Source organism: Punica granatum, chromosome 2 (genome assembly GCF_007655135.1).
Source record: "Punica granatum isolate Tunisia-2019 chromosome 2, ASM765513v2, whole genome shotgun sequence".
Lineage (NCBI taxonomy): Eukaryota > Viridiplantae > Streptophyta > Magnoliopsida > Myrtales > Lythraceae > Punica > Punica granatum.
Window position 1 is genome coordinate 27,425,671 of NC_045128.1, and position 72,089 is coordinate 27,497,759.

Consider the following 72,089-nt stretch of genomic DNA (forward strand, 5'->3'; position numbering starts at 1 on the left):
ACAAGGACATCGACATCCATCTGATCCCTCCGAGTTCCATTTATGCCCAAACTTGTGGGGAACTACATTGTACTTTTTGTAGCTTTCGGTGGACTGGTGCATTTCACTACTATGACGTCTACGTTGAGAAACGGGAGCAGGAGCAGTGCAATTTTTGCGCATGCATGTGGAGCATAATTCTGGGTGGCCCGTGCCTATTCAACTATGAGACGATCGAATATGATATTTGTGATAAATGGAACCCACCATCGATTTTGTGAAGCCTGATCTAACAACGTGAGATGTTTACCATTTGCTAACCATCCTTCAACCTGCTTCTTATATCATGATATATGTAGGAAAGTATTATATGTATTTGGGAGTTCATAATCCAACTATTATCATCCCAAAAAAATGCAGTGCGGTGACATTTATCCAGGATTTGGAATTAAAAGGTCTTGGAGTATTATATGATTCCGATGCCCATTCATGCGTCTTCCTCCTATCTTGTATGAGACCCAAGAGGTTACTGATTAGATTTGCTTGGAACGTATTCCGCATTTAGTTCTCCAGTCTCTGTTTCAAACTAGACCTACGAGTTTCCCATTTAATAACCTAACAAAAAGTGTTAAGGATCTTGCAATCCCACATCGAAATAATAAAGAGAAACCATTTGATTTATACGATGATTAGGTACTACCACCTAATCAGATTAACCTTTTGGATTCTAAATGAGCTCAATCTCTTATAAACCTAGTGGTACTACCAACATCTTATAAGATGGTATTAAAGTTAGGCCAGGTCCCCGCACAACCGTCCTGTTAATGCATCAAGTCAATCTTCGCGTCCACACCATCCCAAGCGTTCCATCCGGAATCGCCACAAGCCATACCCCGCCAGATTCCCCCCCACCAACCACTCTTTTCCCTATTCCATTCCCCTTTCCTTTCTTTTCCCTACTTTTTTTTTTAAATTTAAAAAATTATAATTGTGTTGGAACAGAAAAATAGACGACCAGACTAACATTGGAAAAAAAAAATGGTGAAAGGTTGAAGACCAGAAAGACGACAAAATAATGGGCCGGTTGAGGAAAATGATAAAAACACCGAAAGTTGAGGACCAAAAGTGCATATGATTTAATCTTTCGATAATATCAAAAGACAAAGGAAGAATAAAGCAAAAGCCAGGGGTAGGAAGAAATAGAAGTAATGTCTGATCTAAGACTAACTTAGAAAAAAGGAGAAGAAACTTGAAGGGTATGCAGACCTGCCGTTCGCTCCGGAAAGGGAGAGAATGTGAAAATGACATAGAAGGAGAAGGAGAAGGAGAAGAGAGAATAAGAGAATCGAGCCGTGACAATCACAGTGGCGAGAGAGTGTAAGACGTAAATTTAATTAGCCTTAATAAGTCACAAAATTGAACGATAATTCAAATAGCTATTCGGACAAATAGAATACTATCAAATTAACTTAATTTCATTAGTATAGGAACTTGGAAATTCAAACCGAAACAAAGGCGAAACCGAAAGATACGAGAGAGAGCCGAGTCCTGTGTTAGATACAAACCCCTTGAAATTGAATTGTCCCCTCCTGGGTGCTTGAGGTTACGTGGACAATCGTTTCCCCGGATAAAACGGCAACAAGCGAAGCAGCAGCACAAACAGCAACGCTTCAGCGAACTCGAAGAGAAGCGTGAACACTTTTGAGGTCGAATTTTCTTCTTGTTTTTCAATCGGCTACAGGAAGCAATGGAAGGCAGGAGGCTTTTTCTCTTGTTCTCTTTCCTTTTTGCCGTGTGCCCCTTTTATAGACTATGGGTTCCATCCGTTATATGACTCTTCCTATTCTCCATTTATGGGGAATAATTCACATATATTCAATATATATGTTAATGACATTTGATTATTCATGAATGCAATCCATTCATTTCTTGTAACCGCCAAGAAAATCAAGAGTCATTAGCTCGTGAGCAATTTCCTCATTCACCCATTAGCCATAATTTCCAACAATCCCCCACATGAATGGAAATTGTTTTGTTTCAACTCGTAGATAGTGTTCACCAGTTGAACCTGTATAGGATAGGTAGGTGTCACCACCCTTGAACCTTCCCTTGTGAAAATGCATGTACTTTACTAGCAGTCCAATAGACACGATGTCCTTGAATTGTTCCGCTGTTTTGTGTAAAGATATTACACACCTCACACAAGATTCAACTGACTTCCTTCGGTTCTCATAGTTGTGTCCATTTTTGCCATGAAACACCGTTCTGGTTCTGTGAGAGTTTCTGAAGAATTAAGTCCATAAAAATTCTTCTCTAAAGCGGCCCCACTTCTCTCTCACATAGGTGATTTCACATATCATTAAAGCAATTTAGATTGCTAGCCTTATCCGTTTATCACTGTTTCATCAAGGAATGATCCAGGGATTTTCTCCCCTACAGTGATTTGATTCGGTTCTATAACTTGGTTGTCCCATTGAACCTAGATCTTGGGATCTCCAGTCAGCTAGGTTGGGTGTCCGCTATAAAACCTTTCCTCTAATGGACTTTAGACCCATTCTCTTTGACAACTTCTCAAACTGCTCTTTACTTAACCCTTTGGTTAGCGGATCCGCTATATTATCCTTTGACCGCACGTAGTCAATAGAGATAATTCCAGTTGAGATCAGTTGTCTAATGGTGTTGTGTCTACGACGTATATGTCTAGACTTACCATTATACATATTACTTTGTGCCCTTCCAATTGCTGTTTGACTGTCACAGTGGATACAAATTGGTGGCACAGGTTTTTCCCATTGAGGAATGTCCTCTAGAAAATGGCGTAGCCATTCAGCTTCTTCTCCACATTTATCCAGAGCAATAAACTCAGATTCCATTGTGGACCTAGCGATAATAGTTTGTTTCGAGGACTTCCATGAAACTGCTGCACCTGCTAGTGTGAACACATATCCACTAGTGGATTTTGAATCCGTTATATCAGATATCCAATTCGCATCACTGTATCCCTCTAGGACAGCTGGATATCTAGTATAGTGCAGCCCGTAATCTCGAGTGTATCTAAGGTATTTGAGTACCCTGACAATTACCTTCCAATGGTCTTCACTCGAATTACTCGTATATCTACTGAGTCTACTAACCGAGTATGCAATATCAGGCCTAGTACAACTCATCAGATACATCAGACTTCCAATGACCCGCGAGTATTCTAACTGAGAAATACTCTCTTTTCTATTCTTTGATAGATGAAGATTATTGTCTATTGGAGTCTTTGAAATTCCAGAATCATTTTTGGTAAATTTTTCCAGAATTTTATCTATGTAGTGTGACTGACTCAAAATTAGTCCATCTGATGTTCTCATGATTTTAATTCCTAAAATCACATCAGCGAGTCCCATATCTTTCATATCAAATCTTGAATTCAACATATTCTTCGTAGATTTGATCATTCTGTCATCACTACCAACAATGAGTATGTCATCCACGTAGAGACATAAAATGACGTAACCATTTTCTGTTTCTTTAATGTATACACATTTATCACACTCATTGATCTTAAATCCTTTGGAAATCATTGTATTATCGAATTTTTCGTGCCACTGTTTTGGCGCTTGTTTTAATCCATAAAATGATTTGACCAATTTACAGACTTTCCTTTCTTTTCCTGGAGCCACGAACCCCTCAGGTTGTTCCATATAGATTTCTTCATCTAAATCTCCATTTAGGAAAGCTGTTTTCACATCCATTTGATGAACTTCCAAATTACGCAATGCCGCAACTGCAAGTAACATCCTAATGGAATTTATTCTTGTCACAGGAGAATAAGTATCAAAATAGTCCAAGCCTTCCTTTTACTTGTATCCCTTAATTACAAGCCTGGCCTTATACTTATCAATGGATCCATCTGCTTTCATTTTCCTTTTAAAGATCCATTTGGATCCTAAGGGTTTACAACTAGTGGGGAGATCCACTAATTCCCAAGTGTGATTTCGCAGAATCGAATTAATTTCACTTTTGATTGCCTCCTTCCAAAGAGGTCCCTCAGAGGAATTCACTGCTTCAGCATAGCTTTGTGGTTCATTTTCTAACAAATATGTCAGAAAATCATTCCCGAATGATTTTTCAATTCTAGCTCTTTTGCTGCGTCTAGGTTCAATCTCTTCATCCGAACCTTGCCTTTCATGATCTACGTCATGAAGTCCATCATTCATAGTGCACGAGGTTCGTTTTGATGAACTCGATGCCTCATTCAATTTACATGGAAATACATCTTCAAAGAACGATGCATTCCTTGATTCCATTATCGTGTTCTTGTGTATATCGGGAATCTTAGATTCATGCACAAGAAATCGATAAGCACTACTGTTATGTGCATAGCCAATAAAGATGCAGTCCACCGTCTTAGGACCGATCTTTACTTTCTTTGGTGCCGGAACGACTACTTTTGCCAAACACCCCCACACTCGCAAGTGATCGTAGGATGATCTCCTACCTCTGAATAATTCATAAGGTGTCTTTTCCCTTTTCTTTCGAGACACCTTATTTAATAGGTAATTGCTTGACAATATTGCTTCACCCCACATATTTTGAGGTAATCCTGAACTTCATATCATCGCATTCATCATGTCTTTCAATGTGCGATTTTTGCGTTCAGCAACACCATTCGATTGAGGTGAATAGGGTGCAGTCACTTCGTGTATAATTCCGTATTGTGCACAGAATTCCCCGAAAGGCGTTACATATTCGCCTCCTCTGTCACTCCTCAATCTCTTGATTTTCTTGTTGAGTTGATTCTCAACTTCATTTTTATAGAGAACAAATTTCTCTATGGCCTCATCTTTGCTTTTCAACAAATATACATAACAGCATTTTGTACTATCATCGATAAAGGTAATAAAATAATTATTACCTCCTCTTGTTGTTGCGAACTTTAAATCGCATACATCACTATGAATTAGATCAAGTGGCTCGGTGTTCCTTTCAATCGTTTGAAAGGGTGACTTTGTCAATTTTGCCTCAACACAAATTTCACATTTGTGCTGTGAATCAATTTGGAATGTAGGTATGTGATTCAAGTTAATTAATCTACGCAAAGTATTATAATTAACATGACCTAGTCTTCCATGCCACAAATCAGGAGACTCAATCAAATACGCAGAAGAACCAGAATTCTTATTGATTATGGTCATTACATTGAGCTTAAAAAGCCCGTCACACACATATCCCTTTCCTACGTACATTCCAGACTTGGACAAAATAACTTTGTCCGACTCAAAAACCATCCTGAACCCATGTTTGTTCAGCAATGACCCGGAGACCAAATTCTTCCAAATCTCAGGTACGTACAATACATTGTTCAGAGTCAACTCCTTTCCTGAAGTCATCTTTAAGACTACCTTTCCTTGACCTTCAACAGCAGAATGGGCAGAGTTTCCCATATAGATCCTCTCCCCAGTGACTGGTTCGAGCATTGTGAATAGGTCTCTGTTTGAGTACACATGTCTGGTGGCACCGGTATCAAGCCACCATTCCTTTGGGTTGGACCCGATGAGGTTCACCTCTGAAACCACAACAGATAGGTTGATATCTGCCACATCTCGAGCCATTTCATTAACCACGTTTGCTTCATGGTCCTTTTTCCTTTTTGGGAGCCTGCAGTCAGCAGATCTGTGACCTTTCTTATCACAGTTGAAGCATTTCCCCTGAAACTTGGGCTTGAAGACTCCTCCATTCGTACCCAGCTTCTTCTTGCCTTTTTTGTTCTTAGAGCTTTGCCCTTGCTCCATGACATTTACCTTAGCAGCAGGGAGGATGAGATCCTTTCCGGAGTTTTTATTGTCTTCTTCAATTCGAAGCTTGACAACAAGATCTTCCATTGTCATCTCCTTTCGCTTATGCTTCAGATAATTCTTGAAATCCTTCCAACCAGAAGGCAGTTTCTCAATGACAACAGCCACTTGGAAGGATTCACTTAGAGCCATTCCCTCAGCCTGAATCTCATGTAAGAGCACTTGCAATTCCTGCACTTGACTCATTACGGTCCTTGAATCCACCATTTTAAAATCGAGGAATCGTCCGACGAGAAATTTCTTCGCACCGGCATCCTCTGATTTATATTTACGGTCCAAGGATTCCTATAGTTCCTTTGCCGTCTTAAACCCCTGATAGACACTATACAGGGAATCATGAAGACTATTCATGATATAATTCCGGCAGAGATAGTCGGAGTGTTTCCAAGCGTCAACCGCACTGAGAGCCTGCACATCTGACTCCCCCACAGATAGGGTTGGAGCATTTTCAGTCAAAAATCTTGCAAGGTTCAGAGTTGTGAGGTAGAATAGCATCTTTTGCTGCCACCTCTTGAAGTTCAACCCATTGAACTTCTCGGGCTTCTCGACATGGTTCACAGGGACCATCGAGGGAGCAGCCACGTTTTGGCTAACCAAATGGTTAGGCAAGATAGGAGCAGGGCCGGAGCCAGTAGTCTGGCTTCCGTTGGTCGTATCTCCATCGTTCCCCGACGCCATTCGAATCGTTCAAATAACAAATTCTGTTTCAAGATTGTAAGACGTAAATTTAATTAGCCTTAATAAGTCACAAAATTGAACGATAATTCAAATAGCTATTCGGACAAATAGAATACTATCAAATTAACTTAATTTCATTAGTATAGGAACTTGGAAATTCAAACCGAAACAAAGGCGAAACCGAAAGATACGAGAGAGAGCCGAGTCCTGTGTTAGACACAAACCCCTTGAAATAGAATTGTCCCCTCCTGGGTGCTTGAGGTTACGTGGACAATCGTTTCCCAGGATAAAACGGCAACAAGCGAAGCAGCAGCACAAACAGCAACGCTTCAGCGAACTCAAAGAGAAGCGTGAACACTTTTGAGGTCGAATTTTCTTCTTGTTTTTCAATCGGCTACAGGAAGCAATGGAAGGCAGGAGGCTTTTTCTCTTGTTCTCTTTCCTTTTTGCCGTGTGCCCCTTTTATAGACTATGGGTTCCATCCGTTATATGACTCTTCCTATTCTCCATTTATGGGGAATAATTCACATATATTCAATATATATGTTAATGACATTTGATTATTCATGAATGCAATCCATTCATTTCTTGTAACCGCCAAGAAAATCAAGAGTCATTAGCTCGTGAGCAATTTCCTCATTCACCCATTAGCCATAATTTCCAACAGAGAGGACCACGCGTTTGGTATTTCTGATGCTCATTACATATGGCTGAGGAAGAATAATGTACTATCGTTTGAACCATGGGCCTAACTAGGCCTTGGCAGGGTGTGGGAGCAGTTAAAGAAACTTGGGGGCGAAAATTTAAAAAATTAAAAATGAAAGGAGACAATTGGTTACTCGGAGATGGCACGAGTGCCAAGTGCAAAAACACATGAGTTTCACAATCTTTTTATGATAGAAGTAGATAGGATTTTTAGTTTTATTTGATGTGAAAGAGAGACAAATATTTATGTTAGAATTATAATTTGGCATTGGAAACGAAATGCCAAAAGAGAATCAAAGGGTGGCTAATGGGAGTGAATATGTGTATGTGCACAGGGCAGATCCATGATTTGGACTTAGGGTGGCAAGATTCTTGAGGGGACCAGCTATAAGATAATTTTGCTGAGTTTGGGGGGGCGAATATGAGAAATTTTATTAAAATTTGAAGAATTATATGTAAATTTCCTCAAGGGGTGAAAATTCTTGAGGGGTGATTGCCACCCTTAACCTCTCTCGGTCCATCCTTGCATGTGCATAAATCCAGGAGGCCCCAAAATATAAGGTTGTAAGAGAAAAGGTATAAGATTGTAAGGCAACTGGTATGTGCCTTTTCTCGTACATAAGGAAAGGGAATTTTTGGAATTTCATATAAAATAAAAGGTATCTTCGAAACATAAAGATCGAAAAATAGTAAAAGATACTTCATACTTATTGTATAGATAAAATTTTATGACATCCTTATTCAAAATATGCGGAATTTTCTATTTTTATTTCCATACTTTACATATTCTTAATAATTTTTATCTTATAATAGAAATTATATTAACATCATATGAAATAATTATTTGTTCGTATGCTTATTTGTCATTTCTTTAAGTTGGGCCATTTTCTAATAGGCTAAAAAGATATTGGATTTTCATGGACAACCTTCATGATAAAACAATTCCATTAATTTTTTGATAAATTATTTTTGAATGGTTCAATAAATATTTTACAACTAATATTTCTTAATTACTGTACATCACATATTTATTTAATTATTTACATATTAGAAATATTTTTTTTGTAGATACTCGCACAAACTTATTATATATTTTTAAAATTTAAAGTTTATATGAAATCCTTATTTCTAGTTTATTTTTATTTTTATGTTACCATTACTTCATATATACTTTACAATTTTAATCCTATAACAAATATTATGCTAACATCCTATGAAATACTTATTTGTTAGTACATGTACTAATCACTTTTGTTTGACGTTGGGCTTTTCTCTAATAGGATGAGAAAATATTGGATTCAAAATGAGCTCCACATGATTCAACTGATTCTCTTAATCTTTTTAATAAATCTATATATATATATATATATATAAAGTTGTAACTCATGCATTAAATAGGGGTAGAAAAGAAAATGTCATAATAATATGGGAGTAAAGTGGTAAAATTTTAAGTAATTGATTGTTAATATACTACATATATTATAAAGAAAATATTAAAAATGTATGGGAAAATATTTCAATCAAAGAACAAGTTATTTAAATATATTCATCATTTTAAGAAAAATAAATAATTATTTAAAATTATATAAATTTAAAATTAATTTTAAAATAAAGTATTATACCTAATCTTAAAAAAATTAATTAGGTAAAACTCTCGTCAAAGTTACTATGTAATTTTATCTAAAAGTGTTACAATTAATAAAACTTGATATATGGAATCTCAACTATAATAATGAAGTTTAAAAGTTTTATGGACTCCGAGTCTCTTATTATTTCATAAAATAAAACTAACAACCTTATCTAAACCTATTCAAATTTTAGATTAATTTTTGTCAGAAATTAATCTGGTAATTGCAATGATGTATATATTACCACTCTTTACTTAAGAACTTTTATATTTATTTAATATATTATAAGTTTGAATTTACTGTATAACTTTTACATAGTAATATAAATTATAAATTCAAATCAATTATTGTTTTTATATGTAAACTTTTATAATGAAATTTCTTTTTAAAATCCATGCGTCCAAAAGCTAGTTATTTTAATAATTTTATTTGGTTAATGAAACGTCATTTAATACTGTAGGAGAATCGAGTTGACGAAGAAATCTTATTGTGGTGGCACAAAACGTTACTACTAGATTTAGTCTGAAGAGGTCTTGTGTTTGTATTCTCACAATGAAACTTTATGCTTTTTATTTTGCTTTATTTTTTATATTTATATTATGTTATTTGCTTCCATTACAGGGAAAAAAAAACGCATATATATAGTTTGAGAATTTTCCGGAGCAACGTGACACGATTAAGAGCCCTACCAACGACAACAAACGAATCAAGCTTCGCATTTTCCTTTTTATATAAAAGAAGGGTAATAGATTAGGGGATTCGAGCAAACCATGGCCCGTTATACAGCTCGCCGGCAGCTTGACCGGAGATATTTTGGTTCTACTTATAGCTATAGCATGACTGTTACTATCAGGTGGAATTTACCAAATGTCCCATTCGGAACGGCTGCATTTGACTGGCATCATCGCAAAACTTTGGAAGTGACAACGTTGTCTTTTCCACTCATCGATTTATCTTTTATTGGATTAGGGGAAAAAAAAAGAGAAAAATAATTTTCAATCTTTCTTCCAATCATATAAATACAAACGGTTTGTCCATCCTGGCAACGTGTCATGGTGACAACGTTCGTGGCTTTGAATTTTCCAAATTAGCCTCTTCTTTTCTTTTGACTTTGAGTTTGCGTCCCTGGTACTCAAACTTGTATTTTCATGTTTGCGAAAGTTAAACCTACTTACCTTTCTTTTCTATATTTGTTTGATAACCATTTTTCTAATTGTCCCTTTGTAGACTTGTATGACAAGCCCTCCATAAAGGAACGCTGTTTCTTCATGTTTTCTTTTCCAGGAACATAGAAGATAAAAATTATTAAAAGAAATGAGGAACTCCATAGCCACAGAGCTCGAATCCTACCCGATGAACGCAGGGAATGGAAGCTACAGCTACAATAAGAACTCTCACCTTCAGGCAAATTAATTATCATTCCTTTCGTTAGCTCTTTCTTCTTTTTCTTTGCCCGAACTTTGGGATCCGTCTTTTGCTTGTACCAGTTTGGCCAACATTTGAGTTTATTATGAAATTTTGAGATAATCACAACCATACGCTTAAAAGGTTAATTTTATTTGAATATCGGTTGATTGATTCTCCCTCACGTGTGGGTCAACTAATTAGTTTTTTGAGTTGCCCGCTTGTTCTGCCGTATAAGATGAGGTTGTTGAACATCTTTAAACAGAGAGCAGCCGTAAGCGTTGTCAAGGAAAAAATCGATGAGGCAATTGTCACCGTGCTCGACATCAGAAGGTTTTCCTCTGGCCCTCGGGCCTCATTCAGAATCACGGACTTGGGTTGCTCGGTAGGACCGAACACCTTCATTGTTGTGCAAAACATCATCGAGGCTGTCCGGAGCAAGTATGGGTCTCAGGTACCTGACTTCCAAGTGTTCTTCAATGACCATACTGCCAACGACTTCAACACCCTCTTCACCTCCCTCCCTCCAGAGAGGAATTATTATGCCGCTGGAGTTCCGGGGTCCTTCCACGGCCGATTATTCCCCAAGTCATCCCTCCATTTTGTTCACTCTTCGTGCGCACTCCAATGGCTCTCAATGGTGCCCAAGGAGCTGCTCGATAAGGGTTCGCCAGCGTGGAACAAGGGGAGGATTCACTACAGCGGGGCCCCGAAGGAAGTGGGGGATGCCTATAAGTTCCAGTTCGCGAAGGACATGAGAGATTTCATCAATGCTCGGGCGAAAGAGATTGTGAATGGAGGGCTAATGGCATTGATCATGCCGGGAACTCAGGACAGGGTTCCCAATTCGAAAGTGCCCTCGGCATTCATTTTCGATCTTCTCGGCTTTAGCCTAATGGATATGGTCAAGGAGGTAAGAAATTCTCATTTATGTGGTCCATGTGATAAATCGAAAAATGGTGGAGCAGAATGCTCGAATTGCCCCTTAGTACGTGAAATAAAAAGAAAAAGCAATTCGGCGATCATATACTAGCAAAAGAATAAGTCCTATTGTGCAAAACTGAGCACAAGTGTTTTGCAGGGAACAATACGCGAATCCGATGTGGATTCGTTCAACTTGCCCATATATGCAGCCTCTCCCCAGGAAATGACAGAACTCGTCAATGCCAACGGATGTTTCAGCATCGAGCGGATGGAACTAACAGCTTCCAGCTCAAAGTCCAGAGGAAAGATTAGTGGGCAGGCAGTTGTGATGCATCTGAGAGCTGGTCTGGAAGGGATCTTCAGCAAGCATTTCGGTACTGCAGTTATAGATGAACTGTTTGATCGATCTGTGAAGAAAGCCAAAGAATTCGCCGCACGGCTAGACTCTATCTCCAAGGAAAGCCTGCAGTTACTAGTTATTCTCAAACGCAAATGAAGGATATGTGTATCCTAACCTTATTTTTGTACTATGTCTACGTACCTCACTGATCTAAAAACTAGAAATAAACAAATGAATAAATAAATAAATAAAAGGAAAAATCAAACCATACTTCTCTAAAAATATGTTTTCTTATGAAATTCTCAAATCTTAATTGAATGTGTTGTCCGATTTTCCAAATTCAGATATTGAAAATTTTAGATTCGAAGTGAGTTTAATATCACTTAATTCTGTTAATTTCGTACAACAATTATGTGTAAACTAAGTTATTGAACCCGTGTATTGTATGTATTTTATAAAGAAAATATTATTATAAGAATTTAAATATGAAGACACTGATTGCTATTGTTACATAATCTATATTAGTGTATAAAAAATAAAAATTCTAAGCTTTAATTAATTCAAGAATGATAATCATAAAATCTATAATTTGTTAAAGTTAGTATTAAGCTTATTCTTATTCTAATCACATTTTATATGTTAAGCTTCGTATGTTTGAATAATTTTTTATAAAAATGGACTCAATGTCATATTTCTTGATTGAACTTTTATAAAGCTAACATTGATTTTTAAAATTGATTTTTAAATTTTAAATAGTCCCCAATCTACATAAAATTATCAATTATTATATATTTATGAAATCTTTAAAATTATGAATATTTATTTACTTATGTAATAATAATAAGTGATTTATATATTTTTTGGGCATATTTATTTCTTTATTGACAATATTAATGATAATTTAATTTATATATTGTATATTAATTTATTAACGCATTTAGTATTGGATATATTTATTTATTTGTAATTATAATTATTATTTAATTTCTATATTGCATTTTAACTTTATTAAGGAATCGATGATTCTATATCCATTTATTGGTGAGGATACAACTTTAAGTATATATACATATAAGTCAGAATTAATACTTAAAGTTTTTATATAGAATAAAACATTTTTCCTATTAAAAAAAAGAACATTTTGCAGAAAAATAAAACACCCGCAAAAGGCACAGGCCTTCCTAGTTGGCACTTAGTTGAAGGCAATCTATTCAATTATTTTTCAAGCGCAGAGTTTAATGGATTCACACTAATTCAGTTCTAGTTGGATCAATTGACTATGGGCAAAGCACTCCGAACCATAGATTTCACTATTCACTGAACTCAAAATGAGACCTTACTTTTAACCGAACCGTTTGAATCAATTTATATTGGTTCTTTTTAATATTTTAAAGTAAAATGAATAACATCTGTTCAGGTGAAAAACAAACTACCATAAAAGATTATTTGGACGTGTACTCTTTACAATTAGTTCTGATTAATGATAAATTCACAATACTTATCAAAACAAAAGCTACCATAAAAAATATTATAGGGAGAGATATTTCATGCATTCCTTCCATCTAAGTGTAATATAGATGATAAAAATTACTTAATTACAAAATCTAATGGCAATCAAGTGGCATCGTCTATATTCACCCAAAAGTAGCATCGACTATATTTATGCAGATTTTAATTGATTTCTGTCCTATTTAGTAACAGCACCTCCGCCTAACTATAAAAAACATTTGTACCATCTCCCCACTGTTCAAATTGAAATCATAAATGATTAAAAAAAATCATATTACAGCAATGGTTCTATTGAGGAAGCACCCCGTTCTATTCTCAGTGCTTCTCTTATTCGAAATGAAGGGTGGGGTGTTTCTCGCCGTTTCTTATGACATAGGTCCGCGGAAGGGAAGAAAAAAGAAACATATGAAATGAATGGAAGGCGGTGGAAGAGGATTGCAGGGGGAAGTGAGGGCCACGTGGGGCCCTTGCTACTCTTTCTTTTTCTTTTTTTCTTTTTTCCCTCTGGCAACGTATATAATATATATATATATATATAAGCATATGTATGTATAGGTATGCATGTTTGAAAAAATGTTGGCTCTTCCAATCTTCCTCACTAATAAAAATTTGGTCTTTGAAATTTATTTGAGAAACTAGAAAAGATTTTTAAGCTTCATAGCACCTTCAGGTCCCCAAGTAGCTTCTGTACTAATTCCTTCATAGCATCATACTTTCGCTGCCACTTTGATAATTTAGATGTCACGACTCAAAATTTTAGTAGAGTTTCCCCTAAATTTTCTCGATATTCCTTATCACACAAACTATTTATATCAAAATCTGCTTTCCATAAATTTCTATATATATGCATGTATATATATATATATAACCAATCTAGAAAGCCCTCACATATATATATACATTTCAAGAGAGCCACATCATTAAATCAACTAGTTAAAAGTTTCAGGTCGTAACATATTCAATACACTCTATATGACAAGAATACTTATCAACTAACACCAGTCTAACTGCAAAAATCCTTACATTGATCCCTGGTATCTGAAAAGTTCTCATGTCCTGCTAGTCTAGTTCCTAGCTGATCTGGAAACAATTATATGCAGGATGTAAGCTGCATCTCAGTGAGCACAAAATTCATGAAATGAACTATTATTAACTAAAAATATTTTTAAAAATGAACAAAGATAATACCAGCATACCTAAGTCCGTCATTTAATTCACCAGCATAGCATATTATACAACACATACAACTAATTACTAAATTCATTCGTAAACAATCAATTATCTTTATAACCATATAATAATATTACAATTAACCATTAACTCAACACCGCCTAACACTCATACAATGACTAAATCAAGCTTTAACAAACAATACGGTTTTCACAGAATAATTTCAGACAATCTCAACAATCATCACATTTACAGCAATCAAACCAGACAAACAATATACAACACAACCAATCAATATAGCCATAGGGTTGCGTTTCCTCCCAATAAAGTCGTGACGGTACCGTGACCCCTCATATCTCAAATAATTGATTCCCATGTCCTCATAAACATATATCATAAGCCGGGGCCGCCTATTAACCTTTGTCAGGTCTAGCAGCCGATCGAGTCCCTTTTTTTATTCCGTCGGGTCCAGTGACCGATCAGGCCCCTATTTGTATTTCGCCGGGTCCAGTAGCCGATCTGGCCCATTTTATAGTCTGTCGGGTCCAGCAGTCCCATGAATATAATAAACCAAGTCACGTTAACATACACAATCATAATTAATCCACGAAAACAATATATAGCACAACCAAGCAGCATAGCCATAAAGAAACAAGCAATATAAGCATATCACCACCTAATCAATCGCACTCAATAAAAATTATCAAGTATAAATTCAGCATGTAAATTTGAATCCTTTGTCAGAACCCAAAAACTCCATCCAATCATCTAATCGAATTTCTTCAGCTCAAGACACAACTAAATTCGCTCCAACAAGAGAACTCTAGCTTCACTAAATTAATTAGACACCCCGTGCTTAAACTATGGAAAAACTCATTTACTTCAACCAACTAACCTAAATCATATAAGAAAGATTACAACTAAATATATAAACTCAACCCCTTCATCAAAGTTATACAACTATTTTCTCTTCTCATTTTCTCCTCTTGCTCAAGAGACATGCAAAACAAAGAAAGAGAAAGAAAAGAATAAGGGCAAAGGCAAATATAGGAACAATGGAACGAGTTCAAGATAAACTTAACAAAAGTGAGTTCCAAGATCCTCAAATCAACTTTGATCCCAATTCAAATGTCCCTTAATTCAACTATGGAATACTCAAAATGACATGAAAAGTTGGGGAGAATGACCTCAAAGCATATAGGAACGAAGACAACTTACCATATGCCATGAAGGTGACTGAAACGAGCCTCTATAGGCCTTACTCATGACTGGACAACATGCAAGGTTATTTAAATCGATCTCACGGAGACCTAAATATAAGTAATCATGCATCCAAGAGCATCTATAATTTATTTTAGTTTATGCTCCAAATCGAGATTAGCCAAACAGAGGATCAATAAACTAAACAAGCACCCAAAAACTCAACCTGAGACTAAACAAATATCATCTTTCCTCTATTAGTCAATTCAACCACATATTTAGATACAACATAAAATCATCATAAACATGTAGAATCATTTTAAGTCCGACAAAGGATTGATAGGCAACTCAACTTACACCTTAATCACTTCCTTTAGTAATCAAAAGGGTGTCAAAACCCTCAAATCATCCCTTTCATTATCATATAATATAGCTCGTACATAAAGCATAACTTTTAATTGAACAAGCATAAATTGATCAAGAGAACAAGGGATTGATATGGAACCCAGTCTGCAACTTAAACTTAAGATTAAACTGTCAAAATCGAGCTAAAACCTCCTAAATTAAACAAACAAGCATCATATGATTCGGCGCTACTTCAAATCCAACCTCAATTCATCCAAATTGATTATCTAAATCGCCCCCAAATTGCACCAAGAACCATCAAACCAACCCACTCAGCACTCAAGCATGATAATCAATCGTTAAAACCAAGCAAAACATCTTCAAAACAATAGAGATTGCATATCATGTCAGTCCATAAGTGAACGAAAGTACCTGAAAAGGGTAAGAGGGTGAGCTAGAGGCTATCGGGCTTTCGATACCTGCACAATACAGTCGCAAGCAGACAAAACTGAGATGGCAGGATAGAGATACATAGAGACGGAGAAGCAAAGGAAACAAGAAGGTGGTTGAGCTCCATCTCGCACTCCCTCATCCTTGAGCTCAACCTCGAGCTTTGTCGCTCACCCTCTCTGCCTATCGCTCTCTCTTTTTTTCGCTCTCTCTCTTTTTCTTCTTCGTTTCCCCCCAGCCAGAAACAAGACAATGAAGAAGAAAAAAGAAACAATAGAATGGCAGTGAAAAGGAGGGTGGTCTTACGACCACGTGGAGCCCATTCCACCCTCTTTTTTTTTTTTAACTCCAGCCACATAAACGTAATATATATATTTTACATATATAAGTACGTGTATGTATATGTGTGTATACATATTTGCAAAATAAATACCGGGTCTCACATCAGATGATCTGAAGTTTGGAACATACCAAAAAACAATACACAAGGCCTGATGAATATGCTCCCACAAAAATAATTCCTTGCACTTGCCTGTGGAAAATTTTCTTTTGTTCTTCAGAATACCAACCAAAATAGGTAGAGAAAGTCACTGACGTACAACTACAATTCAATTGACTTGTTATGATATGCTGAGTACAAGCACGGAAGCTTGGTGCTATTCGTGAATTCTGAATTGAACATAACTACAATTGAGATTTCTCCTTCAATTTCAGCTCGGTACATGAGGCTTGAGTCTGATGGCCACTTCAGAGTTTATGAGTGGAGCGAAAAATCAGGTAGATGGCATCAAGTACCCCCGATCTTTAACTTGATATTATGGGGATAGTGCTTAACCTACAATCAGCGGGAAGTATGGCATTTGCTGAAATGATAATGCTCTTCTCCAGCCACAGATAATGGCACGGTCTATTTTTGGCAAATTGATAGCAAGCAGTCAGATCTTGGGTGCTCTAAAGTTATTTCATTATCCAGTTCGACATGTCGGTATCAGGATGTTATCTACTTCACTTCGATTCATATCTCCAAGAGAGTGACCCAAAAAGTGGTAAACAAGTCTATGAAAAGAACTATTCGTGCAAAGTCGCTATTTTTCTAAATGGGTCGAACTCATCTACTGGTTCTTGTTACTTACCATCCAAACTGTTCTCATTGGTGAGTAATTATGAGAACTCTACCTCTATCATCTTGTGAAAATGCAAAGAAAAACCAATTTTCTATTATACTAGCGTTGAGCGTTGGTGCCTTATTTGCTTTGGTCATTTGGTTGGAGTCATAATTTGGAAGAGAAGAAGAGTTCATGACGAGGAGGTGGATTATCTAGATCAAGTAGTTAGGATGCCCACTTGATTCTCAATTGACAAATTAAAAGAATCGATCAAGAATTGCAGCGAGAAGCTTGCTGCAAGTGGTTGTTGTTCTGTTTTTGAAGGTACCATGATTGATGGCATGAAAATTGCAGTGATACAGTTTGCGGGTTTAGCCCTGATCAGAGACTCATTTCTAGCTGAAATGAGACTATTGGAAGCATCTGCCATGTCAACTTAGTGAGGTTAGTTTGATTTTGTGCCGAGAAGATGCACATGCATCTAGTTTATGAGTTTATGGCTAATGGATCTCTGGATAGATTTATCTACCACAAGAATAGTCAGCTCGCGCTTGAATGGCAACAGAGGAAAAAGATCATCCTCAACATAGCAAAGGGACTGAACTATCACCAGGAAGATTGTTGGTCGAAGATCATCCATCTCGACATTAAGCCCCTAAATATCCTTCTCAATGAGAATCTTAATGCAAAGGTTTTCAACTTTGGACTATCAAAGCTGATTGATAAGGACCAGAGCTGAGCTGTGACGACCATGAGGGGAACTCTTGGCTATGTAGTTTTGGAGTGGTTAAGTGCAACGATTACTGAAAAAGTAGATGTGTACAGCTTGGGGTTGTAATATTAGAAATAGTGTGTGGAAGGAAAGTACTTGATGGCTATTTGAGTGAGGAAGACATGCATTTCCTCAATCATTTCAAGAGAAAAGCAAAAGAATGGTGACTTCTCGATATGATTGATGAATGCAGCGAGGACATGTAGTTTCATGAACTTGAGGCCATTAACATGATGAGAGTCGTTGCTGGGGGAACCTTCGTAAAGCCTCCGTATTCAAGATTTCCTGTAACAACGAGAATGCGATGTTTGACTTGAATAGATGAAACCTCATCTTCTTCTTCTCCACTTTAGTGATGTGTTCCTTGATCATCTTATGATTTGGGGTCACATAGACCTTCGACAAAGTGCTAAAAAAGACCAGCTCAACGAGAAGCGAGACTTCTCTCCTTTAGGGCCTTTTGTTGCTTCTCTGATGACTCATAGTGCTCAAACTGGACCAAAATCACCCCATGCTCCTAAGCAGTGCCCTGAATACCCAACATCTATTAAAAAACATGCTTGGTAGCCGTGTCCACGAGACGACAAATCATAGCCTGGATTGCCTCCCCTGTGCTAGGAGGGAGAGTCCCAACAACCGCTATTTTGGATCAGGCAGGGGTTGGACATCATCCCTCGCTCCTAGTGTGGGCAATGCCACTTGGTTAACCACAGGGTGGCTGGGGCCCGATCATTCGTGCTATTCCCTCGACTGTACATGGAGTTTGCCTAATATCTCGCTGAAACCATCAAGACTAACCTCTCAATAAAAGATGATTGGAAACCGTTTAAAGCCCTGACCTTTTGCATAGGTTCCAAAGACAATGCCAATGTTACGGATGTGATCCGTCCCTCACATGTGTGATCTACGTGTGGATGACGATCAATCCACTAGCTCGAACAATAAACATTTACATTTAAAAAACGTACGAAAACTCTCTTTTAATTAAATTTACAATGCTATGGATAGACATATAGATAGATAGATAGATAGATAGATAGATAGATAGATACAGTAAGCTGTTATGTCAACGAACCAGAGGCCTTCATGCAAGCCTTTTAGTGGTTTCTCCAACTCATAGCTGATCATCCTTTCGCATGCTTTATTATTAATTTAATAAAATTTATATTGTTTAATATGTAATGTTATTTAGATGCTATATTTTGGTCCTTTCTAGTTCTACTGCATCATCTATTTATCTATATCGATCAAAATATTAAAAAATAAATTATTATCCATAGAAAAAATTTAATTATTATAATTTATTACATCCTAACCAAACAAATGAAATATTTTACAGAATATAATACTCCTCAATTCCATTCTAATTAACCAGTCCTGCTGTGCCTTTAATTTCTTTTTTTCCCAGTGAACCAAAACTTCCGGATCAGACAGATGCATTTGACTGGCACCAAAGCCGAAAAATTAGAAATTTGTTTCCTATTTTTCTTAGAATAATATAATACATCGCCAACCTTTTTTGACCAGACTTTGACTTATCTCAGCAGCAATATATTATAGATTAACCCCTTGTTCTTTTCTTATTGCTAAGCATCCCCTTGTTCTTTTTCCTCTGTTCCCTTGCTTTATTTATTTATTTTTTCTTTTTTATGACCGGCATATCGGGGATTCCTGCAACAAATCCCCCGAGTCCCTGCCTCAAGGCACACACAAATGGGTAAGAATGACAAGACATAATAGGTAACCTTAGGAGGATTTGAACTGAGGATTGGGTGGATACTGACACGTCAGCATTCCCTTGCTTTATTTGTCTCTGTACTCGTATTTTTAAAGCAACAAAACTCTCCACTCTCTTCTTGCCCTCATTAAAGGACCAGACTTTATAATTCTGCATAAACGGAGATCTCTGTTCCCTTGAGTTCATTTTATTCAGGAAAATGAGGAACTCCTCAGTTACAGAGCCCGACTCGCACCCGATGAATGCAGGAGACGGAAACTACAGCTACCACAAGAACTCTTACTTCCAGGCACCAATCTTACGTTGGATTCACTCATTTTTCTGTACTTTGCTTTAACATCATGATTAATTTCTGCTCATGCAATCTTATCCATCTTTAATCAGAAAGCAGCCACAAGTGTCACCAAGGAAAAGATCGACGAGGCAATTGCCACCGTGCTTGACATCACACGGTTTTCCACGGAGGCACTGGCCTCGTTCACAATCGCTGACTTGGGCTGCTCCGTGGGACCAAACACCTTCATAGTCGTGCAAAACATCATCGAGGCTGTCCGGTGCAAGTACGGGTCTCAAGTACCCGATTTCCAAGTGTTCTTCAATGACCATACTGCCAATGACTTTAACACCCTCTTTACCTCCTTTCCCCCGGAGAAGAATTACTATGCCGCAGGAGTCCCAGGGTCCTTCCATGGCCGATTATTCCCCGAGTCGTCCCTCCATTTCGTGCACTCTTCCTATGCAATCCATTGGCTCTCAAGGGTGCCCAAGGAGCTGCTCGATGAGGGCTCGCCTGCATGGAACAAAGGGAGGATCCACTACACCAGTGCCCCGGAGAATGTGGGGGATGCCTATAAGTCCCAGTTTGCGAAGGACATGCGAGATTTCTTCAACGCTCGGGGGAAAGAGATTGTGAGCGGAGGGTTAATGGCACTGATCATGCCGGGAACTCAGGACGGGGTTCCCCATTCCCAAGTTCCATCGGGTGTCAATTACGATCTTCTCGGCTTTAGCCTAATGGATATGGCAAAGGAGGTAAGATGTTCAGGCTTATGTTGTCAATGTGACTAGAATGTAAATCAAAGTGGGTGATCAACCACGTAAAATACTAGGATTGCCCCCTCGATCGGTAGGTTAAACAAACAGTAAAAGCAATTTGATTATAATAAGAATGTGTGAGACAGTCGTTGCGCGTTGATATTTATCTGGCCTTGGGAACTTAGGCTCGATGTTTTGCAGGGGATAATAAGGGAATCCGATGTGGACTCGTTCAACTTGCCCGTGTATGCACCCACTCCTCAGGAAATGACAGAACTAGTCAATGCCAACGGATGCTTTGGTATCGAGCGGATGGAACTAACAGCTCCAAGATCAAAGATCAAAGGATTGATCGATGGGCAGGCGTGTATGATGCATCTGAGAGCTGGCATGGAAGGGATCATCAGCAAGCATTTCGGTAGTGAGATCATAGATGAACTGTTCGATCGGTTTCTGAAGAAAGCGGATGATGAATTCGCTGAACGGCTCGAAGCGAGCTTCCAGAATAGCACTCAGCTGCTAGTTGTTCTCAAACGCAAATAAAGGGCTTCTGTACGCTTCGGTCCACTTGCCAAGACCTGCCGAATAATTTAATGAAATCATAATAGCCGATAATAAATCTCTCTTAGAAGACGTGATTCGTCAAATTCATGTGTCATTTTTTTTTTTCGGTGATCTATGCATGTGTCATTTGTGATAGACTATTCATGTATCAGTGCATGTATGCATGTATATGATACGCGTTTTCTCAATAATCCTCAAGTTAAATATGCGTATGTTTACCAACGAAGTGAATGGTTGAGGGTAAACAGTTCTAACCAGTGTTATTTGAACCAGACCGAATGATGAACTGGAAGAGGTATGAGTTCATGGATTTATGGGTCCAACCGGGAGTTTGATAGTTCAGATTGCACGTTTAATTAAAATAAATAAATAAATATTCATATTATTAAAAAATTATGATAATTAAGATAGAAGTATAATGATTTCAAGGAAATATAAGAATAGTGTAAGAAAATATCTATATTTAATATTTTTTACACCAAAATAAATATTGGATTTTAATAAGTACTTAAAATGAGAGTTTAAAGAACAAGAAAGTAGTGATTGCTTGGTTGGTAGTATATTAGTATGAAAAGTAAGAGGTCATGATTTCAAATCCTTACACAACCAATTAATCTTTACACTAAATAAAACACTCATAAAACCGGCTGGTTCAATGGAATTTTGCTCAAAACCGATCGGTTTAATGGGTCTGGCGGTTCAAATTTGCAATTTGGGTTTTTAGGCAAACCGGATCGGACATGCTGCAGATTCTCAATCCGACTAATCCAACCGCCCGATCCGGTCCGGTTTTGATAATAATGGTTCTAACCCACGTAAGGAGGAGAGCACAAGTTCGAGTCCCAAGAAATGCACTTGTTGGGAAGGAGAATAACATTAATGCTGGATCTCCCGACTAGATTAGCTAGAGTCCATTGGACTTCTTCATACCGGGGTTTACACTGGTAAAAAAAAGTGCATATTTGAGAAAGGGGAATTTGATGCAATGACAAACCACCCTCTAAATGAGACCAAAAGATAATGAGTTTGGTACTCATTAGTGGAATTAATGTGACCCCATATATATATTCCTTTCTAAATCCATAGGCCTCTTTTATAACAAGAAAAGATATGCATATCTCTATTATCAGTTCATATATACACCTCTACTGTATATAAAATTGATGAATGCCCAAGTTGTAGTATTATAAAGGTCTTGCCCCATAAGTAACCGTTCCCTCAACTCATGGTCGATCATATCCTTTCGCGTGCTCAATATTAATTTAAAGATAACAGCGTTTGAATATGTAAAGTTATTTAGATGCTCTTCATAGGATATTTTGGTCCTACTCATCAAAAAAAAAAAGTTTGGTCCCTTCTTATTTAATTCTACCGCATCATCTGTTTATCCAAATAAATCAAATATGCAGATTTTCAGTATTATATCCATGAAAAAATTAATTAGTGTAATGTATTACATTTGAACCAAAAAATAAAATATTATTAAAACATAATGCTCTCAATTCTATTCTAATTGCCCAGTTCTTTTGTGCCCTAATTTTTTTTTCCCCCATTGAACCAGACTTCCGGATCAGAAAGTTGCATGTTAATATGGAACCAAAGCCGAAAAATTGGGATATTTTCTCCTATTTCATCTTAAAATAATATTTCAATCAAGGAAGAAGTGTATCCTAGTAGCTCACGTTATTACCTAGAAACTAATAGGTATCAGATTCGATACTTATATGAGACTATTCGTGTCCCATAAATAAATATTTAAAATTTTTATTTTATTATATGAAGTGTATGTGCCTCTCTGTAAATAAAAAAATAATATTCCAACCAATTTTGATCTGACTTTGACTAGTCTCTCTCAGCAGCAGTTATATTATAGAAATTTTTTTCCTATTTTCCTTATTGGTAAGTACAACCCTCGTTATTTTTCCTTTTTTTCTAAACGTTCCCTTGCTTTATATGTTCTCTCCGAACTATTACTGGTAAGTACTTTCCACTCTCTTCTTGCCCTCATCATTCTGCATAAACAGAGATCTCTGTCTCTTTAAGTTCATCTTATTCCAGAAACTGAGGAACTCCTCAGTTACACAGCCCGAGTTTTACCCGATGAACGCGGGAGATGAAAGCTACAGCTACCAGAAGAACTCTTACTCTCCGGCAACAATCTTTCGTTGGATTGGCTAATTTTCCTGCTTTAACTTGGCTTTAACTTCGTGATTAATTTCTGCTCATACTATTTTGTCCATCTTAAACCAGGGAGCAGCCACAAGCGTCACCAAGGAAACGATCGACGAGGCAGTTGATGCCGTGCTCGACATCACACGGTTTTCCTCACAGGCCTCGCTCAAAATCCCTGACATGGGCTGCTCGGAGGGACCAAACACCTTCATTATTGTGCAAAACATCATTGAGTCTATCCAGCGCAAGTACGGGTCTTAGGTACCCGACTTCCAAGTGTTCTTCAATGACCATACTACCAATGACTTCAACACCCTCTTCGTCTCCCTCCCTCCGGAGAGGAATTACTATGCCGCAGGAGTTCTGACGTAGCGAAATTAAAGAACAATTGTAATATATTGATTCGCGCATGAATGCCAGAAAATAATCTTTTATAACGTGTTGATTCTACGAATACCAGGGAATATGCATCAAATTCGTTAATTCAATCACTGCCAAATTTGGCAAAATAGAGAAAATACTCTCTTAAAATTTTGTTCATCCAAAAACTACTTTATCCCTAGGGCTTACATCGCTTAAATAGGAAGAAACCAAATGGCAACAAAGGAAATAAACTATTTTTGGACCAAGGAAATAAACGATTATAGGAAATTACAACGAAATAAATAAACTTTTCCTAAAAAATACAAAAACCCCCAAATAACATAAAATTGTCTGTTTGAGACCTTAAAATTTCCTGTTTGGCTCCGGATGCTGTTTCCCTCGAGACAAGGTCGTCAAAACCTGTTTTTCTCGAGATATCGAGGGAAACAGCCTCCAGAGCCAAACGGGAAATTTTAGGGTCTCAAACAGACAATTTTATGTTATTTGAGCATTTTTGCATATTTTACTATAAGTTTATTTCTTTCGTTGCAATTTCATAAAATAGTTTATTTCCTTTGTCCTAAAATAATTTATTTCCTTTGTTGCAATTTCGTTTTTTCCTATTTAAGCGATATAAGCCCTAGGGCTAAAGTAGTTTTTGGATGAATAAAATTTCGAGAGAGTATTTTCTCTATTTTCCCAAATTCGGCATTGATTGAATCAACGAATTTGATGCATATTTCCTGATATTCGTAAAATTAACAAGTTATAGAAGATTATTTTCTGACATTCGTGTGCGAATCAACAGATTACAATTGTTCTTTAATTTCGCTGGCCCATCATTCTTGAAGACGAAGACTTTCCTCACGAGATCGAGAAGGTCATTTCTCCTGCCTTCTTACAGACTAATGCCGCCTTTGCCAAAGCATGCTCATTAGATGCAGCCCTCGCTTCTGGAACCACAGCATTGGCAGCAACAGTCATGGGAGATTATTAGTGGTGGCTAATGCTGGAGATTGTAGAGTAATCCTATGTCGCCGAGGGAAAGCAATTGAGATGTCGAGGGACCACAAGCCGGTATGCACCAAAGAACGGAAATGGATTGGGGCTTCCGAGGGTTATGTCTATGACGGGTACCTCAATGGGCAACTGAACGCAATTTTATCTCTTGGACACAATTTTATCTCTGGACTCCTAGGACGAATTCTCTCCACCTAGGGGAGAATGATGTGGTAGAAGACGTGGCAAATCGATATCTTGAGAAAAACAGGTTTTGACGACCCTGTCTCGAGGGAAACGGCCTCCAAAGCCAAACGAGAAATTTTAGAGCCTCAAATAGACAATTTTATATTATTTGGGTGTTTTTGCATATTTTAGGAAAAATTTATTTCTTTCGTTGCAATTTCCAAAAATGGTTTATTTCCTTTGTCCTAAAATAATTTATTTCCTTTATTGCAATTTCGTTTCTTCCTATTTAAGCGATATAATTCCTAAGACTAAAGTAGTTTTTGGATGAATAAAATTTCAAGAGAGTATTTTCTCTATTTTCCCAAATTCAGCATTGACTGAATCAACGAATTTGATGCGTATTCCCTGGTATTCGCAGAATCAATAGGTTATAGAACATTGGTTTCTGGCATTCGTGCGCGAATCAACTGATTACAATTGTTCTTTAATTTATGCGTCAAGTTTCCGGGTCCTTCCATGGCCGACTATTCCCCGAATCATCGCTCCATTTCGTGCACTCTTCCTATGCAATTGATTGGCTTTCAAGGGTTCCCATGGAGCTGCTCAATGAGGGCTCGCCTGCTTGGAAGAAAGGGAGGAGGATCCATTACACCAGCGCCCCGAAGGAAGTACGGGATGCCTATAATTCACAATTCACCAAGGACATGCTAGATTTCTTCAACGCTCGGGCGAAAGAGGTTGTGAGCAGAGGGATAATGGCATTTATCATGCTAGGAACTCCGGAAGAAGTTCCTTATTCTCAAGTGCCATTGGGAGTTAGTTTGGATATTCTCGGCTTTAGCCTAATGGATATGGCAAAGGAGGCAAGGAATACTGGCTTGTGTGGTCATTGTGACTAATGTAATTCAAAGTAGTGATCAGATCAACCACAATCCTTTGATTGCCCGCTCGATTGGTGCGTTACATGATGAAAAACAACAGCAGTTTGACAATTATAGTACGAGTAAGAAAATCGTTGCGCATTGATAGTTCTCTGGCCTTGACAAACTAAAATCAATGTTAATTTACAGGGAATAATAAAGGAATCTGATGTGGACTCGTTCAACTTGCCCATATATACAGCCACTCCCCAGGAAATGACGGAACTAGTCAATACCAACAGGTGCTTCAATATCGAGCGGATGGAATTGACTGCTTCAAGGTCAAAGATCAAAGGATCGATCAATGCGCAGGCGTGGATGATGCATCTAAGAGCCGGCTTGGAAGGGATCATCAGCAAGCATTTCGGTACTGAGATCACTACATTTGATGCTGAGAAAACATACCCATACCGAATACTAGGGTCTTGCAGTAAATGCCGCCAACACTCTCACGAAATTACGGGCGACTATTTTCACGGTTTATAACATCGGCCCCATAGTAAGATTTTAAATGTCCTAATTTAAGATGTCAATGTTACAAGTAGAGCCTTGTCAATGGCAAAGATCCACCATAAGTAATCAAACCCCTTAATGATCAAAGATGATCTCGAATAGAGTAGTTACAAGCATTATTTTTCTTTTTTCTATGCATAATCTTATTTTCAAACTTTTTTCATCCACAAAAAATTTGCATGTCAATAAAACTTATTGATGATTTAAATAATATGACCCAAACGTGGACTAACTATGTCACCTTGAAACAATATTGTGAAATGGTATGAATTAGGACAAAATTGAAAAATGAGCTAAAGATTAAAGACTAAAAGAATTTTTTTCAATTAGGTCAAAGTCGGGTGGATCATCAATTTTAGGATTATGAATGGGGGTGTAGTGTCTATTTTGATTAAGATTGGGTTGGAGTGTCATTAGGCAAAACTTCAAGGGAGGGGAGTGTATTTTACCAAAAAAACGATGTAAATATTTTATATTAAGAACGGAAGGTAGGGATAAAATAGAATATATAATCAACTGTGATAATTTTTCATAGTTAACTTTGCCTTCTTACTAGAGCTAGTGTCATAAAGGCATAGATGAATTGTAATAAGAATTATATATCATGGATATATGTATCAATTTAGAAATGCAAGAATGGTTTTTTTCAGTAGTAACTTAGAAAAATATACTTTACTCTTATCCTGTAAAAATCTTATTCCGTATTCTTTTCATGACACAGGTGCAAGTAGGGTCTTGGTGCATTTATACTGACTAGTATAGAAGCACGCTGATTTTACGTGCAAGATGTCAAAAGAATTATCAAGTTAAAATGGTATCGCGTCACTAATAAAGTCTTAACGGAATAATATTTGATGTCTCACTGAAATAATAGAATGTAAATAATGTACAACTTGGACACTTTATTGTTATTGGTATAAAATTGAAAAGGCATATACAATCTACAGTACTCAAATATATATATATATATATATATAAAATTGATCTTTGACTTATTTTGAGATGGTCAGCGACACAGTTTATCAACCAACAAAAAGATATGTAAATCAAAGAGTAAAAATAAAAAGGTTATACATGAAAAAAGCTATAAAAAAATTTATTGGTATCAGAATAGAACAAAATAATTATAGTTCATTCGCAAAGCCAAAAATACAACTCTAATTAACAATAGCTCTGAAATACTCTCATATATACATAGAGAGATTAGAGGACCTATTTCTGGGTAAGAAGAGATAAGGGCACATGCTACGCCATAATTTGAAATTTTTATTTTTGTGATCCATTCTCAATCGATGATATTAATGCAATACTGCTTGCAAAAAAAAAAAGAACAATTTTTTCTGATAGTTTGCCTACAAAACATTAATTATCACATATTGCTTGAGAATCAATGAAATCGGATGAAAATATCTATTAATAAGCGATGTCTCAGTCTCTAGTAATGGGAGGATAAAAAAGTGGAACAAAAGGTATTAATAGAATGTCACGTGCCTCTCAAAGTGGTTGTACGTAGCAGCTACAAGATCCCGAACTCTTCGCTTGGCCAAATTCAACAGGTTGCTTCTCTATGTACAAACCATTGAATCTTGGTGTCTTTAGAAACCTTATAAAATAAACTTTTGTTTCAGAAATTAACAGGATTTCACAATGTGAATGAATCGGATAAAAATATAGGTCAAAGTTCGTTACTTACCATAATCATAGAAGATTCATATCGCCATAACTCTTGAATTGTTCAATGAAAATGAGTTATGTGCATTCATACGTCTTCCTTGTGATCATAGGAGTCTAAATAAATAAGACTTTCATAAAATGAGCATCTTTACAACAAGTTGCCATTCATGGCCCACAAACTGAGTTTTCTCCCCCTAACTCTAGAAATCATGTGTGTTTAACCATATAGAGTGTTCGGCCTGTTTGGATTGTAAGTTAAAAAACTTTAACTTTAACTCAACACACTACACAACAAAAACATACATTTTCCAAGTCAAAATTTTTAACTTTAACTTTAACTCAATACACTACACAATAAAAACACACGTTTCTCAAGTCAAATTTATACTCTCATCTCATTTGTCCTTTTCTACAATTAAAATCAAAATCAAAGTTACTTTAACTCTGAAACCAAACGCACCCTATGTGTCAATTTCCATATCTCAAAAGACCGTATGACTTAGTCCTAACTATCACTTTTAGAGTCACCTTCACCGCCTCTTTGTTCCTCTTTTTCTCACTCTTCTGTGGTGCTTTACAGTGCTTTATGCTTATGGCTCATTGTTTCAGAAAAGAAAAGTCTCCCATTTTTTGCAATTTGTTGATTAATCAAAGACTGATTCACCACAGTTTGGAGTCGCAGTCATGCACAATTGATTGGTGTAATTTGTGTAAACCAGGAATTTCGTCCAATTTGGGGATGAAAAGTAGAGAGAGAAAGAGGATGCAAGAGAAGGAAGGTGAAAATATAGAACTAGGTAGTATGACTGTGGGAAGGGATGTATATAGCAATAGAGAACGATCACCATTGCCGACCGTCAATGGGAATGGAAAAAGAGTAGGGAATTGGCTAGAAGTGAAAGCCTTGAAGAAGCATTAGAGCAAAACAAATAAATTAGGGATAAAAAGTAAGAATTTATGAAATGACACAATTAACATTTTCAAGCAAAAACACTTCAAACTATTTCACATTTTTTTATAGTTATTTGTGGATTTTGAATTTCTTCTATGTTCAAACTTTAATTTTGAATTTCCTATCTTTTTTGAATTTTATTTAGAATTATACTAATTTTTATTTTTAATTTAATTTTCTAATTCTTTATCTTTAATTTTATTTTTCTAAATTATTTTTTCTTGAATTTTATGAGTTTTTCCCTTTTTATTTTTTAGCAATTTATTATTTTACTTTTAATATTTTTCTGGTGCCATATAACTAATTGATTATTTTGTCATGTAAAAATCGACGAATGTTAGAGTTGAAAACCCGTCATAAGAAGATAATTATATCATACCGAAGAATAATAAATTAGATAAACTAAAGTGGCATGCATGCATCCTTTGGTCAATATGCATAGACTAAATGAAGGGACGTGTCTTTATGTATGAAAAAACATTTTTTGTCACTCTAGATGTGAAGAAGCATGCCTCTATGTGGTAAGATACATGATAAATTAAAATTTATCTAGATACGATGAATGTGTAAAAAGTAGTTAGATTCGTCGAATTGGTATAATATAAATTAAAATATATCTAGATTCATTGAAAGGGTAAAACTAAAATTAAGAAAAATCGAGAAACACTTTATCAAACTCTGTACTTTTATGATAGTAATATATTAATTTTAAGGTTTAATTATACTGGTGGTTCAAAAAGTTTTAATAATGTATCGGGTTGGTCCAAAAAGTTTTTTTTTGCTACTTAATGGTACAAAATGTTTTAAAGTTGTAACATGATAGTACAAACCGTCAACTCGCCATTGACGCCGTCAAGTCGTCCTTTACAAGACTATAAATTTTACACCATCATGTAACTTACGTAAAACATTTTGTACTATTAAGTTACAACTTCAAAACATTTTGCACCATCATGTAACGTCCCACAAAAATCGATTTTGCACCATCAGCGTCGGCTTGACGACGTCAATGGCGAGATGACGGTTTGTACTATCATGTTACAACTTTGAAACATTTTGTACCATCAAGTAGCAAAATAACTTTTTTTGGACCAACTTGATATATTATTAAAACTTTTTGGACCACCAGTGTAATTTACCTTAATTTTAATTGATCATGTATAAAGTATCTTGGCAAATCACATCACAATAAAAAAACATATATATATATATATTCATCATATTTCTAAATTATTATAATATATAACTTTTTTTTCTTAATAGACACTATTATAAAGAAGCGTGTTTCATCATAATTGAAATATTAATTGAAAATATGTCTAAATACATTGGAGGAATTGATAGAGTTTCTGGAATGTCCAGATACATCGAATGGACAAAATAGGAATTATAAAAATTGTCTACAAACATTGAAGGGTAAAACGAGAATTATGAAAAATCGAGAAATATAATATTTAGCTTTACAGTTTTACATATGTAGTAGTAATAATAACAATAATAATGTAATGTAATAGATTCATGTAAGAATCACTCTTTCTTTAAGGTGAGAAATGGTGCTATTCACTATAATGGTACTAAATTTTAATTAGAAATCAAGAGATCTTAAATTTAGATTTTACAAATGATATATTTTTGTACCCTTTTATTTCTCCTTCATTGGCTAATAACAGCCATTTTTTATTAGATGGAAGCACCACATCAGCTGTCCCACATCAGCTATGATATATTTCATTTTTTATGAAATGACACAATTGATATATTCAAGCAAAAACACTTCAAACTATTTCACATTTTTTTATAGGTGTAAATTTAAATTCCTTTCTCCTTTTATTTTTTGCAGATTTTGAATTTCTTTTATATTCAAACTTTATTTTAAATTTCCTCACTTTTTTGAAATTTATTTAGAACTATACTAATTTTCTAATTTTTTTTAATATTTTATTTATTTTTCTAAATTAAAATTTTTCCTGAATTTTATAAGTTTTTCCCTTTTTATTTTTTAGCCATTTATTATTTTACTTTTAATATTTTTCTGGTGCCATATAACTAACTATTACATTGTCATGTAAAAATTGACGAATGTTAGAGTTAAAAAATGAGTATTAGCTTATTTATATAAAATCATCATGCTAGATTTGAAAGACTAAGTAAGGTTCGTGATTGTCGACGCACTTATCCAGATTTGAAAGGATAACTGAAATTAAGAAAAATCGATAAACACTTTATCCAACTTCGCTTTTTTTATGGTGGTAATAGATTAATTTTAGTTGATGATGTATAAAGTATCTTGGCAAATCACAAGAAGTAAAAAGACAAATATATATTCATCATACTTCTAAATTATTACAATATATAACTTTTTTTCTTAATAGACACTATTATAAAGAGTCGTGTTTCATCACAATTGAAATATTAATAGAAAATATGTCTAAATACATTGGAAGAATTAATAGAGTTTTTGGGATGTTCAGATACATTGAATGGATGAAATATGAATTATAATAATTGGTTACATACATTGAAGGATAAAACGGGAATTATAAAAAATTGAGAAACACAATGTTGAGCTTCACACTTTTATCTAGATACAACAAACGCGTAAAAAGTGGCTAGATTCGTCGAATCAATATAGTGTAAATTAAAATATGTCTAGATTTATTGAAAGGGTAACTGAAATTAAGAAAAATCGAGAAACACTTTATCTAACTTTGCTTTTTTATGGTGGTAATAGATTAATTTTAGTTGATGATGTATAAAGTATCTTGTCAATTACAACAAGTAAAATGTCAAATATATATTTATCATACTTCTAATTTATTACAATATATAACTTTTTTTTTCTTAATAGACACTATTATAAAGAGTCGTGTTTCATCACAATTGAAATATTAATAGAAAATATGTCTAAATACATTGGAAGAATTGATAGAGTTTTTGGGATGTCCAGATACATCGAATGGACGAAATGGGAATTATAATAATTGGCTACATACATTGATGGGTAAAACGGGAATTATAAAAAATTGAGAAACACAATGTTGAGCTTCACACTTTTATATATGTAGTAGTAGTAGTAATAATAATAATAATAATAATAATGTAATAGGTTCATGTAAGAATCACACTTTCTTTACAGCGAGAGATGGTGGTATTCGCTATAATGGTACTAACTTTTAATTAGGAAGCAAGAGAACTCAAATTTAGATTTTACAAATGATATATTTTTGTACCCTTTTAGTTCTCCTTCATTGGCTAACAACTGCCATTTTTTATTAAATGTAAGCACCACATCAGCTGTGCCAGCTGTGCCACCCGGTCGCACAGCTTCACTGAAGACTTTCTCGTAGTACAATATTAGGAAACTATCAAAAGAAAAGATTCTACACATTGAATCATATCCGTAAAATATCGCCACTCTAGTCAAGCGAGATTTGTTGCATCGGAATGTAAAGGTGATTTGCCTTTCTTTATCTAATTTATCTCCTTGATTTGTTTCCCTTGCTGCTCAAATCTGAATAAATGGAAGTCAAGCGGGGACCTCTTAATCTCAAACTTTATATCCTTGTTTCCAACCAAATGAATTTATTATGCAGGCAGCTGGTCATAACTAAATTGCCATGGGTGGAAAGATTTATACATTTATATCCTTGTTTCCAACCAAATGAATGTTTTCTCATTTCCCTCCTTTTGTCAATACATAATCAAAGATTAATATATTTTAATGACATGCATAATCAAAATTGAAATGACACCAAAAATATTTATTCTGACAATTAATGCCTTTCCTATGTAGAGTAATAGCAACTTTCCCCATTCTCATATAAATATCACCAATCTATACAATATTTTCCAGCTTCTCATTAGACCAAGGAAAATTATCAAAGCAAATTATATCATGATAATGGTTTCCTCTAAAGTGCATTTCATCCTATTCATTATCTGGTTTATAATCGGGATGAAGGGGGGAGCATCGCAGTATTCTAGAACATATGTTACGATTAAAAACTTTTTGCGTGGAGGGCCAGACCTCACGGTGCACTGCAAGTCCAGGGATGACGATCTCGGCTCGCACCTACTTCATCAAGGTGACTCTTACCAGTTTAGTTTCCGTCCAAATATTTGGGGGACAACATTGTTCTTCTGCAGCTTTGCATGGACTGATCTATCATATTATTACGACATATATGTTCAAGACAGGGACCAACAACGATGTGATGTCTGCGTATGGGGCATAACATCGGTAGGCCCGTGCTTGCTTAATCCTGAAACTGGGACGTACAATCTTTGTGATCAGTGGAACCCGTCATTGAAGTTTTGATTATGCTCTGAATATAAATTTTCATCTTTCCGGTAAAACTATGATAATTCACTTCATCATTGAATATTGAGAATTATGAGTTAAGAAGTGTACCAGGATTGCAAAACGACTTTCAATCGATGGAATGGTCAGATTTATAGTTTCCATGCAAGATTTTGACTCGTTAGACTAGTCTGAACGATGATGTCAATCCCGAAACTTTCATTGCTAGGCACTCTGTTCTAATATTTCGGTAACAAGGAAGGGCTACCGGTCTAGTATGGGATGGGCAAACGCCCAAAACCCAATCAAAAGAACAGGAAATATAATCTAATAATCAAGTGAAGCATTAATTAGGATCTTATTTGAAGATAAAATAGACATTCGTGAGAGATGCTATCACGATTGGCTAGCAAAAACAACCACCATTTTTGTTCTTCCTTTAGCAGTTAAATCACGTTATGTAAGATACGGGCCGTGCACGTGTTCAAGATCTATTTACTTTAAGATTCATCCCCTCATAACTTGAATATCAATATTTTCGATCATGCATATTCTCGACAGTGCTCTGTCAGGCCCGTGAACGAGTCGATTAGATCCGATTCAATTAGATATGAGACCAAACTGAAATCTACCGATTCAATCAAATAAATGAAAATTTTATATTAAAACTTTAAAAACAAAGAAGAAAAGAAAGAACAAATAATGAAACAATAAAATAAACAATTCGATACAAATGGACAAACAAATATTATATATATATATATATATATATATGTACACTCCAACACCAACAAATAAAACGACCCACCACGAGCTTTTATCTCGCGTCTAAATAATCCCCTCTGAAGCCTCAAATTTCAGGCCTCGTGCTTCGTTCTCGCGATTTCCCCGCAAACATGAATTTTCCTGTGGTCCGGCAGCATTCCATCGGCTCGTGCCATAGGACAGTAGGAGTAGCCCTCGGCAAACTCTAATTCGATGCAAATCAGTTGTTCCGTTCTAGCTCTTCTGATATATTTTTTTTTAATGTTCAATCGAATTGCTAATTCTCTCTTTAGGTTGGAAGTCAATTCGAGGATGAGCTTGGATGTTCAGCTCGTGTTTGAGCTCTTTCCAGTGGTGTGGTCTTTGATGGAAGAAGTTTAGGATTTGCGGAGTCAGTGGATTCTCAAGTTTTCCGTATTTCTCAAGATCATGGGCATCGTCGAGCATTGTTGAGAAGATGCGTGCGCGAAAATATTGATAATCAAATTATGAGGGGTGAATCTTAAAGTAAAAATATCTTGGACGTGTGTACAATTCGGATCTTCCCTAATGAGATCTAACGGCTGAAAATAAAGCAACTGTGGTGGTTATTTTGCTAGTCAACTGCTGTAAAATCTCTATAATATTTAATATGTAATGTTATTTTAGTGATGCTACCATGGTTGACTGAGAAAACAACCATCACGGTAGTTTTTTTTTAAGCCATTAGATCCCCTCAGTTAAGATTTGGATTGTACACGTATCCGGAATATTTATACCATAAGATTCACTTCTCATAGTTTGAGCATTGATATTTTTCATCACACATATTCTCCATGACGTTTGATCACGCCCGTGAACTAGTCGAATTCGCTTCGATATTAAAATGGACCGAAATCTACCGGTTCAATTAAATAAAATATAACACAATTTAATAACTTAAAAAGAAAAAGAAAAAAACAAATAATAGAAAAACTCTAAAGCCATCTGATTGTTCATTGTACCATCAATTGAATAGAGAACAAAATCCCAAAATTCAATCACGTGAACCAGAAAGAAAGAAGGCCTTGTCAACGAATTTATGTGTGGACCCCCACCCTCCCACACAATCCGTTCACCGACAAGTTCAGCGTGCCCACGCACGAGGGGATCGGCCATATCAAATCATCATGGGAGAGATCCACTATATGAAGCTCGGTAACTCACAGATTTAGGGAGGTATTTCCCCGGAGAATAAATTCGATCGCAGCCGCAAGATTAATAGATTTGGCATGCCTTCTTGAGATCCATCTGGGGATTTTCTAAAGAATCTGTTCTCACCAAGGCTGAGGCTCAAAATCAAGCAATTCGTTAATGAGGACGGAAGCTCGCCTAAGAGATTGTTGTTGCTGAGCACAAAGAACTGGAGAGAGTTCCAGAAGCCTATTGAGGTCGGGATCGTGCCCATTAGACGTAAATTTTAAGAGTTTAATGAACGATCGGATAGTTTTCGTATTTGTGTATTATTTATCTTCTTTTTTCTTTTCTTAAGTTATTAAACTGTATTTTATTTGATTGAAGCGCTAGATTTCGATTCGATTTAATATCGAAGAGGATCCAACTAGTTCACGGGCATGATTGATTGGTGGATAATATTGATACTCAAATTACGAGGAGTGAATCTTAAGGTAAAAAGATCTTAAACATTTATACTGTTGGAATCTTACGTTATGAGATCTAATGGCTAGGAAGAAAATATTAGTGTTGGTTGTTTTTATTAAGCAACTGTGGTAGAATCTCCAAATGTTATTTAGATGCTCTTAATAGGATATTTTGGTCCTTTCATTTTTTCGGTAATTTTATTTTATTTTTTTGGGTAATTTATTTTGGTCCTTTCCTATTTAGTTCTACTGCATCACCTGTTTATACAGATTATTAATTATTATAAGGCTAAGGCTATTTCCACCCCTAGATGACTAATAGCATATTAATTACTTTTACCTAAAAATGCCCCTAGTAACATATTAATTACTTTTACCTAATATGGATAGAACGCTTAAATCTCTCTTCTATCTTTATTTATTGATCATACTACTATTTATTTTTATTTGAGTATCTCTCCTCTATATTTATTTATTGATCATACTGCTATCTGTTTTTATTTGAGTATTTTTCTTCTCTTTATTCTAAATATTCACTACTCAAAAAATATTTTTTTAAGAAATCATGTTTCTCCTTAATTTCTGAAATAAATGAGAGTAAATTTAATGTAAGTCAAGAAATCAAAATTTTATTTGTTTTGTGGTTCATTACTATTAAAGTCTTGACGTCAAAAGAAAAAGAATCCAAACTCCATATTCGAATAAAATTATTTTCAAGACAAAAGTAAAAGCAATATCACCAAAATTAATCAAAAATCTATTTTAAATTTTTCAAAGTTTATATGAATTGTGATTTTTTTCGTTGACGATTATATTTCTTGTTTAAATGCATATAAGTAATGAGCTTGTGTTTTTAAACAATATATTACATTGTTGTACACATATAATTGTACTTTTCAATTTTTATTTATTTAGATGATAATTTTTAAATAATAATATATCAATTTTAATAATATTAATGAAGTTTGTAATTCTAAAAATTTGTGCACGCTAAGTTAGATATTATAGGCGAAATGAACATTACATATATCGTTCCTCTACAAAGTAAGGACAAAAAAGATAGCATCGAATTCATCGTATTCAACAAGTACCCATTTGAAAATTTATCTTCGTTGGAATTATTATTAAGGAGCTGGAACATTGCCTCATGAAGAGCATACATGTTATAAATATATATATTTTTGTGTTTTACAATAATAACGAAATTTCTTTGCGGATATATATATATATATATTTGGTTGTGTTTTCATTTTTCTACTTCGAGATTTTTTTCCGAGTAATAAATATACCATAAAAAGATTTAGGACTTTACAGATCAAATCATTTTCTTCTCACCCCTTATACAAAGGTATGAAATTTCTTTTAATTAATATTATGTTTTGAGTAGATATGTATAGTATAGAGAATATTTCCAAATGAGAAAGTTATACACTGACTCAGAAAAGAATGAATGAGAAATTAGATAGGGATTTAAGAGTTTTATCCATAACTAGTTAGAACAATTAATGTGCCATTGAGGGTATTATGGTACCCTGAACAACAAATAGAATGGATTAGCTAAATAGGGGTGGAAATCGGCCTAACCTTATTATAATTTATTGCTTTTGAACCAAATATATATATATATATATATTTAAAAACATATCCTCAATTTTGTGCCTTAATTCCTAAACCCCCCACCCCCACAAAAAAAAAAAAAAAACAAAACAAAACCAGAACCAGACTTCCGGATCAGAAAGTTGCATTAATTTTTTTTCCCCCTATTTTCCTGAAAATGATATCATCGCCAGCCTCTTTTGATCCGACTTTGACTAATCTCTGCAGCAATATATTATATATTACCCCCTTGTTCTTTTTGCTCTTTTTTTAAGCGTCCCCCTGCTTTATTTGTCTCTCTGTACTATTTTCGTAGCAAGCAATGTCACTCTCCACTCTCTTCTTTCGTAGCAAGCAATCTGCATAAACAGAGATCTGTGTTCTCTTACGCTCATCTTTTCCCAGAAAATGAGGAACGCCGCAGTTACGGAGCCCCCCGAGTCCTACCCGATGAACGCAGGAGATGGAAGCTACAGCTACAACAAGAACTCCTACTTCCAGGCAACAATTGTTCTTCCTACATATATGCTCATTTTACTTTTTCTTTGCTTTAACTTTGGGATCAGTTTCCTCTGCTGATACTAATTCGTCCTTCTTTAAACAGAGAGCAGCCACGAGCACTGCCAAGGAAAAGATCGACGAGGCAATCGCCACCGTGCTTGACATCACGCTATTTTCCTCTGGGCCACGGGCCTCGTTCACAATCGCTGATTTGGGCTGCTCAGTGGGACCGAACACCTTCATTGCCGTGCAAAACATCATCGAGGCTGTCCGGAAAAAGTATGGGTCTCAGGCACCCGACTTCCAAGTGTTTTTCAATGACCATACTGCCAATGACTTCAACACCCTCTTCGCCTCCCTCCCTCCGGAAAGGAATTACTACGCCAGGAGTTCCCGGGTCCTTCCATGGTCAATTATTCCCCGAGTCGTCCCTCCATTTCGTGCACTCTTCCTATGCGATCCATTGGCTCTCAAGGGAGCCCAAGGAGCTGCTCGATGAGGGCTCGCCTGCTTGGAACAAAGGGAGGATCCATTACACCAGCGCCCCGAAGGAAGTAGGGGATGCCTATAAGTCCCAATTCACCAAAGACATGCGAGATTTCTTCAACGCTCGGGCAAAAGAGATTGTGAGCGGAGAATTAATGGCATTTATCATGCCGCGAACTCAGGACGGGGTTCCTCATTCTCAAGAGCCATTGGGAGTTAGTTTGGATATTCTCGGCTTTAGCCTAATGGATATGGCAAAGGAGGTAAGGAATTCTGGCTTGTGTGGTCAATGTGACTAATGTAAATCAAAAGTAGTGATCAGATCAACCACAATCCTTTGATTGCTCGCTCGATTGGTACGTTACATGATGAAAAACAACAGCAGTTTGACAATTATAGCACGAGTAAGAAAATCGTTGCGCGTTGATAGTTCTCTGGCGTTGACAAACTAAAATCAATGTTAATTTGCAGGGAATAATAAAGGAATCTGATGTGGACTCGCTCAACTTGCCCATATATACAGCCACTCCTCAGGAAATGACCGAACTAGTCAATACAAATGGGTGCTTCGATATCGAGCGGATGGAATTAACTGCTTCAAGGTCAAAGATCAAAGGACCAATCAATGCGCAGGCATGGATGATGCATCTAAGAGCCGGCTTGGAAGGGATCATCAGCAAGCATTTCGGTACTGAGATCATAGATGAACTGTTCAATCGGTTTCTGCAGAAAGTCGCTGGACGGCTCGAAGGGAGCTTCCAGGAAAGAGCTCAGCTGCTTGCTGTTCTCAAACGGAAGTGAAGGGCATCTACATCCTAAACTCACACTTCGGACTAATGGGCAAGACCTGCCAAATAATTTAATTAAATCATAATAGCCGATAGCATAAATTTCTCTAAGAAGACACGATTCATCAAATTCATGTAGGTATGTACGTGTCATTTTTTTTAGACTACTTGTGTATCAGTGGACGTATGCATGTATGTGATACATGTTTGCTTGATAATGCTCAAGTTAAATACGATATATGCCACTATATTATATCCCTTCTTTTCCGGGAAATGAATTTATTATGCAGGCAGCAGGTCATAACTAAACTTCTATGGCTGGGAAGTTAGTTGCACATTTAATATTTTAGGCCATGGAAGTTAGTTGTACATTTAATATTTTTTCATTTGCCTCCTAGCGTCAATACCGGATCAATGATTCACATTTTAATGACAAACATTGTCACAATTCAAATGGCACCAAAAATATTTACTCTGACAATTAATCCCTTTCCTATATAGTAATATCACTTCTCGCCATTCATATATACATATCATCAATCTGTATAATATTTTCCAGCTCTTCATTAGACCAAGGAAAATCATCAAGGCAAATAATATCATGATATGATAATGGTTTCCTCTGTGACATCTCAAATTTTTTACGTGCTTATTCACGTGTGCTTTCCCATTTTCCCAATCTTCACTGAATTTGTTTACTGAATGATCATTATAACTTTAATTTGATTCTTTAATTATAAAGATAAGATTAAGAAATCAACTTTCCATGTGTCCTTTCTTCTTGAAGCTTACTCACATAATTTTAATGTGTCTTTCTTCCACGCGGGCCACTAATTTTCCTTGACTTCCACCACCTTCTTTTATGCTTCCTTATATATTATTGCATTCTCTATTCATCCTTCCATTCAGATTTCAAAATAGAGGGAGAGGGGTCAACAATGGAGAGGAACTGGGAGTTCTTTGATGTTTCATAGGGCTTGTCAAGGTGGGACCTATTCTTAATCTAGTAATTTTATTATCGTTACATCAGTATTTTTAGAAATGCATTTTCATGGTCATTTCAATGTTTCATATCATGCATGTATTTTTATACGACCAATTATGATATTTGTGAATAAGTTAGTGAGGTTTCGAGATGTGGACTGAGATTGATGGAATTGGTAAGTCCTGTGACACACTGAGCTAGTTGTAAGTCGAGCAGTAGGAAAGAGCTGCTTGCAGCAGAGAAGTTGTCAGTATAGAGCCATCACTGTGATTGGGAGTTGGGAAAGAGGCACAAGGATGATCATAGTTCTAGATGTCTCGATGATATCTTTATGATATTGCTAAACTCGTGCTATGATTCGGCTAGTTTAGATTGTGGTTACTCACTGAGCGTCAAACTCACCTCCCGAAATATTTTCTCTTAGTTGTTTATACAAGTCAAGATGGCCGTGGATTCAGGGCATTTTATTGGGATTTTATTCATTCGGTCAAAATTGTAATTTTTGAAGTATTCCTTGTTTGTATGGAAATTCATATGTATTTATAGATTTTCATTGAATAAAATTTCGGATTTTACATCCTCCAAGGGACATTATCTTGTTCTTTATGCTGTTTATATTCGGAATGAAGGAGGGAGCCTCACGGTATCCTATAACATATGTTACGATTAAAAACTTCTTGCGTGGAGGGATGGACCTCATGGTCCACTGCAAGTACAAGGATGACGATCTCTGCTCGCACCAACTTCATCAAGGTGACTCTTACTAGTTTAGTTTCCATCCGAATATTTTGGGGATGACATTGTTCTTTTGCAACTTCGCATGGACTGATCAATTTTACTATTACGACATATATCTCCAGGACAGGGAGTTGTACAGATGTGATGCCTGCGTATGGAGCATAACATCAGCAGGCCCGTGCTTGCTCAATCCTAAAACGAGAACGTACAATCTCTGTGGTTAGTGGAACCCGCCATCTAAGTTTTGATCCATGCTTCAAATATAAATTATCATCTATCTCGTGTAACAATGATCATGCACTTCATCATTGAATATCGAGATTTGTGAGTTAAGAAGCGTACTAGGATTGTAAAACGATTATGAATCCATGGAAAGGGTCAGATTTATTGCTTCCATGCAAGATTTTGACTCATTATATTAGTTTGGACGATGACGTCGATCTGATTGAGTTTATGAGTATTTATAGTCCAAACAATACCATCCCGCAGTTTCTCCTGTTGTAAGGCTCTGACACATTTTAGAATGCTGCTTCAAGGGACTCAAAACTTTCATTGTCTAAGTGTGCGAACCCAAATTTCGTCTCGTTGACGCCCGCATGCGCTCGACCGATCGCACGGCTTAGGGGTGTTCACTTTCACGTGGGACGCGTGACGGATACGCGTGAAATGGAGTCGTCACTACATGTTTACGACCCGAAGGTCGAAGGCCAGTGAGTTGCCTGGGTCTAGGGGTATGGAATACACCTAGTTTGCTAAGGCATTGGTCTTGCAGAATCAGAAATTTCCGATTCGGGGGTTATGTTACGTGCGGGCCTATATCCCGCACGCCCTATCGGTACTCTATTTACCTAGGGCGCACTTTTATTTATTTATCGCATGATTAGGTTGCGCTCGTTTTGCCCGTTTTGACATCGTAAACTCAAAGAAAACGGTCGATTCGGACTAAGAACCCCGAGAGAGGAGTAGGCCCATACATCGAGGAATCGGTTCGCTATCCTTGCGTAATGGTTCATCAGACCGTGATGGTTGATGTCCCGTGCAAACTGAATCCGCAAAGCATTTGGGATTTACTCGTCCCTAGGTAAGTAGATCGACTCGATCGATTCAGCACTCGAACTGTTCACTCTCCAACCGGGATTATTATATGAATAAATATACAAAATAAATCCTTACACTTTTCTCTCAAATAAATAAAAATACAAATTACAACGACTAGATCTTGGTCAGTTCACGTTCGGTCATTATTTCACTCAGGCTCAACATATGTTTAGGAAAAACCGAAACTGAAATTAAAACGACGCGGACTAATGAGAGTCGGGGATCGGGTCTGATTGGACCGATGGAATTTCAAGAGGACAGAATGGTCCTCGAGATAGCTGTGGGAACGGTCGAGCTCTCGGGTGATTGTCCAATCTCGTTTCACGTGCCTTGACTCGAGTCATCCTCGGCATGGATACTAAACGGATCAAGACGGTGACCCAAGGCAAGACCCCATATCTCACTCAGGTCGCGCGTGCTCATGTGTATGGGGCATTAGACCTCGTGATCGATGATTAGGGGCATTGGACGTCATGTAAATCGCATTTTAAAGGATCTGGCTCGACCCGCAAGAAAACAGAGAAAAACAGACAAAAGCATATCAATGCAAAAGAAAACAGACAAGTTGTGTATTATCATCGGGTTTACGTGATTTATCAGGTTATAAACCGGATTCACTTGGCAAGCAAATTCCTACCCTAAATAGTCAAATGGGGTGATGGAGAGGGTATGAAGCATTTGGCGGTTTTAGCGGACCTGATAGACATGATGTCCGTAATCTAGTCTCGAATATGTAGGTTGTTTTTAGATTTTTCTGTATCGTGACTATGTGGCTTTTACAAATCGTGACAAGGGTGTTTTCACCTAAAACCCGAAACCTAACCATTTGCTTGACTATTTACCCGTGTTTGATTAAGCCGAGTTTGAGATTAATCCATTTTTTTATATATATTTTAACTCGTTTTAAGCATAAACTTAGAGAAAATGGGGCACGAAACACCGTAAAGGTGCCAAGATCCTTGCATATATCCCATGAGGGAATGGGCAACCTTTAAGAGGTCATCCCCGCTCGTGCCTCTAATCCAATTCCCTAAGCACCTGAATCTACACTAGGGTGACAGAAACATACAAACAGAAAAAAGGGTGCATACGAGTGACAATCATACCTTGACAAGTGCCCACCTGTTTCCTATTCGGTATGTTTCAGTCATCCTAATGCCTAGAGTGTCGGCAGGTCAAGAACTGGTGGTCATGCTCTTGAACCGGCAAATATGTGTGCGCATGAAAAATCAAGATCACGTGACACTGACTATTGAAAATCGGTAGTCGGTGTCGACCGATCCCTCGGATCCGCCGGGGTCGTGAGGACCCCGAAAGAGCTGAAAAACCGGTCGCTCCACCCGGAAGTGGTCTAAAGAAGACTCGTGCACACTAACTTGAGCCGCCTCAAATCGGGCTCTGACTCGAGTCAAGATACATGAGTACTCCCTGGATATCCATGTTATGCATGATACGTAACTCGGTACTTTTGAAATTATGAGTTTAAAAGGACATGGCCAACAGCTCTTGAACTGTCGACGCGATTACAAATTATTGATAGGTCCGTGCAATTTATTTTAAAAGGCAGGTGGATTAATTTTAGCCAAGTTTAATGTCCCAATTGCCCCGTATGTGAATTTTTAAGTTAATTAAAATTTTGCTGAATTCTTTAGTTTAAGGGTTTCAAGCCGTTGGGACGGCCATTGGTGGACCGCCCAATAAAAGCCCAAATTCCCGACTATCTTGAAATTAGTTCCGATTTTTTTAGCTGACTTTATGTGACTAATCCAGATTCGTGTGATGTCTTTATCAAATGATGAGGAACACGTCTAAATACAGATCAAGAGCACACGATCACATTAAGCACATCGAATCCACTCATCAAACATCGAAAGACCTATCTCATGATGCTAAGGTGGAGACTTATACTTGATCCCAAGAGGTTATTAGGATAAGCTAGTACGGAAGATCCTCGACTACTGTGGATCGAGGCGGTCTTCAAGTCCCAACCTAGGCCTAGGTAAGTCTCCACGTCGTCTTCGAGCCCCACCGGCATCGGCCTATTATCTTCTTGTCCCCCCAACTTTCTCCTCCGCTCATGAGACATGCAAGAAAACAAGAAGAACACGAGAGAAATATGATACAAGGAGCAATATACAAGTACCATCATCGATCTTGATACTAATAAGTCCATTTCAACATCAATATTCGCAAATCTCATTTCACTATTGACACAAAATATAATCAAGAATAGCCTAGGAGAAAGTAAGCACCAAAGAACTTTCTTTACATCACATGCATGATCAAGATGAGCTTCTTCACTCACATGTCAGATCTGATCGGAGCTTGAAATCACACTAACTTGATCCTAAGACGCCCGGAATCGGAAAAAATGCGAGACAAAGGAATCCTATAGCATCTAGGCATAAGAGCAATCACACTAACTTGATCCTAAGACGCCCCGGAATGGGAAAAAATGCGAGACAAAGGAATCCTATAGCATCTAGGCATGAGAGCGACTCATTCCATGACTTGAGAATGACAAAAAATGAGCCTCTAAGGCCGTTAACAAAGGCTGATCAGCATGCTAGAATTCTTCAGATCGACTTTGGAGAGGTAGAAAAGCGAAGAAACGTAAGAAAAGGAAGTCCTAAACCACTTAGCTATGAAAGCCACCATATTATCATATGTAGATCACCACAACAAGCAAACAAGACCACTAATTAAACCACGCATTTACACATATTATCAACCCTTCAAGATCATGCCAAAACCATCCCAAATCATACATGAATCATCACGCATCTCAGCCACTAATTCAAACTCGAATTCAAGCCATGAAAACTGAGCGAAACATATCCAAACAAATCAAATAACCATATTACTGCTCAGCCACTAATTCACGAGCTGCTTCCTGGAGGAAGGGGATCACCTAGCCCTCTTTAATGAGTGATGTCGAGCTGCCGAACGGACAACACAAGGAGACGGCTTTGGTGGCTTGTCAACGGGGACTGGACTGCAAGTGGAAATAAAAGGAAAGCACAATAGGAAAAGTCAAAGACACGCACACAGAGAGAAAACGCCGAGCAAGAGAAAAAAAAGTGGAAAGGGAAAGGGGGACTTAGCTCGTGATTTTGTCGTGGCTGCAGTTGGAAAGCTCGAAGAGAAGCTGTAACTGTTCTGCTAGTCGAGAGGAAGAGGGTGGGGAAGGTCGCATGCAGGTCACGGCTGAGGAGAAGGGCTCAAGGATTGCTAGTCTGTGAACTCTGAGCCGGCTAGGGAAGGGAAGGGAAGGAAGAATGGTTGAACGGGTCTTGAGCTGAGGTGAGGAAAAAGACACCAGCTGAGGGAGAAAGAGAGGTCGAGCTGTGGGGTTGGTCTCTAAAAGCCCGAGCTGAAGAGGGGTGTCCGTGAAAAAGACAGGTGAGTGAGTGGTGTCAGCTGAGGGGAAAAGAAGTCGAGTTGAGGGTGAGAGTTGAGGGGGAACGGGAGTTAAGCTGAGGGGAGTAGGAGAGCCGAGAGAAGGAGTCCAGCTGAGGATTTCTTTTTTTTTTTTTTTACGTCCAAAAGGGCTCAACTCCGGGACGGATCTTTTTGCTGGCCGAGAGATTAGTGAGCTGAGCCAGAGGTTCCAGAGTGAGAGGGGAGCTGTCAGCAGCTGAGAGTCGTGAGGGAGAGCTCCGATGGTCTGTTCAGTGCTGGTAGGCCGACAGAAAAAGTGAACCGAAGTGAACAGGGATATTGGCCTGTCGATTTGCAGAAGAAACAAAAGAAAGGAAAGGAAAGGAATAAAGAAAGGAAAGAAAAAAGGCCGGGCGGGAAAAAATCCAAAAAGGGTTGACCCCTCTGTCGACACTTTTTCTCTGTTTTTTTTTAAAATTAATTATTCGTACGGGAGTTTTATGGTACGAAAAATCGATTTCTCATGATCCATCGACATTTTCGGAAAGGGAATTTCGAAATCGTGAAATTTGAGAAATAATCGACTTATTAGAATTTCAATTTGTGTCAATGGAGACCAAATCTCGATAAAATCGATACTGAACCTCTGACACGCGTCGATCGTAATTACTCGATTATCTCCGAAATTTCATCTTTAAAATTAAATATCCAAAAAATAATCTGAAAACATCATTGTGTTCAGAAATATTTCAGGATCAATATTATATGGAAAAATACATTTCAATCCCGAGCATTGACTCGAATTTCGAAAAATATCAAAATTGATACACGTAAGGCTTGAAATTCTTATATTCTCAACCGGGCATCCGAAAAATCATTCGGGGCCGCCGTTGTGTCTGAAAAAATTCAGGGATCGATATTGTGTAGAAAAATATTTTTCGACCTCGAGTTTTGTTCCGAATTTTGAAAATTGAAGTTGGTGCACGTGAAATCCAATAACGACCAATAGAAATTTTTTTTTTCCTGAAAATTGTAAAATTTGCATTAAATTAGGAAAATATCTCATTTTTAACAATCCTGAATGCTCGAGCAATCAATTAAAAATACTTTCCTTTGATGGATAACAAAAATGTCGATTTTGCCCCTCCTTAAAGTCGGTGAACCAAAATCGGGTGCTGACATCGGGCACTCTATGTTCTAATATTTCGATAACAAGGAAGGGCTAGGAGTCAAGTATTGGATGGGCGAACGCCCAAAAACCAACCAAAAAAAAGCAAGAAACATACTGATCAAGTGAATCATTAACTATGATCTTGTTTGAAGATAAAATAAAGTTGGACATTCAATGATTTTGAGAAAGGGGTGTATTGTAGTGGTTAACGCCTCGCTTGGTAATTTAGAGATTTCAGGTTTGTTTCTCATTGTGGGACTACTTTTATTTAGATTTTCTTTCCATTTCTTGTATTAGATTATCAACCTCCTCTTGTAACCCAAAACATTCAACGATTTTAATATTATATCTAAAAAGATTGGTTTGGAGCACGAAATAATGTCTTGTGCTTATTATTTAGCATAAATGATGAAATTATATCACAATATTGAGTGGTAAAGAATAATTAAAATTTAAAATTTCATGCCCTTATATCTCTCGTAGTTCATTCTTATTATTTAACAATTAAGGGCAATTCGTGAGATTTCCTCACAGATAACAATCACTCTCACAAAATATATTCTAACACAATAAACACTTGATCTTTTTCCTATTAAGTGGGTGATAATTCGTAGAGATTTCCTCACGAATGATAACCATGAGTAACACACACACGGGTAAGTGGCTAGTAACATTTTAAGTCTCCGCTAGAGCTATAGATCAATGCATGGTTACAAAGGAGGCTCAATGTCTATTATAATGAAAGATAAATCTAAATAACTAATAAATTGGCATGAATAGTCTCATTAAGTATCGAATTTACGATTTTCAGGTCAATAGGCGAGGACTAACGTCACTGCACTACACCTCTTCTGAGATAATTCCTTAAACTTTTACTGCTTATATTTTTCTTGCTTAAACTATAAAATACGAAACTCAAATATAATGATAAAATTCTATTGAACAGTCGATCCATGAAGATATACAAGCCTTAATATATAGTTTTGCCCATAAAGGGCCACAATCAGTACTTTCCATAGGGAAAGCTCATCTTGAAAGAGAATTACTAGCGGCAAACCTCACACATCAGTAACAACGTACAATAAATATAATACAAATCAAACCCGAGACGAGGCAATATCAAGACAAGCTGAGTTCACGAGTGAAGATATCTTCAAGAGACCGAGCAGACCTCCTCGTGTTGATCTTCTCCTTCTTGATATTGATCAGCCTATCATAGACACACCAAGGGAAGCTCAGGTAATGGTCCCGCTTCAGACCCTCGTTATAGGCCCCCCAGTAGCTTGGGTGATATGTGACATAGTACCAAGCCGATGCCTTTGCGTCCAAATTCTCATGTTCCAAACCGTCTGAACCTGTTGCCTTCTCATTGAACCATGTCATTGCTTCCTTCCTCAGGGCCTTCACAGCCATAGTGATCGACTCCAAGTCCTTCCTCTTACTGAATGACTTTGACAACTTCATGATGTTTCCACTAAGTATCTCCGCCTCAGTCCTGATCCCATAGTAGTCCATGATGTTGCCCAATTTGAAGTCGTAGTTGCCCTTGTAATAGAAAGCATCATCCACGTAATCCTCGAAGCCCTCAACTTCCATATCAGGATCATAGGACCAACTAGCATCTTCCTTCATGAAGGTCCGGAGGGAAGGGGAATCAGGAGCCATGTCTCTCACCTCTCGGAAAAGCTTCCCAATTACATTCTTGGATTCATAGGTGGACTTGTCGAGCTTCTCCATGAAGTCAGGATATTCTTTAGCATACAGATTGCGAGGGATCTCAGCAGGCACGCCTGTTTTGGGGAAATCAACGGCAACAGAGAATAGCCTTGCTAGTGCGATACACTTTGGGCATCTTGCCTTTGCACTGCTCTGGTCAGCAAACACAGTGTGAGCATTGGCTATTATTCCCAGGCTGTCATTGAGAAGGTAGTTCACGAAGTACTCTTCCACTTCCTGCTCAAGCAACAACCCGGACTACAAATAAGTAGAATGTTCATGATTGATTTTTGTGACTCCCAACAGTCAAAACTATAAATGATCACATACTATTCCCTGTTTTCTAATCTTGTACACCTCAGGATATGTAACAAAGTGCATTTACAATGATTTACAATCAGTTGATTAACTGAACCAAATCACAACATGCAAATTTATGACTCTACACCAATTACATGAATGATTCCATGAAGCTACGTCTAAGTGATATGCAGTATCATGTGACCAGAGGGCAAACTACCTATGGGATCAATTGTAACTATCTTCAAGAATGTCAGATGGAGGAGCTAATTAAATATAAAAAGTCAAGGGTACCTCAATCCGAACATCGTGGTCTAATTCAACTGTCGGCGCTGCTGTATAGTCCATAGGCTGATCTTGAACAGGCGGAATCAATTCGGAGTCCCAAGAGACAAAATAAATATCTCCATCCAGATCACTCCCAGAGCATTCATTTGGGTGAGGCCTGAACTCAAAATCCAGTTCAAAAGGCATAGTTGATTATCAACCCATTTCGTATATTGGCACAAGAAGCAAAGTATATGACCATCTCAGCAACTCTAACATATAATTTCCCAGCTAATAACTTTCAGCCCAGCATATCATCTAAATTGTCATAAAGCTCAACTTTTGGTCTCTACATCCAGTGAGGTTATCTGTTTCATGGTCAAAGAACAAAGAGTGGATTCTTTCTTTTGGCTGATCCAGAGACTTACATACTCAGAAAAAAGTATACAAGAAGATTACAAGAGGGACTGATAAAACAGAAATGTTAAACAGAGGCATAACGATCTCAAAGAGGGACTGATAATTTTGCAATGACTGAATAACTATAGGCTCCAAGTAGAAAGTCTGTTCCAACACATCATATACATAACATAAAAAAGAAAAGAGACATGCAACCAAAGTACCTCATTCCTTTCTGGGGGAAAACAACGCAATCCACCATATGGTGCAAAGCAGGTACATTCACAGCTCTGAGAACTCGGACATCACCAGGATGCAGGCAAGGGTTCTTTGCGACCACTACTTGTCCCTGGACGACAAAAGATTCATCTGATGCTGTTCCAGTGTGCATGTAGATATTATCCTGCAACTGTCCCAGTTTTCGACACGAAAACTGCACAAATACCTGTCCATACTCTAAGGTCTGGGTCTCGTCCAGGCAACCCATCATTGATCTCCCTTCAGGTATAAAAATCCTGGTCTTTGTCCTCAGGTCAAACAGCTTCGAAGCACGGAAAGTAAGAAGCATCATTGACAGGAATGGTTCCTCGTCCGGCTCATACCCACACACAAGCATCTGCTTGAGGACCTTAGTATTCTCACCAGGAGCCATGAGATCTAGAGCTTCCTGCGCCTTCAATGGATCTGTTAGAATGGAGTCTAACTGATCCACAGCTTCTCTCTGTTTTTGCTCAAAAACGCCATCGGGAACGCCAAGAGTTGAGAGGAGAGTGATGATCTGTCTGTTTAGAAAGCAGGGTTGGTACTTGCTCCATGCCAAGACATTCAGTTTCGTGTCTGAGGATTCATACTTTCTCATGCTCCTGCGCAGTGATAACTTCACGGGCAAGGTCGGGTCAATGGCCACAACACCTTTATATCCCCCGTATCGTATCTGAAACGCTGATGGAGTATAACCTTTAAAGCCGCATTTTTTTGCCACTTTCTTTGCAAAATCATCAGATATTTTCCCAATCCCATCAGAAAAAATATAGCGCTTGTTGCCACAAATAACCTCAATATCCGGAATTTCTTCAGTTTCATACCATTCCACAGAAAGAGTTTCAGTGGATGAGCTTAAGGATAGGCCTAGTCGTGCAGCATATTTTGCCACGTTCCTGATTTGATGGAACTTACCCAGGGATTCCCTAATAGTATCAGCTGTGCATCCATCTGTAGGAGCAAACATCCATGCAGAATTTTCACGCAGCTGACTGGAGGAGAAAGCAAGGAAATCAAACTTCTTATCACCTATGGTTATTCCATTCTGAAGGGTAGACAGAATTCTTGTAAAAATTTCTGTTCTCATACCACTGCCGGCCACAGAATCACGAGGAGATAAAACTGTGGGATGGATTTTTTCGAGATCTTCGTCCACGAAAGAGATCCGGAGGAAATTATCAGAATACTCAGAGTACCTCCGCAGAACTCGATTTGACAAATTAACTTCTGGACCGAAAAAGTACACTTTGCAAGGAGTTATCTGAACCCTGTGAACATACATCAGGCCCTCATCTAAAGATATCAAAGGCGACCGCATATGATGCTGCCGTATCAGATTCTTATTCTTCATGCACATCACGTACTGCTCCTCCAGCCACCTCTTCGGATGGTAACAACATTCTTTTAGATGACGCAGCTTCTCTAGAGCATATTCTATGAAAGTGATGTCAACTCTGCTCGGATCGACCAATCGATAGAAGGAGGAGTCAAGACAGGGTCCTGGCAGACACCCATTCTGTATCAACAGATTGATCTTGAATAGTATCTTGTAGGGAATATCAACATCTATGGGGGGGCCCACGATAGGGACTAGGTTGAAATCACGAGAGAAACTGGAGCCACTCTTCATAGCAAATATGCCTTTAATTTCCTTATAAGCAGCGAAATTCTCCTGAAAATCTGGGAGATTAGACGCATGAGAGATCTCCAGGCACATTGCTGAAGATTGCCCGATACAAGCAGACGGAGTAAAATCGATTGTTCTCACCCATTGGTCATCTGAACCATTCCTGAAATAGTTGTAAAAAAGACTCTCCAGTACATTCCTTGAAGGGTATGCATCTTTTCTGAAAATACGAGGAGCACCGAACAGCTGAAAATCATCAAACAAGAGAGGGTTACAACAGCATTTCCTGATCTCCATTAATATACATACCAGCCAAATACCATCTAAACGATCTAAAGTAAGAAATGTGTCTACTGGGCCAATGCCATTCCTAATCACAAACAAATGAAAAGCTACAATCATTTGTAAAGAAGTTGGCCAGAACCATAACATTACAAGAAATATAATGGGTTTTCTTCTCACAATGTCATGCATCACTACGCTTTATATGGCTCCACAAAATTAAAAAGCTGCAAAATTATTACACAATAGGTGATGAAAAGAGACTGTGCATGACCTACGGTAGCAACTGAGATTATTGCTCAGCAAATAAACAAAACTAAGAATAGTAACTATTCAAAACCATGAAAGAACCTGAATGAGCAGAAAAATTTTGCGACGGCGCCATCGTTGTCGATGAAGCTTAATTTGCCAGATGTTCTCATATGAAAGGTCAAGCTTATATTCCTCTTGATTATAGAGCAAAACAAAGTAGAATCTTCTCAATCCAACCCCAAAATCAACAGAAACATTCTGCTCTTTCCACAGGGTGGAGAAATTCTGCTCGGAAAGCTGATACCCAAAGTGCAACGTTACACCTTGTATACTATGTGACAGCATTCTCGGTTCGGGCACGATATCTCGGTCTGCCTCACTAGCAGTCAGATATGATTTTCCGTACCACAGTCGTCTACTGGCCAAACGGACTATTCTGTCAGCATCTTCAACTGTCATGAACTGCACGATTGCGTATAATCGACTGCTGCTTTTCTCTTGTCTGACTTTAATGGCACAAACCCTTCCCTTGCCTATTATATTTTCTAAAAATTCCTTAACTCTTTCTGCTGACGTAGAAGAAGGGAAGCCGTGTAAACGAATTGTCTTTTCCATAATTACTGTGCAGGCATATACTTGCACTTTGTTTGCACCCTACCAAGAAGAACCAAAACGAGATGATAGTCAACCTCCCTGTTACAGTAAACTAATTGTCTTTCCCATAATTACTGTGCAGGCATTTAATATGGATATGTTGATGAATGAATAGAATGGTCCATAATACACGCACACGCGTTGGATGTTTAATTATATGCACACATATATAGATATGATCAACTACCCAAAGAAAAAACTAATGTCCGTTGGTTTAAGCAGTCCGGTGCTTATTCCACTTAATGTATTATTTGTAAGATTGTCATTGGACTTATTCTTGATACATTATATAATGAATCAAAATTTAAATTTCATGGACAAAAAAAATTAGAGTTTAAACAATGATTTTCATCTCATACAAAAAGTATAAATAAAAATATGAAAATAAATTTAACCATTTTTCATTTAGATTAGATAATTGATAGATATACATAATAAGCATTACGTAACGAACTTCTTCTGTCAATGTTTACATTACATAATTATATACTGTTCTTTTTGTAGAAATTGAAGACTCGATGATTACAACGAAATTAGAAACGTCTTAAATTTTTCAACAATGTAAATTTTAAACAATAAAACTAAATAAAAATTTAATACATCAGATTCTTCATTATTACATTATTAATGTGAAATATATAAGTAAATATACTTGTATCGTAGCAATTCTAAGATACGAGTAAAAGAACTTAATACAATATCTATTTATAATTTTTTAAAGCATGAACGTCTATTATGAAAAGATACATCATTCGAGGCGTAGAAAATTCGGAAGGTCCTTATATGAAGTATTTCCTAAAAATTAAGAAGAAAATTTTAAAATCTTTGTAGAAAATAATATTAAATTTTAAAATTGATACTTTTAGAGCATATTAACTATATATTACTATATGTATCTATAGATGACATGTAAATTATATTAATTCTATTGTACTTTAATGATGGGAAGTCAATGACGATCAATAACGGTTAAGCATATGCCCAAATTCTTACATAGAAGACTCCCAACAAGCAACTCATAAAATAAATGTAAGGCTCTTAGTAAGAAACTTAAGCAAATAACATAAATGTTGGTTGTTATTAAATATATATTAAATAATTAATAAGTAAAATATTTAATATTTTAATATATATGTTTAAAATTTAAATCTTAGCGTGAAGCTTAAGCTCTAAAATTTTTTTCCATAAAATTTAAATTTAGATTCATGGTAATACAATTTAAGAGCATGTATAATGACAAACTTGTAAATAATTCATTAATGATAATAGATAGAAGACCTAATTTCAAGAGGGATTTAAATGAAACAAATAAAAAGGTTTAGGGAATGAAGAATAATTAAGAAAATAACACGTCTACTTTGGGAAATATATTTTGGGAAGATTATTGTGGAAATTAATTTCAAAAAGAAGACCATTTTGGTCGAAAGCTCTAATGAAAGAGCAGTAAAGTATATCAATGGCGACCTACGACCGAAAAAAATAAAGGGTGTATATGGCGATAACATTATGTTGGTCCTTCAAGTCCTGAGACAGGTATATTAAATTGATCCTTAGGCCCTGTTTGGTTTTAGGGTGTTATTTTATAATTACAATTCTAACTTAACTCTACCCACTATAAAACAAAATAACTCATACAAAGTCAAAGAGTGAGCCCCATTTATACTATTTTTTTCACAACAAAACAACATAACTCATACAAAGTCAAAGGGTGGGCCCCATTTATACCACTCTTTTTCAAAATCAAAATATGATTTTAAAATTCTACTATGAAACCAAACGCAACCTCAGTCTCAATTAACTACTAGGGATGTAGGCACGAAGTCCAACCAACGTGGAATTCTAGAATATTTTCCAAACATTCTTTTTTTTTTCTTTTGGTTCTTTTTGGGAAAAGTAATATTCATTTTTAATAATAGTAATAGAAAAAAGAATTTCACTATTTTCAGGATTAAAGGTTAACAGTTCTTAAAATTAAAGAGACTAAATCAATATAAGGAAAAAAATAAAAATGGAGAAACAATGGAACCATAAAATTGGCCGCTCACCCAAAGCCTGGTGGCTTGGTATCATAGAAAACAGGCCTGGCCATCAGTAGTGATGGGACACTAGCGACCCATCACATGACTTCTCTGCAATGGGGCAGCCGGGGTGCGTCAAAGCGCATCCCCTTGAGGCACCCCATACATGGAGGCTAATTCCAAGGCTGCCCCACCGATCACTACTTGAGTATCTCGTATTAGAGTCACACACGTTCGTAATTTCAGAAAACACCTTAACGGAAACTTGTCTCCATGTAGTTCTTCGTAAAGGTGAGAGGTACTCCTTACATACATGCAGATGCTACTCAATTGTCTCTCTGATTTTCTCTATTTTATTTTATTTTTTATTATTTTTTTTGGAGTGTTTGTTCATTATGCCCACTAATTCTTCGAGCAACAATGACAAGTTTATGCTTACATTTACCCCTTTCCGCAATAGAAAATGGTAGGCAAGTAAAATTTTGTTGAGTTTCCTTAAGTTGTAAGTTTTCAGCCAATGAACTTCCTTTCATGTCTGCAAAACTATATACCATTCCTCTGCTAACTTCTGCACAGCTCTGGCAAATTTGATCTCTTGTACATACATAATTGACAGGCACTGGTTTGAAGTTATACCACTTGAATCTACAAGATATAAATACTATCCGCTTAACAAATATGCAATTTCCATTTCAACCCAACCGATATTCGAAAAAAGGTAGTGACTATGGTGCTAGCTTATATCTTACTAATCTCCAAAACCAGCGCAAGTTTTAAAACAGATCCGCGTCTTTCATAATCACAAGGTATCAAAAGGAGAGAAGCTCAAACCGAAAAATTAAGCAAATTCTGGGTACATTTGGCATCAGCTGCAAAAATGATGCTTCATTTAAATGGAATGATAATGGGGAGAAATAGAATTATCAGTCCACAAGAATGCACCCTGCCGCTCTTAGTCCAATGTGATTGAACACAGTCGATCATCGAACTAAAGCATGATCATCTAACGCAGTCGCTACTGGTTCACAGTCAAAGAAGTGGCAACCATAGAGACTAAAGCATAAGGGTCAAGCCTCTTCATTCACTCTGTCAGTACTATATATATACAGTGACAGGCTAGGATTCCGAGTTAAAGAATATTACCAGCTCAAGAAGGGGAGCCCTCACCGGTGTACGGTGAAGCTCAGGAGGGGAGGATAATGCCGGTTACGAAGAGGAAGAGGCGGACTCCGAGTCAAGGATGAGTCCACTCTCTCGCTTGACTCGCTGCTTCTTCCAGCCTTCTAAGGAGAGACAGCATCTTAAACCGTTATCAAATGCTTCTCTCTGAGTCAACTTCCCAAGCAAGTTAATGAGCTTAGCTTCTCAGCGGCGTCTATTGATTATATTCTTTCTTGGAAGGGCAAAAGTCGGGATTCCCTCCCTGGGCCCCAGCCCTTCTGCCATGTGATCCATAAGTTTGTGATCCTCATCCATTGATCCTCATACTTTTAAATATTATGATTTGATCCTTGAATATTGAGAACATCCCGCAATGCCCCCAAATTGTTATAGCCTGTTATTTCAGAGAATATCCGGAAAAATTGATAACCTGAGCATCACACCATGTGGCAATTAGGATCCATAATCCTTGAAGTTCGAGAATGTTTTATTTTACCATATTTACACCGAAATTATGCAAATGTTCTCCCCATTTATGTAATTTAGTGATTCCAAACTTATATTTTTCATTTTATTTCACCATCTATGTAAATAGAACTAACTAGATGTACGACTTGGCTGAAAGCATGTCCAGTACAATTTCTATCGCTATTATCTCGTGGTTTATGGCAAGAATATAAGCTCGACAGACAAAAATAGAGATTTATAGGTCCCACCTTCTGGAGAGGCTAAACCTAGCTAGGTCTCCTATGTTGGGTTCTTTTTGGGTCTCATGTAAAACTTATGTCTTATCAGTTATACATAGTAGTGTCAACGGCCCGAATTAGTTTTTAAGGTATAAATTCGGACAGGACTTCACCATGTTTATACTGAAATTATACAAATATTCTCACTATCCATCTAACTAAGTGCTTTCAAACTTGTATTTTCCATTATTTCACCATTAAGATTAATAGGACCGAGTAGATATCCAATTTGGCCGAAAGCATGTTTAGATCAATTTCTATCGCTATCACCCTGTAATTTAGAGCAAGAATATATAACTTGAAACTGAAACCCAACATTTAGGGATCCCATCACAGCTGCTAAAGTCAGGTCTCTTGTGTTGTGTTCTTTTGTCGGGCTCACTTGAAAACTCTGCCATTTCAAATATATATAGTAGTGTCAACAGATGCAAGCTAGATTTCAGGGAGTAAACTCGAACAAATGAAATTGTATGGAGCAGGTCGATATAATAGCATCTTTATGGGGCAAATTACAATTACCCTTTTATAAATGTTCTGTCAATTACGATTATATCAGTATTACGCGTATTGGTGAGATCATCTTTCCCAATCATTCCAATTGTCTCTTTAGGGGAAAAAGTCAAGCAATTAAAAAAAATTGAGATTATCGACGTGAGTTGGTTCAAGCGGTTCGACGCGCTTGTTTCCCTTAAGTGAGATTTCAAGTTTGAGTAATGTAAGTGGAGAAAATCCACGTAGAGGGAGTTTTACTTCTCAGTAGGCTGACCTGAATCTACTAGATTAGTAAAGACCCAATTAATATCAAAATTCACACAAAAAATAATTGAGATTAAAAAAAGAAAACCCTCGGGAGTCCACCCATTCGAAAGAACTTCTTGAAACTATTCTATTTGTTTATAAAAAAAAAAGGAGGAAAAAAAAGTCTTTCTCAATCTCGCTTCGCAGACGTTATATTTACATTGAAGAAAAATCGAAATTGCTTATCAATAATGACTCCACCAAATAGAGAAAGCAGATTCACGTTCTCATTATAGCTTCTGGCAAAGAGGCGGAGCGAGGACGTCGTGATCGCCAAGCTCCGAGTCAAGGCTGAGTCCACTCTCTCGCTTGACTCGCCGCTTCTGCTTCTCTCTGGGTCAACTTCCCAATCTAGTCAATGAGCTCCTCGGCAGCCTCTTTGATTAATATTCTTTGTCGGGAGGACAAAAGTCGAGATTCCCTCCGGCGGCCCCCATGCACTTCTACTATGTGAGATCTCCAAGTTTGTGATCCTCATCTATTGATCCTCGTACTTCAATTTATTATGATTTGATCCTGAATATTGAGAACATCCCGCGATGCCCCCAAATCGTTAACGTGTTATGTTAAAAGAATTTCCTTAAAAATAGATAACATGAGCAATTAAGTGATTCAAAACTTATGTTTCCATTTATTTCACCATCTACATAAATAGAACTAATCAAATGTACGATTTCACTAAAAATATATCCACATCGATTTTTGTCGCTATTGTCTCGTGGTTTATCGCAAGAATATAAGCTCGAGAGACTGAAATAGATAATCATGGATCCCACCATAAAGGCTAAACCAAGTCTCTAGTGTTGTGTTCCTATGTGGAGCTGTGAAAACTTTTTTCATTTCAAATATAACAGTAGTGTCAACAGGCCCAACTATGTTTCAAGAAAGTAACTCGGACAGGACTTTTACCATGTTTATACCAAAATCATGAAGATATGCTCACTATCCATGTAATTAAGTGATCCATTATTTCACCACCTACATAAATAGAACAGACTAGATGTCCATTTCGACTAAAAGCTTGCTTAGATCAATTTCCATCTCTATGACGCACCTTGTTGTTTATCTCAAGACAATTAGCTCTTGGGACTTAAACTGAGATTTTTGGATCCCACAATCCATAGAGGCTAATCCTAGGTCTCTTGTGTTGTGTTCCTTGTGGGTGTCATGTAAAACTTCTATAAAATATAGATAATAGTGTCGATGGCCTGAGCTAGATTTCAAGGTATAAGCTCAGACAGGACTTGTATCATGTTAACACTAAACTACACAAATCTTTGCACTGTTCGGATAATTAAGTGATTCCAAACAAGGCCGACTAGATGTTCAATTTAGCTGAAAATTGGTTGAGATCAATTTTTGTTGCAATCTACTTGTAGTTTACAACAAGAACATAAGCGCATGAAACTCAAACAGAGAATCATAGATCCCATCATAGAGGCTAATTTCAGGTATCTTGTGTTGTGTTCCTATGTGGGGCTCAAGTAAAAGCTTCTGCCGTGTCAAATATAAATAGTAATGTCGACAGCCCAAGCTAGATTTCAGGGAGTGAACTCGAACAAATGAAGCTGGAGGGAGCAGGTTGATATAATATCATGTTTAGGGGGCAAATTACATTTTCCCTTTTACCTATGTTCTGTTAATTACGTTTACATAACGCTTATTGGTGAGATCTTTCCCAATCATTGTAACTAGCCACTTACCCGTGCATTGCACAGGGTTATTATCTATAAGGAAATCTCTCCGAATCATCGCCTACTTGATAGGAAAAAGGTAAGTGCTTATTTTGTTAACAAATATTTTATGACTTTTTCCTAAGATAATCTGCGATATCTTCGAAAATGTTAATATTAAGAATGAATCATCTAATTGATGAATAGGAGATCAAACAACGAATCCTCATTTGTCTTCACAAATTCCAAATCTAAATTTAGACATTACAATATCTTGTGATACTTGAAATAACAATTTTTCAAAAATATTACGTAATAAGTTTCATTTTTAAGTTTAAGCACAACTTCTCATTTATCTTTTTGTGTAAGTTATTTAAATAGAATATCAAATTAACATTATCATTAGAGTAGAAAATTTAAATGTGAATAGTTTTGAATATGAAAAACAATGATTAAGAGTTTTATAAAATAGTAAGGAGAGTTTTTAAAACTCAAAAATTATTAAATAATTACGTTTTCCCCCAGTAATCACCCATTTGATGAAAGTTGTGAAACTTTTAATGACGATAATAATAATAATAATAATAATAATAATAATAATAATAATAATAATGATAATGATAATGATAATGATAATGATAATGATAATGATAATGATAATAATATTATTATTTTGTCCCCACCAATTATTCAATTTGGTGAAAGCTATGAAAATATTTGATAATAATAATTATTATTATTATTTTTCTCTTCAGCAATTATTTATGTCCACATTTGATATTATAATGATAATAATAATAACAATAATAATATTATTATTATGAATATTTATGCCATTAAAATTATGTTACTCATAATAGGTACTACGTGCATATAATTAATTAATATGGACGATTACAAACGCTTGAGAAGGCATTATTTTGGCAAATTTCCGGTGATTGCTCCATTCTTCATACATTATATATAAATATAAAGATTTGGTGAATTCGTAAATTTTAGCGAATATAGTGAATTGCTAAATCCCGTTTGGTTTATTATAGATTTTGTCCCCAGCAATTTTCTCATTTCGTGCATTGGTAAATTTATTGAATGCAGAGAAAGTTATTATTAATTTTTTTATCCCCGTTGTTATTATCCCGTTAATATTGTTACTATTTATTAAAAAACAAAAAAAACTATTAATATTATTAATTTCGCTTAGAACATGATTCGTCAGATTCATGTTGGCATGTGTGTGTCATTTTTGTTATACTATTCATATATCAGTGAACGGATGCATGTATGTGATAAGCGTTGCTTGATGACGCTCAAAGTTAAATACATGTGTATCTGACATGGGGTATTTGGTTGAGTGACGTCACTTTCTATCCGAGACCAAAAGATAATAAGTTCGATGCTCATTAGCGAATCTAATGTACCCCAAATATTCTCTTAATTATCTATTTCTTTCTAAGTCTACACATCTCTTTTATTGCAAAATAGATACATATATCTCTACTATGAGAAAAACGGATAATTGAATGGTGAGCTCACTATTATGTTTTGACCTTCAATATACTAGCAGTTTTACCACGTGTTTTGCACGGTATTATTATTGATTGATAATGTAATCTGGTATATTCATCATCCGTCCTTCATATAGTAATTTTATATATTCAATAAATTTATCAACTTTTTTGAAAAATTTTATAGGAGTACATTTATCTTTTAATTTTTTGTTAACTTACTTTTTGAAAAAATTAGTTTATGTTGCTGGAATTAACTTTTAAATTTTTTTTATATATTTCAAATAGTAATTAGATTTTATCTCTGAATTTTTATTTTAAACTATAACTGTATTTATTATACTTATGTTTAAATTGTTACTTTACATGACTTATGTCATAATTAATTATGTAAAATTAGATATTTCTTGGAACATGAGGCTATACTTTACAAGAGTTTTGGAATTTGGTCACCGGGGTTCAGAGCTTATACTTGGAATTTGAATCTTGATCTGTTTGAAGGATGCTCGTCAGGTTTCGTTACTCTAAATTCATTTTACGTCTCGATATAATAGAGCATTTCTAGAGTTTAAGGCGTCAGTTCAAACTGGTAAAAATTTGTTTATTATTTTTATTAGATTTAACATAGTCTATTCTTGCATGCATACATTGTATGGTCTGGATCATGAAAGTGTGTTGATTGAGAACACCTGCATTTATTTCTAAATTTCTCTATAACATTTTGTCTTTTCATATCATTTGTTAATATTCTTATTTAATTATTGTATATAAGAAATAATGTTTCATTAAATCAATGCTTATTGTTCAAGGCTGTTAAAATACCTAAAAATTGATTAAAGATGTATTAAAATGATTTTCTCTCTACTATTTTTAATATTGTTAAGTATAATTGTTAGTAATTGTTACACAATTAATTATTTTATAATAAATATTTTAATTTTAAATATACTTATATATCGACATTTAAACAAAAAAATTCATTTTAATACTTGCATTCTTTAAGTTTTAATTTTAACTTAAATTTTTTCCAAAGAGTCAAGTGTACAATTTTTAAAAGAATCGGTCAATTCTGAAAAATACATTAAACTATTTTATATTAAATCAAATATAGATTGTTAGATAATAATTTTAGTGAACTACAATTATATTGAATATTAATTAGAATTATATTAACTTTTGTTAATTTTTATGGTTTAACTAGTTAGAAGGCCACATGCTATGCACGTGGAGCATATCTCTAATTTTTTACGAATTACACAGTTATGCAAGCGGAAGGACAATGCAACAAAAAAGCATATCCGAACCGATAATAATTATGAAATTTGCTACTCCAGAGATAAATTGACCTTTGAAAGTGAGCAAAGGGAAGGTTTCTTAGGCATATACATTTGCCCGCTTATGTTTTGATCATTGAACAATAAAGCCTTGTAAGTTTAAGAGATTAGTAAATTAGCTATTCTTTGAAAATAAATAATTAAGCGATATCGCATGTTTGAGTGAAAATTTTGCATTCCATTCAAGTATATAACTATATATCCGACGTTAGATATGGGCTTAAACATATATAAAAAAAAGAAGCTAAATACATTCAATGCATATTAAATTTTCTGACAGCTCCTCAGTGTAGACACAACAAATTTATCATATATATATCTATATATATATATCCAACAGATAATAAAATATTAGCAAAAAATATAGATAATAAAGTAAATAGTGACCAAATAAAATAGATCAATGAGAATGAAACGATCGAGTACAATTACAATATTATCGTATATATGAATATAAAATTGAAGAGCAGAACATTTTGTCAAGAGAAAATAAAACAAGTTATTCATAATAGAGTCTTCATATATCATAGCCATGTACAATAGTAGATCTTCCCTACTTAATCCTTTTTAGCTAATTTCCACTATTTAATTCATAGCATGTAGTTGTTTGAAATACCGACCCATATAAGGAAAAATTATGTAATATATAATATATAGAAATGTGTAACTTTTCAGCAAAAAAATATAGAAATATATAACCATAGTGCAATCACAACATAGAACAACATAGAAGTAAAAGGAGCAATGTTAAACCTTAATAGCATAGGTTTCTATTCAGCCAATATAATTCAGTAGAAATATATGGAGACATGAGATTATGGGAGCAGAGTTTATGGAAAAATCTAGTTAGATAGTTCAAAAACCCCATTTTCAAAAAACATGATAATTTTTTAGATAAAACGCGAAGATTCTTCAGATATCATGATCACATATCACGAATGATAGGGAAAGAATACTTACAACGACAATAAAAAATCGTTTATGCATCATACCAACTAGCACTTGTAATGTAAAGAAGAAAAGGAAAAGTATATAAAACAATATTAAAGAAATCAATATCAGTGTCAAAGTCAGAATTTTTCGGCATGTGCTTCACAAAATCCGGCTAGATGATACAGGTTTCTACACTACATGTTGAGATACAGTCAAGTATAAACTAAATCAAATAGAAGTAATCCAAAAGTTTGGATAGATGGCTTATGGTGGCAACTTGGATGCTGAAGAGCCGAGTGTCTTTTGTAGATGTTGAATGCTGAAAATGATTGAACTTGGGGATATTCATCCAATACATAGAGGTCTGCTCCATACATGTAGAAATAATTAATAAGTTTGCCATGGCAACCCTTTGGTTTTTTTTTTTTTTTTTTGCTGCTGCAAATACCTAATAAGGCCATATCGGGCTAATGTACATTCCTTTCGCTGGACCTTCGGAACAGAATGATCCATACCTCTCCTTAATTAACATCTATATAAATACCAAAGAAAAATAATAAAATTGCAAGCAAAACAATACAGAGCTAGCAAAAAGTTACAAATGGAGGCCCTTATCTGCTTCTATATTTATATATATATATATATATTAATGAACTTAAAAAGCAGCTCAAAATCCCAAAAAAGGGGATGTAAACAGCAGGAAAGTAATTTTAAGAATATGATGTTAAACAAAAAGACCAGAACAATAACCTGAAGGACAATCAAAGTCACAGTCATCCTTCTCTTTATGCCACTAAGTAGGAAGTTCAAATGAGCGAAATGAGAAATGGGTCCTCCAATAGGCAAGCGATATCACAAGCAAAAATTTGATACAGTGGGGAAGAAGATGCTGCAATGATTCAGTATCCGATTCAGAGAGAGAGACGCACAATAGAGTGAAAGGGAGGCGTACAACGGTTAAGCAACAGTCATCTGAAAGAGCACAAGTGAGGAGGGGGCAATTCGACGATTAGACTGAGACGGTGAGACCATGCGCGAAAGGATCCGCCAGGGCGAGAATATAATATGATGATATTCGGGGGAGTGAGCTGTGCAGCCGGACCAAGGAGGCCGTCAGCTCTGCACTGTGAAGGCTGAGCAGAGGGGCATAAGCGGTTGCACTCTCCGCCTCCGAGCAAAGGGGTAAGGATTGGCCGGTTATGGCTGAAAAATGGCAGGCATTTGTGCTCATGAAAAGAGACGGTTATTGGGAAAGGGTCATACGAACACTGAAAAAATCTTGGAGAAGCGAAATGTTCCGTACAAAAGCCACCACCGTGAAAACACACTATATGAGTATTGCATTTTTTATATAGGGTATAGATTAATGTAATTGTTTAATAAATGTCAACTATACAATTAATGTCCTGGTGTCAACACCTGTTTTGGTCCCTAGCTCTTGAGGCCATCAAAGGGTTCCTAGCTATGACCTTGCAGAACTGACAGAAATCAACTGGCAAATCCCGGATCACTTTTTATAGTCAGGTCAATAAGGTCAATTAGATGACCCTGGAGAATAACCATGCAGAAAGTCCCAGAAATCCCCCATAGATCTCGGAGGGCAACCAGGGAGTCCGAACGACGCGCGATCTCAGAACTAGCATAAGCCGACTCCAGCAATGTTATTCATGGCCGGCTCACCGTAAGTCATCCCCACCTTATTGATGCACAAAGAATATTCTGCCATGACGTCCAAACCACGTGCCTAATTGGCAACTTAGGTTTTCTAATGAATAGGTCCAGTAAGTCCTAGTGACCCCAAGGACCAGGGAGGACATTTTAAGATCAGACTGCATAAATGATTTAGGCTCCCTAACCAGCTCCGAAAGAGTTCCAAATGTGACCCAGCAAACCTTCGGGGTCTGATTTCAACAAACGGAGAACACTGTGAGTTCCGGATACCTTAGGACATTTACGAAACTACTAGAAAGATCCGACTGCGAGGCCTCTGGTCTTCTTCTAATTGCCATTTTAGTAGAGGTCGCGAAGTCAACTGTTTCGCCCCTACAACAAAGCATATCAAAACGATCGGCATAGAACACTGACACGTGGGAAGTCCAGAGATACAGTTAACTTCTCTCAGATCACCCGAATCAATCAAGAGCGACTCCCAAGCCTCCGAACCTTCGGTTTATCGGGATAAGTAAAACACGTTGATATTGGGCTCAATGAAATCCTCTCCTCGTCGACATCGACAATGCGCCATCCATTTGAGTCACAAAAATCGAATGCGCAGCCGACCGAGACTCGAGCCTCCTCAACTCCCAAGCTCACTCATGGAGCCCACAACTCAAGCCAGTGGTCGGCCCCTCTCTCACCTTGTCTTCTTCTTCTTTTCCTCAATTCATGGACTCTTGTTCCATATCTTGGTCACCAAAGGACCATCTCACATCTATCCCATCTCACATCTATCACATCTCCTCGTCTCCATAATATGTGGATCTAGTTCCCTTCCTCCCCCTCTCAATCTCGACAACCCTACTCTTCTCCTCTCTTCATTCTTTTCATTTTTATTTTCAAAATCACAATACAAGAAGAGAAGGGAAGGAAGGAAGCAAGGACTCTCGAAAATCTACTTTCTCTCTAAACTCTCAACTCCCTCGTTTGCTCTCAAATCTCAAGCTCCCTCCATCCCTCAAGCATCCAAGCATTTGGTTGCCTCTCCTCAAGGCCGAGATCCCCCACGCCGCAACAACCCAATCCTCCTCCTCTACTACTAGGCGAGTCGTGCCTACCACCACGAAAGGGCCACCCGCGGCTCTCATTCTCCCCCATGACAAGGAGGTTGCGGGCTGAGAGCCATTGCAACCTTCTCAGAGGTTCGGAGTTAGCCGACTCTCTCCCCGACACCCGACAAGCCTTCTCGGTTTACTGTGTGCACCAACTATTCCGATCATTAAATGACTACTTCGATGGCCTCCTTCCCTCTCTCCTTTACCTTTCCTTGCAGGTCATAGGGCCCCAAAACCAACGCTTGCACCCGTGAGGCTCGACGAACCTAACCACCACCCGAAAGCCTTCTCGACTCCACTGTTCTGTTCAGTTTTGTCCTGACCAATCCTTGTACCACCCGCCTACTCCGAGCGCTCAACTACCTCACCTAGAGAAGGTATAACACCCCTCGACTTAGAGAAATTTGGACTTTTTATTTACAAGTACTTATGGGGTGATAAGGCGGACCCAATTCGACATAACTTTCATATTCTAAGTTTTATATCTGTTTGCGTGTAAATATCAATTTAGTGTGTGTGTGTGTTTACTGTTGGACTGTTGAATGCTTGTTTTAGACTCATTTCTCACGTTTTTCCTTAGATCTCGGGTATGGCCTTAATAAATTTGAATATCAATGGACTTCAAAACGAGTTGAAATTTTTACCACATTCTTGATGTTGTTTTAGGGCCCCACACAAAAATTTTCAGATTTTTCTGGGCACTGGATCTTCAGATAAAAAATGTTTACCAGTCCTTATGGTGTTTCGATATGATTTTGATAATTTTTGTGAACCATCTAACATCAAAACGAGCTGAAATTTTTACCACAAGTTTCTAATGTTATTTTACGGCCCTACACAAAATTTCATATTTTTGTAGATGCTGTATCTTTAGATAAAAAAATGTATACCCGTCTTTTCGGTGTTTTCGGTTTGATTTTGATAGCTTTCGTGAACCATCTAACTTCAAAACGAGCTGAAATTTTTACCGCATGTCCTTGATATTATTTTAAGGCCCTACACAAAATTTCACATTTTTCTGGGTGCTGCAACTCCGAATAAAAATGTTTACCGAACTTTTTATCTATATAACAGATTAGATCAAACGTGATTTTAGGTGCTTTCACACCTCAAAACCGACTAAAAACAACACCAATGGTCTTAAAACTTGTTTTTCAGTCCAAAAAACTCATTTTCGCTATTTCCTAACTTATTTATCAAAAATTACAAATTAGTCCTTGAATTCTCAAATATTATGAATTGGTCCCCAATATTTCCCGAGCAAGGATTCGGCCTCATCACACATGGGATGTCCCCACGAATGTTACCTGGCCAATAGCTATGGGTTTTGGGACACTCCAATAATTTTTTTTCTAGATTTTCACAAATCATCCCCATGTTTAAATTGATTCTTTTGAGAAAAAACCCAAAACACCAAACTTGCTTTGATGGAGACATTTGCACGCGATTCATTTTTAATAATTAAAACGGATGGGGATTATGATTCAAATCAAACGGTTCACCAATAACTAACTCAACGATTCAAAGCCCATAAATCCAAAAGCATTCGGCGATTCACTTAAATTAATTAATTCCACACATGTAGTAAACGAGACAAGTCACTTGAGTAATTAACTCACTCAAATTTTAAATAAATCGCATGGACCGACTATTAATCTGTAATCGAGTCGACAAACCACGAACTGATAATCATGCCCTTTTCAAAAACCACAATTTTTAACAAACCATTAAGACACGTGGTCCCTGTAGCATGGACATTTAGGAAGGATTCGCACGTCCCGACTCAATACTAGGCCCGATTTGAGGCGACTCTAGTCGGGACATGGGAGTTCTCCTTGGACTACTTCCTGGCAGATCGATCGGTCTCTCGGCTCGCTCAAAGTCTACATGACCCTGGAGGATTCAGGAAACTGGTTGACATCAGCTACCGACCTCAGTGGTCCGAATCACACAGTTTTGATCCCGTTTCAAAACTAATTTTCTGGTACAAGGGTACAATAATCGTTTCTTGGTTTACTGACAACCTTAGAGTCAAAGTGATCGAAACACACCGAGCCATGGGGAGAGATGGGCAGCCTGTGCGGGTGCAGCTCTCATATGGATAGCTCTCTTTATTCGACTAATGTATTTCGATCATTCTAACATGGACCAGGGCGCTCAGGAGTGTGGATTAGAGACGCTAGTGGGGAAACCTGTAAAAGGTTGTTCGATCTTTCATACAACATGAGCAAAGACCTTGACACCCTGTGGTGTTTTTGTTTTCCTCACCTCTTAAGTCAATGCATTAGATCGGATTTTGTCTGTCATAAAACACTAAAAAACGAACTAATCACATATCAAATACAATTAAATACACGGGAACGGGTGAGCCAGACCCTAGGCTTAGGCTTCTAGTAAAAGTCAAGCTCTATCATAATCGGTTAATCTATCAATGTCGTTTATCAGATAAATTTAAAACGAATTTACACGTTATCGTACTCGAGGAAGGGACTTCGTGTCCTTCGAGTTGTCTTTAAACAAAAAACCGAATGCAACATTCCCTTCGGGGAGGCCCATGGTTGGTTCTTAATTGTATGTGCCCAAATGAGGCTCCCATGTTTAGAATAGAGACTTGTATGCCAAGTAATCGAGAATCAGAACCTGATAATTACGTAAATTTGACAAATAACTCACCAATTGTCTATTTTATTATGTTTTTATTTGGATCGAGTCTGAACCCACAGGACATTATCAACACGTGGTCCAACACCTTCAATCATCGATCATGGGGTCTAACGCCCTCACACACTGAGTACGCGCAACCTGAGCGCGACATGGGATCTAACTTTGAGTCACCATTTCAACCCGAGTAGCATCCAACTAGATGATGACTCGGGTCATGGCGCACAAAACGAGGTTAGACAACCACCCCAAAGCTCGGCTAATCCAGTGAAAATCTTGAGGACCGTTCGGCCCTCTTGGGACTTGTTGGTTTGGTCCGACCTAAACCCCGTTTCTCATGAGCCCTCGTTGCATTTATTTCCATTCTCGTCTTTCAAACTCTCGGTGAGCATGAGCGAAATATTGGCCGAACGTGAACCGACTGTGATCCGCTTGATTACTTGTATTTTTTTGAGAGTACAGTGCGAGAAATTTATCTGTATATTTATTCATGTAATAATCCCGGTTAGCAAGCAAACGGTCTAAGTGTTGAACCGGTCGAATCGACCTAAGTCCTTTAAGGATGAGTAAGCTTTACGTCTCTTGGTTTTGGCCCGAGTGGAGAACCAGTCATCATGGCCTGGCGAACAGTGACGCAAGGAAGGCGGGTTAAACCCTCGACACAAGGGTTACCCCTATCTCAGACTTTTAGTCCGAATCAATCGCTTCTCAACGAATTTACAGTGTCAAACCGAGCAAGACAAGCAAAACCTAATCAACACGATAAACAAATTAAAAATGACAAACCTTAGGCAAAGTAGAGCACCGATAGGACGTGTGGGATATAGGCTCATACGTAATAGAACCTCCGAACTCGGAACTCCTAGTTCCGAAAAACCATAGAGGCCTTAGTAAATTAGGTGTATTTCCTCCCCTCTAGACCCAGCAACTCACCAGCCCTCGACTTTCGGGTCGTAAACAGGTAGTAACGACTCATTCTCCCGCGCATATGTTTGTGTTCCACGGGAAGGTGGATACTCTCAAGTCTCGCGATCTTTCTCCGCACACATGCGGGCCGCGATGAGATGAAATTTAGGTCCGCACTCTTGGGGTACTTGAAGCTTCCTTGTTGGTCAAGCTATGTTCTTAGGGAAATAAGAAGTCACGCAAGATAGAGTTGAGAGTTGGAGATTTGAGGTATGTCATAAATGCTCATTCTCCATTTGGCAATTATATATTATATATAGACTAGCGCGGGATACTTGAAACTAAAACCATAAGTTATTTCCAACAACTAATCAATACGTAAGCTGCCTATATATATATATATATATATTGAATTATAGAAACTCTAATATGTCATTTATATAAAGGAAGACTGTTAGCCTAACGATCATAATATCATGCACGAATATATCCTACTCAATTTTAGTATTCTTTGCAATATATTGTATAATCTCATGATGATATGTATTGAGCAACTGGTTCATATCATCCACATGCTTTCAATATATGCATAACATTAGATAAAATATTAACATAAGTAGAAATAGTCTCACCACGATAACTAAGCAACCCAATTTACACCATCCATAAAACTCCAAATATATGCACAAGATTGCATTAAAAATTATATAGGTTGAAAAAAAAACTAGATATTTCATTTCAAAAGAGAAAAAATTCAAGAGGTCATGAGTGATGTTACGCTATCCGAATATAGGTTTTTATAGGCATAGTATGTTAGAAAAATGAAGCATCTACCACATACATTCTATTATGCGAATATGAATTGAATATGGACAATAAACGAATAGTAACATGTATACAAAGTATCCACTGATCTTTTTATTAGATATTTAATTTTTCGAGCAGGCTAAGAGATGATTAACCAAGAGATGAATGTTTGTAAAATTGACGTCTCATAAGTGCTTTTCAACTTTTATATATTATAATATATTTAGACATACTTCATTATTCCTTAATTAGCTCTTTTAGTATACTAGTCATTTAATCCGCGCATTGCTTTGACTTTTTTGTGGTTTTTATTATATGTTGATATTTTTGTATTTACGATTTTTATAATAACATAAAACTTGAAATAAATAATCTTTGCACTTTTCGACTTTTATATATTACAATATATTTGGACACACTTCATTATTCCTTACTTAGCTCTTTTAGTGTACTAGTCATTTAATCCACACATTGCTTCGACTTTTTTGTGGTTTTTATTATATGTTGATATTTTTGTATTTACGAATTTTATAATAACATAAAACTTGAAATAAATAATCTCCGCACTTTTCGACTTTTATATATTACAATATATTTGGCCACTTCATTATTCCTTACTTAGCTCTTTTAGTGTACTAGTCATTTAATCCACGCGTTGCTTCGACTTTTTTGTGGTTTTTATTATATGTTGATATTTTTGTATTTACGAATTTTATAATAACATAAAACTTGAAATAAATAATCTCCTAAAAAATATCTGATATATAAATACATTGTGAAAATTCGAAAATTCGAAAATTATTATCTTCTTGTCTCCCCAACTTTCTCCTCCTCTCGTGAGACATACAAGAAAACAAGAAGAAAACGAGAGAAATACAATACAAGTAGCAATATACAAGTACCATCATCGATCTTAATACTAATAAGTCCATTTCAACATCAATATTCGCTAATCTCATTTCACTATTGACACAAAATATAATCAAGAATAACCTAGGAGAAAGTAAACACCAAAGAACTTTCTTTACATCACATACATGATCTAGATGAGCTTCTTCACTCACATGTCAGATCTGATCGGAGCTTGAAATCACACTAACTTGATCCTAAGACGCCCGGAATGGGAAAAAATGCGAGACAAAGGAATCCTATAGCATCTAGGCATAAGAGCGATTCATTCCATGACTTGAAAATGACCAAAAACGAGCCTCTATGGCCATTAACAAAGGCTGATCAGCATGCTAGAATTCTTCATATCGACTTTGGAGAGGTAGAAAAGCCAAGAAACGTAAGTAAAGGAAGTCCTAAACCACATAGCTATGAAAGCCACCAAATTATCATATGTAGATCACCGCAACAAGCAAACAAGACCGCTAATTAAACCACGCATTTACACATATCATCAACCCTTCAAGATCATGCCAAAACCATCCCAAATCATACATGAATCATCACGCATCTCACCCACTAATTCAAACTCGAATTCAAGCCATGAAAACTGAGCGAAACATATCCAAACAAATCAAATAACCATATTACTTCTCAGCCACTAATTCACGAGCTGTTTCCAGGAGGAAGGGGATCACCTAGCCCTCTTTATTGAGTGATGTCGAGCTGCCGAACGGACAACACAAGGAAACGGCTTTGGTGGCTTGTCAACGGGGACTGGACTGCAAATGGAAATAAAAGGAAAGCACAATAGGAAAAGTCAAAGACACGCACACAGAGAGAAAACGCCGAGCAAGAGAACAAGAGTGGAAAGGGAAATGGGGACTTGGCTCGTGATTTTGTCGTGGCTGCAATTGGGAAAGCTCAAAGAGAAGCTGTAACTGTTCGGCTAGTCGAGAGGAAAAGGATGGGGAAGGTGGCATGCAGGTCAGGGCTGAGGAGAAGGGCTCGAGGATTGCTGGTCTGTGAACTCTGAGCCGGCTAGGGAAGGGAAGGGAAGGAAGAATGGTTGGACGGGGTCTTGAGCTGAGGTGAGGAAAAAGACACCAGCTGAGGGAGAGAGAGAGGTCGAGCTGTGGGGTTGGTCTCTAAAAGCCCGAGCTGAAGAGGGGTGTCCGTGAAAAAGACAGGTGAGTGAGTGGTGTCAGCTGAGGGGAAAAGAAATCGAGTTGAGGGTGAGAGCCGAGAGGAGTCCAGCTGAGGATTTCTTTTCTTCTTCTTTTTACGTCCAAAAGGGCTCAACTCCGGGACGGATCTTTTTGCTGGCCGAGAGATTAGTGAGCTGAGCCAGTGGTTCCAGAGTGAGAGGGGAGCTGTCAGCAGCTGAGAGTCGTGAGGGAGAGTTCCGATGGTCTGTTCCCTGCAGACCAGAGCTGAGAGGGACAGGTCCTGGTCCGTCTGAGCTGAGAGGAAGAAGAAGAAAAGGAGAGGTTCGTCAGAGGTGTGAGCTGGTAGGCAGACAGAAAAAAT

General features: G+C 36.8%; 3 protein-coding genes, 1 long non-coding RNA gene and 3 pseudogenes across 5 annotated transcripts; 5 read left to right on the top strand and 2 right to left on the bottom strand.

Moving 5' to 3' along the window:
* Positions 1-10,037: 10,037 nt before the first annotated feature.
* LOC116197998 (loganic acid O-methyltransferase-like) lies at positions 10,038-11,691 on the top strand. The gene is made up of 3 exons (XM_031528293.1): positions 10,038-10,237; positions 10,503-11,150; positions 11,319-11,691. Exons 1-3 carry the CDS (start codon positions 10,148-10,150, stop codon positions 11,655-11,657), a joined length of 1,077 nt encoding a protein of 358 aa, XP_031384153.1. The 5' UTR covers positions 10,038-10,147; the 3' UTR covers positions 11,658-11,691.
* Positions 11,692-14,252: 2,561 nt separating this feature from the next.
* LOC116197999 lies at positions 14,253-16,437 on the bottom strand. Its single transcript, XR_004155132.1, has 2 exons — positions 16,158-16,437; positions 14,253-14,716 (listed from the first exon to the last, which is right to left on the bottom strand). It is a non-coding gene; the product is annotated as an uncharacterized LOC116197999 (long non-coding RNA).
* A 460-nt stretch (positions 16,438-16,897) lies between these two features.
* On the top strand, positions 16,898-18,119 carry LOC116193845 (annotated as a pseudogene).
* Positions 18,120-19,854: 1,735 nt separating this feature from the next.
* On the top strand, positions 19,855-21,581 carry LOC116194988 (loganic acid O-methyltransferase-like). Its single transcript, XM_031523932.1, has 3 exons — positions 19,855-20,080; positions 20,176-20,823; positions 21,028-21,581. Exons 1-3 carry the CDS (start codon positions 19,991-19,993, stop codon positions 21,367-21,369), a joined length of 1,080 nt encoding a protein of 359 aa, XP_031379792.1. The 5' UTR covers positions 19,855-19,990; the 3' UTR covers positions 21,370-21,581.
* A 90-nt stretch (positions 21,582-21,671) lies between these two features.
* On the top strand, positions 21,672-26,519 carry LOC116193846 (annotated as a pseudogene).
* Positions 26,520-37,709: 11,190 nt separating this feature from the next.
* On the top strand, positions 37,710-39,486 carry LOC116194479 (annotated as a pseudogene).
* Positions 39,487-47,522: 8,036 nt separating this feature from the next.
* Positions 47,523-55,706, bottom strand: LOC116194143 (RNA-dependent RNA polymerase 1-like). Of its 2 annotated transcripts, XM_031522876.1 has the most exons (5): positions 55,520-55,706; positions 51,804-52,358; positions 49,507-51,416; positions 48,911-49,061; positions 47,523-48,553 (listed from the first exon to the last, which is right to left on the bottom strand). In XM_031522876.1, exons 2-5 carry the CDS (start codon positions 52,317-52,319, stop codon positions 47,720-47,722), a joined length of 3,411 nt encoding a protein of 1,136 aa, XP_031378736.1. In that variant the 5' UTR covers positions 52,320-52,358; positions 55,520-55,706; the 3' UTR covers positions 47,523-47,719. The 2 variants fall into 2 exon arrangements, with proteins under 2 accessions (XP_031378736.1, XP_031378737.1); XM_031522877.1 differs by lacking the exon at positions 51,804-52,358.
* Between the last annotated feature and the right edge of the window lie 16,383 nt (positions 55,707-72,089).

Coding starts and splice junctions, on each gene's coding strand:
- LOC116197998 (XM_031528293.1), top strand. CDS start 10,148: ATGAGGAACTCCATAGCCACAGAGCTCGAATCCTACCCGATGAACGCA. Junction 10,238..10,502: donor ATAAGAACTCTCACCTTCAG/GCAAATTAATTA, acceptor ATCTTTAAACAG/AGAGCAGCCGTAAGCGTTGT. Junction 11,151..11,318: donor TAATGGATATGGTCAAGGAG/GTAAGAAATTCT, acceptor AGTGTTTTGCAG/GGAACAATACGCGAATCCGA.
- LOC116194988 (XM_031523932.1), top strand. CDS start 19,991: ATGAGGAACTCCTCAGTTACAGAGCCCGACTCGCACCCGATGAATGCA. Junction 20,081..20,175: donor ACAAGAACTCTTACTTCCAG/GCACCAATCTTA, acceptor ATCTTTAATCAG/AAAGCAGCCACAAGTGTCAC. Junction 20,824..21,027: donor TAATGGATATGGCAAAGGAG/GTAAGATGTTCA, acceptor GATGTTTTGCAG/GGGATAATAAGGGAATCCGA.
- LOC116194143 (XM_031522876.1), bottom strand. CDS start 52,319: ATGGAAAAGACAATTCGTTTACACGGCTTCCCTTCTTCTACGTCAGCA. Junction 49,062..49,506: donor TTCCCCCAGAAAGGAATGAG/GTACTTTGGTTG, acceptor TTTTGAGTTCAG/GCCTCACCCAAATGAATGCT. Junction 48,554..48,910: donor ACCACGATGTTCGGATTGAG/GTACCCTTGACT, acceptor TTGCTTGAGCAG/GAAGTGGAAGAGTACTTCGT.